Below are 72089 nucleotides of genomic sequence, written 5' to 3'. Positions count from 1 at the left end.
GATTGAAAGTGCAGACAGAGAAATAAAGAGTGGCAAATCTATTCGTCAAATTTCAATCAAGTATGGGATAGACAGAACCATTTTACGACGGTTTTACCTGTTAGGTGAACAAAAGTTAACACCCTTGCAAGACAAGGGGAGTCAATACAAATGCTCCCAGATTTTCAATGTAAATAAAGAGACATTGCTCGTTCGTTACTTATTGACCTGCAGTAAAATGCACTATGGCTTAACCAGAAAACAAGCAATGCAACTAGCATTCGACTACGCCAATTTCATTGAATTATAGTTCCACTTATTAAACCTATGTTGATTTTACATGTGCCACATTTAATCTTTGAGACTGATAGCTATTCTTAGTTTATAGAAAAAAATGTCTTTAAATTTGTTTTGTAGATTTATATAGCAGTAGATACCTCAAACGAGTATTTAATTAATAATAAAAGCGAATGTTATGGTATGCAGTTGCTCAGAAAACATTTGGATTATTATTTTCACTAATTTGTTTAGAAGGTGATTATGAATATTCTAGTTATTGTTAAACGTGTCTAAATAATACATAAATAATGTGTGTAATATGCTTTATTTGCTTCATTTCTCCTCTCTAAAAAGGTATGGGCAAGTGTCCCTCACCTTATGAGCAAGTGTCCCGCCGGTTGGGGAGACTTGAATCAAAACTCATTTTTCATTAAAACTTAGTTTACTGTCTTCTCTTTGCAATTTTTATTTTCAAAATGGTATAAAATCTTAGCCAGATAATAAGGCTTCCATATGGTATAGATCTTAAAGCTCTCAAGGTCACTAATCAGATTTTATAGAGTTTTTAGTAAAAAGCGGTTCAAGTCTCCCGGACTCCCCCTACTCCTCCGAAACGGGTGGACCGATTCTCATGAAATTTTCTGTGCATATCGGGTAAGTCTGAGAATCGGCCAACATCTATTTTTCATATGTACCACGGGCGAAGCCGGGGCGGACCGCTAGTATATTTATAAGTAACTACCTAGTTATAGAAGACGATAATATGTATAATATAAATTTAAAACTGTTAAAAATAATTTTTTTTTGCATTTAATTTTAAAAGTACCTAAGTAGCTTTACTTTTTTGAAATGTTACTGTTTTGAAATATTGAAACAAATAAACGATTTTTTTTTAAATCAAATGCAAAGATGCCATCTGCTAGGTATAATATTTCTATCCTAAAATAATCATACCCACTTAGCCACCACAAGAAGGCAATCAAAAAACAGTAGTTTGTACGTAAATATATCGTTTCTCTAAAAGCACTCTAAATGCCATTCAAAACTTTTTTACTTAAATATACTAAAAATTAACATTACTAATAAGCCCGCATTTATTGAGTTACAAACCTTTGAAGATCTTTATCCAGAAACCGAAGTCAATTTACATTGCCCAATAAGTGCATGCTATTACAACACCTAATGCTAAAAATGTAAAGAATAAAATAGCATGCACAATTATAATTTCAGAAATATCAGGCCAACTTTTTGGTGATATTGTGCAGGGGTCAAGTGAAGCTGGTCGTCGATTGCTCAAATCTATTCCTTTGTAGGCAGGTATTAATTTGAGTGCGTGTTATTATGATCCCCGTGATGGATGGCATGAGTAAGCAAATATTTGTTTTGCCTTTATAGCTGTAATTTCAAGTGCTGGGACTAACTAATCGTTTTGAGCGTGTTTTTAGAATTTGTAGTGACAATTTGTGATGATAAATGTGGTTAGTGTGTATCGTCTGCTTTGGTGCAGCAGTTTGCGTATTTATAATGTAGAGATCTGGATTTAAATTAAACTGAAGTACCTAGTTAATGTAAATAGAAAATCACAGGAAAAAGCCGTAAAAGCCTTATTTTCGCGGGTCTAAATTGTATTTTTATACATTAACATACACCATTATATTTTGTGAATTTACATTATTAATTAATTTGACATCGAAAAGTGGTCATAAGTCACCTAGTATTAAGCAGTTATTACCCATATAATATTTACTTTACTACAAAAAAATAGCACAATTTAATCCCGAGCATCGAACCTGTACCAATCGACACCACCACTGCGCCCATGGATGTCAATTACTTCCCCATGAAGGTGTATAATTGCGCACTGACGAGTCGCGGTCACCAATCGAGTTAGCGCTCTTGGTGTGACCACTATGTCGCTATGTATGGGGAGATACTGCAGATAAACACAAAGAGAATTTAGTTAGGTATATAAAAAGTTAAGAAAACAGAAGTTTGACCACTATGTACGTGTTACGTGTGGGGAATTTCATTAGGTAAAAGAATTTAATTTAATTGATAAGATCAAAATTTTGTTATATGTTAGAGAGAGAGTAGACTGAAGCTTATTTTAAGAAATAATATATTTTAAGCAGGCAGTTTCACATCTATTACACGACATAGAATGTGTAATCATTTAATACACGTAATAATAATTATACATGCTACGTAAGTCTACGAATACTCTACGAAATCATTCATTCATTCAAATCATTATAATATTTTTTACTAGATTTCCGCCCGCGGCTTCGCCCGCGTTTTCAAAGGAAAACCCACATAGTTCCCGTTCCCGTGGGATTTCCGGGATAAAACCTATCCTATGTGTTAATCCAAGTTACCCTCTATATGTGTGCTAAATTTCATTGTAATCGGTTCAGTAGTTTTTACGTGAAAGAGTAACAAACATCCATACATCCATACATCCATACTTACAAACTTTCGCCTTTATAATAGTATATTAAGATATTAAGATCTCTTACGACGAAACGGTGTGAGTCTGGAGTAGCGTGTAGCTACTCCAGACGTACCTCAATTACTAACAACATGATTACAACAAGATTTTTGTTTATAAAATCGTGCATGATCTGCAAATCGCGCATATACACACAATGTCCGAGCAATCACAAGACGGTGCGACCGCTCTATACAGCTCACGTAACTCACTTGCGAGTCGCAGACTTTGCTTAAATATTACTTGACTAAATACTCCACTAACTACTTATACTGATATTCACCATTTATATTATGAACAAGCTCTTCGTCCCGGCTGTGCTCGGTTGACAATTTTTTTAACATTTTCAAATTTTCGTCAGTTTTTATTTTAGTAAAAATCTTTTCCTTGTTATTGAACATATTATGAAAGACGTAAGTTTCTGAGTATGATTTTCTGTATTTTTTGTGGGTTAAATATAAAGTTTATAACTAGATTAAAATTAAAAAGGTAGGTACCTTTTGATTAAGTTAAGTTTTAAATAAACTAAAATGACGTTAGGAAAATCGACTTTCGGAATATCTTTCATATTTCATCAGAATTACATACAATTACTAAAATTTATCGATGCTATACCAAAAACTATAGCTACCTACTTAAAGAAGCTTCTTTACTATAGGCCTTTTTCTATAATAATTATTGCTTATTAGTTAGTAGTAGGTATACAAAATGCCTCGTGCCGCAAATTATAGGACCGTCTTTATCAGATCACAAATTGGCAGCATTTTGCTAAAATTGATATCGATCTATGACAAACCACTTTCATAATGACAAGATACACATCGAAGTGCTCTTGAATAGTTATTTTTAATGACGTTGGTGATTTTTTTTTCATATTTTTAGTAAATTGTGAATTTTAAACTTTTATTTTTATTTGGTTTCATGTTTAGTAAATAGTACTATCGTAAATACTAATTTCCGCTTATAAATACGAAATTCTTAATGCTTATGTGGAGCTCGTATAAAATTAAAATTAAAAGTGTACTAAAGTAAGTTTTTTTATAATAATGTAGGTAGAAATTAGAATTGAGTATACCCTGTTAAATAGCATCGATGTTTTCAATAAAAAGTAGAAAACACTGGGAAATAATGGTTACTACATTTATCAATTTATTATCTTTTATTTATGGTACGTACCTAATTAACAATTTCGTAAAAAAGAAAACACAACATTTTTTATTTTAATGGTTATTAAGAAATGCTTAAGATTTAGTACTTAGATACATAACCTTAAAAATCGTACTTACCTAAACATTGATGACATAATATTGAAATCAATAAAGTAATTAGATATAATAATGTCGGTTAACTCTTCGGCAACAATCAGCGGACAAGAGAAACGAGGATAATTCAATGATCAAAGCATGCCAGGCGCAGGTGTCCCAGGGTGGGTGTGCGTTTGGGACATCTGGGAGTAATGGGAATATAGAAATAATGGGCTTTTGTATGAGATGTTTATGAAATAAAACAAAAGTTAAATTAATGATAGTTCTTTTATTTCTTCAAGCTTAAATTTAATAAGGCTTCTAGAAGCGTAAATCGTTATCTACCATTTACCATCGGTTAGGAAAACAGTTTCTACAGAGAAGAGCCGGTATGAAACTCTGTGGCAGTTGCTCTTTCAACACCATGTCAATGTTGTGATGTGTCTATGTGTGTATATCGAGAGACGAGATATTGGATTCAATAGTATGTAATTGCTGTTATAAATGGGTGAATTTCCATACATTTTTATTATTTTACTTATAGTTTTATTCATACCTAACCTACCTAGTTACCTATCAAATCTAACATATAAAAGCAAATTTTCTTACATTATCGTATATGTTTCATCATCGTAATAAATAAAATGTTATTTTTAAAGCAATGTATGCATTCTTTCATCAATTAATATTTATTCTAAAGTTGTGACCTTATCGCTGATATGTAAATTCATCCAGTCAAAAAAATTACCATAGTATGGAGTATATATCTGTAGTTGTAAATGTAAATAAAAAGTGTAGTAATATCTAGGAGCGAAGTTAAGACACTAGATAAAGCTCCGATTTTTATGAAACTTAAGATTTTTTAAGTCTTAAAAGTTTTATAAAAATCGAGTAGCTGGTCACATCACAGCCGCCCGCAGAGTCCGACATTAATAGCTGTGCGGCGACCGAGTTATTAATTAACTCAAGGGTTCATCCCCCTCCTCCCCCTCCCTCTCCCCCCACACACCACCCCCCACACAACCACTCCCACTTTTTATTACATTGTCTGATACATCTCGATATGGGATTATGCTTGTTTTAAAGTGGAGATTAATGGGCAGTTGAGACAAAAGAATTTGTTATTAGGTTAGCTTAATAGGACTTAGGATGGTTTAAAATTAATGAATGAATACGTTTATTGCCAAAACAATTTTGATACATAACCTGAAAATCTAATTAGCCTAAATAATATATAGAATAAAAACATATTATGTTTATGTTTTTACTTTTAAATAGGGCCTTAATAGCTGTGTAAAATTCCACTTGATTCAGTGTTTTTGTGTTTGGGAACAAAAATCAAATAAGATGAAATGGCAATAGTTGTAGGTATAGTTACTAAAGCACTATGTTTTGTAATTTCTGTGCAAGTAGGGATAGGTAATGTAAAACAGTATTTTGAAAAGCTTAAAGCTAATCTAGCGAGTTGCCTAAATTAAAATTAAAGCGGGATTTGTTTCTTATTCTTCAATTTAGTCAACTTCTAATATTGCTTATTCTATATATTGGTTCCGGTTCCGGCTTCCGTATAGTAAACACGTCTGTCATATCTCGCTAATAAATTAATTCTAAAAGTTTAAATAACTCACCCTCGTCAAGTTATAATCATCATAAACAGTGAATATTAGTGCAAGGAATAAAATAAACTAATAATAACAAGAGAACAGTGCAAAAGTGAAGTGTTTAAACAGAAACATTAGAACGAAAAAGTGCGGTTAATAAGTCAATAACAATAACATCATTTTCAAAAGTGACAGTTCAAAGTACCAACCTAACAAAAAGTATACCATAGACTATAGACATTGACAGTACCAACCTACATTTCTATCATAAACTTCAGTGTTGCCAACTACAATTCGGGGTTACCAAATTAAATTCAGTATTGCCATTCGATAAATATCTCCCCAAAATTATGGAAAAAGAAATGGAAAATTTCTGGGTAAAATTGAAGGAACAAATGGCGGCACAAACAAGAGAAATAACAGAAGCAGTCACTAAAAACGTTACAGAAAGCATAAATGAGAAACTAATTGCTCTTACGGAAGAAAATAAAAACCTAAAAACGGATGTTAAGAAACTACAAGATAAAATCAAAACTATGGAAGAAGATAGAAGACGAAACAACCTCATATTCTTTGGCGTAAAAGAAGAAAATCGTTATGAGTCCCAAATTGATCTGATTATAAACTTGCTTGATGAGAATATGAATATCCGTTTGAATCATCATGAAATTAACAATGCATACAGACTTGGAGAAAAGAACCATAAAAACATGCGCCCTATACTAGTAACTTTCACAACAAATTGGAGGAAAATGGAAATTCTCAAGAATAAAAAGAAATTAAACTCGGATATTTACATAAAAGAAGACTATAGTAAAGAAGTTCTAGAAAAGAGAAGACAGCTTTTGCCCCAACTAAAAGAGGAACGAGCGAAAGGTAAAATCTGCTACCTCGTTAAAGATAAACTGATTACTAAGGAAAACAAAGAAGATCAGAAGGACAAAAGAAAACGAGATCGCAACGAATCTCCAAGTAAATCACCAAATCACGCAACCATGCCTGCTCCAAAGAAGGTTAACAAAACAAATATGTTGGATTATGTTGCTAGAGGAAGATCTTCGTCACTAACCATTCCAACAACGTCAAAAAACTGTTAAATGACATCGGCAACCGGAAACAAAAACAAATAAACGAAACTTCTTTTAATATTAAAAAAACCAATCAATACACCCCAAGACGGCTGGTCACCGCGGGGAAAAGCGACCACTACCCTCCAATCAATTCCACATCCGCGCCAATCGTTTCAGAAAGCGATAAACGAAATTCAAAACAAATTTTTCATATAGCAACATTTAACACGCTGTCATTAAGGTTAGATGAGAGTTTACAAGAACTAATTTTAGCCATCCAACATATTAAGTGGGACATAATAGGCCTTAGTGAAGTACGACGAATGGGTGAGGCTATTGAAGAACACAGCGAATTTCTTTTCTACTACAAAGGAGAAACACCCGGAAGACACGGAGTTGGTTTTTTAATAAAAAAAGAACTCAAAACTTTTATCAAGGAATTTGTTGGCGTCTCAGAAAGAATTGCGATATTAAACATAAGACTTCCGCCAAAGAAAGAAAATTGGTCTATTATACAGATTTACTCCCCGACTGAGCAATCGTCTAATTCTGAAATTGACTCCTTCTACTTATCTCTAAACAATGCCATCAATGAATACACATACAAAAATTGCATAGTCATGGGAGACTTCAACGCTCAAGTTGGAGTTTCAAGAACAGGAGAAGACATCATCCTAGGTCCTCACAGCAAAGGTAAAAGATCGAGAAACGGGCAAAAATTATTGGAGTTTGCTTTTGAAAATAACTTGAAAATACTGAATAGTCTATACAAGAAAAGAAAATCAAAGAGATGGACATGGGTATCACCGGATGGACGTTATAAGAACGAAATCGATTATATTCTCTCAAACAAAACGAAATTATTCGAAGACTGCAGTACTATCGCAAATCTAAATTTCAATAGCAACCACAGAATGATGCGGGCTCGGCTAAATACATCGTCAGGTTCAGACAACAGTCGCCCTTTTAAAGTCAAAACTCGAACGCCAACTAACGCAACATCATCGGCTACGATTAGAGATAAATTAAATTCTTTGAAAGGAGCGCTTACTCAAGACCTAACTACTCAACAAAAATATGATATGCTCTATGAAATATTAATAACAAAATCTGGAAACAAAAAAGCAATTAAAACGAAATCGACAATATCTGAAAAAACTAACGAACTTTTGGAAAAACGGTTAAATCTAATAAAAATACCTAATAAATCTAGAAGCATAAGAATGGAAATAGGTAAGTTAAGTAAAGAGATCAAAACACAAATGAAAAAAGATCGTAAGAGTTTTAGACTAAAAATCTTTGAGAAACATATTGCCAAGACAGGGGGAATTAAAAAAGCTGCTAAGTTTATAACAGATAAAACAAACTGGATACCAAAGATGAAAGACCGAAAGGACACGACGAAGACCAAAAGATACGATATATTAAACATCGCCACCAAATTTTACGAAGACCTGTATTCCAAAAAAAATAAAACCGACGAAACTGACTTACAGAGCAACGAAACTGTTCCACCAATACTGAAAGAAGAAATAATCAAAGCTATAGAAACACAAAAAATTGACACAGCTCCCGGACCAGACTCTATCAGCAATGCACTATTAATGGAGTGTAAAAGCGTTCTTGCACCAATACTGCAATATATATTTAATGACATACTGGACACGGAAACCATACCAACCCAGTGGGCGAACTCATCAATAACCCTTCTCCACAAAAAGGGAGATAAGAGTGAAATCAACAACTATAGGCCCATTAGCCTGATGTCTAATATATATAAAGTATTCGCAAAGATCATCCTCCGTCGAATAACCAGGAATCTAGACGAGAATCAGCCTAGAGAACAGGCTGGTTTCAGGGCAGGATATTCGACGCTGGACCACATACACGCAGTGAGACAGATTTTTGAAAAGAATAAAGAATACAATATACCGTTCTACTGTTGTTTTATTGATTTCAACAAGGCATTTGATTCAATCGATCACGAATGCATCTGGCGAAGTTTAAAAAATCAAGGAGTTGAATTAAAATACATCAGAATTCTAAAAAATATTTACACAATTAGTACAGCGAAAATAAAATTAGAAAAACATGGAAAAGAAATAAAAATAAACAGAGGCGTACGACAGGGAGATCCTATTTCCCCTAAATTATTTACCGCGGTCTTAGAAGAGATCTTTCGAAAACTCGATTGGGATCAATATGGCTTAAATATACATGGACAACACCTAAACAACCTGCGCTTCGCCGATGATATTGTCATATTCGCGGCATCAAGTACTCATCTCCAAAGCATGCTAGAAGACCTAGAGAGGGAAAGTCGTAAAGTCGGCCTCACAATGAATATAACAAAAACTAAAATCATGACGAATGCTACGGAATCTCCTATTATATTAAACAGTAAACCCATTGAATATGTGAAAGAATACACTTATCTAGGCCAACAGATATCCATAAATAATGTTATGTCGAAAGAAATCGATACAAGAATTGGTCTTGCTTGGAAAAGTTATTGGAGACTGAAAGAAATAATGAAAAATGAGGAAACAAAGGTATACATTAAGAAGAAGCTTTTTAACACATGTGTATTACCAGTCTTAACTTATGGTTGTCAAACGTGGTCACTTACCAAAGCGCAAAACTCAAAAATAAGGACATGCCAGACGTCTATGGAAAGGAGCATGTTAAATATTAGGAAAAACGACAGAGTAAGGAATAAAACAATCAGAAAGCGTACGAAAGTAGAAGATGTGATATGTAAAACACGGAAGCTTAAATGGGAATGGACTGGCCATATATTAAGAGGATGTGAAAAATGGAATAGAACATTGATTTTCTGGTATCCCAAAAATGGAAAAAGGAAACGGGGGAGACAGATTAGAAGGTGGGAAGACGAAATCGTAGCAACAGCGGGAAAAACATGGACGAGAACAGCACTGAACAGAAAAGAATGGAAGGGAATGGAGGAGGCCTTTGCCAAATTAGGGCAAACAGACCAATCCGCCGATGTCGACTCATCAGAGTCTTAATTAAGTTGTTATATGCACATATTGTTTACCATTGTTGTGTCTGATTAAGGCTAATAAATAAAATAAATAATATTGCTTAGTGAAAAGCGTCTGCAATATCAAAATAACTACCTAATACAAAAACGCATCACCTAGTTCAAATTAATTGACGTACACACAACACAACATATACCTAAACTTTTTCTGGACTAGAACATAATTAAATTTGACACACAGTTCCACAGATTCAAAATCTCTATCAGTCTAGTATTTAGGTAATAATTAATTAACAGACGCAACAATTAATTACTGTAATGTTCTCAATTATGTCGGAGCGAGCTCCCCCCCTCCCCCACACTACGGGGGGATGTGAAAACCAATCAATGTCGATTAATTGGTGCTTTAATGCAGCCTCATTCAACAATTATTGGGTCGACTAGCGACTGGAAGGATAGGGAAGGGGTGTGTCGATGAAAATTGTCGATACTTTTTCATAAAAAAATTCTGCGGGATTAAAATTAATACTGTATGCACAGGTTTAATATAAGTTCTGTCATGATTGTTTTTATAAATGCGCTTGATTAACGTATTATTCTTAAAAGTAGATTTTTTTAAATATCTTAACTCTACACGAATAATTCTTCATATAAACGTCAGCATCATTTAAATAAGAATTCCTAATAAAATCGAACAAGGTTTGTTTTACGTGTTATGAAAGTTAAGGTTTTAATTGAAATATAAATAAAATTACAAAGTTAATACTAAACAAGAGACGAGTCAACGAAATTTTCATAAAATAAAATTGGGGCAATAAAATTTTTAGATACTGCTTTCCGAATCGGTGGTAAATGTTAAAAATATATGTACCTACTGACGTTTCAAAAGTGCTTCTCAAAGAAGTCTAATTGAATAAATAAATGTTTGAGTTTGAGTTTGAGTTTTGGTAGGTATAAAATGACGGTCAGCATTTCTCACTTTGGTCAAATCGAAGCTGTAGAACTTGAAATTATTTCGTTTAAACACATGGTGTGTTTAAACGAAATAATCTTCAACTATATAGTAGGTACTAGGTACCTATATTAAGTTTAAATGGATAATATAACTCTTCAACTGAAAATAGTTATAAGTTAAAATAATTGATATTTATAATAAATATAATATAAAATAAATTTTAATTAAATAAATTCATAGTTCACATCACTAGGTGAAATAATGCCGCGGAGGCTCCACTCAATCTGCGATGTAAACTGAATTCGCGTTAATACAACAAAACGAGTGTTATTTTATCAATCTTCTCTAGTTTGTACTGCGGCGACGCCTGTATTTTGTGTTTTTAGTTTAATTTTTGCGTTTTTTGTTCGAGTTGTTTGATGGCGATGGTATCAGCCTATCCAAGTAGGTAATAAGTACTTGATTGAAAGATACCTCAAGTTAATGTTTAAGTCGTTATTCTTAGCTTGATCAAATCGAATAATTTATAATTCTTTATTATGTCCATTATTCAAGTTTCGTTCTTGTTATCTAGGTATATAATATCTAATGTAGTAAAAATTTTATAAAATATAAATATTTGCGAATAAGTAAGGACCTACCTATGTACCTATATATACGTATAAGATATAGCTTTGAATTCATGGTTCGCTAGGACATGAAAATCTTTTATTATCTACATGTAGTAGGTATGTATGTTCATTGTTCAGATGTTTGGGCGTGATTGAAAACTGCTGTTCCTATCCACATCCATGAAAAGGATATAGGTACCGATTAAAGGTTTAAATAATATATTTACCATTGGAAAATGCATAAAAAATTATGATAAAAAATTGACTCTCTGAACAAAAAACAATCAACCACTGTACAGCAATTAAACGCAAATGAACGTAAAACTGAATAAAATATAAGTGAAAATTGCGGAAAATGGAATTAAATCGACATGTAACGAGCGAATCCATTTGAAAAATTAACTTTTTCATGAAAAAGCGGCGCAGCAAAATAATTAAAATCAATAGTTCGCGTGAAAGTAATAAGCTGAGAGCTGCTTTAAATATTCAATGAGTGAACCACTGCTGTATCTCGTTATTACTTGCAATTAATCGTAATGATAAAATATATCACTGTTTATAAGAAGATATTTCGGCGACTTTGCACAAAAATAAAGACTTCTAAAGTAGTATTCATTTTATCAGGCAATAAATATAATAACGCTTGGAAACCGGCAAGAGCCAAAACGATGAAAGACGTGCACTGAAAACAATTAGTAGGTACGGGCACGTGATAAAGATTTAAATAATACGGAATAGTAAGCTTGTCAATCTAGTTCTAGCTATTATCTAAAAAAAAATAGGTACTTGAATTAATTATTAAAACGTCTTTGATATAACATCTTCAGAAAACTTTAACAAGCTATAAAGTTCATTTTAACAAGTTCAGTTAAGAAACGGCCGGATAAACTTGGAAGGGTGGCATACATTTTACATTGGAATTTATTATTCCCAAAGTCATAATAAAAAAAGGAATGTAACAATTATTTATTTATCAAGTTTGCAATCCAACTAACCGCAAATAACATTTTATATTACGTTTACAAATTAGGACAGGCTCTATGTTTTTATTGAAACAGCGAAGTAATGAAGTAATAGTTTTATTGCTTTGGACGCTGATTTAATCTGTTTGCTTTTTGTGTTTTCAATCATCAATCTATTTGCTGCATATTAAATTATCACGGGAATTTGAATATGAAAATTAATATGAATAAAATTATTTAGCGAGATTAAAAAAAAATTACAAATATTTTAAAGATGAGAAATTTTCGAATAAATAGAAATTAGTTAATTATAACTAGGTAATTAACAGTTCTAATTAACTTAAAAGTTCTGAATTATTTTAAATAGATTTGCCAAACGAAAGTGGTTATTTCTTTTTAATAAATATGTATAATTTATTTCCCAGATTTAAAAATAATGATAAGCTAGCTACACGTCCTGGAATCTCTTTCATACGTACTTTTCATCTCTATGTAGGTAAAGACCTGGTCTGTACTAAAATAATTACCTAAAAAAATATAAAATACCTATATCTATTTCAGTCATCTGCAACTCAAATTTCATCAAAATCGGTTAAGGAGTTGAGTTGTTGTACAGAGTACCTACTGATTTCGATTTACTGTATTAAACTGCATGAATGTGTGATAGTAGGTACTTACATAAATATTTTTATCGTGATTGATCTACGTATTGTAAAGATTTGAAACATATTTTTAAACATAATGTCTCTTGATCTGAAGTGGATTGTAGAGCAGCTCTACATTTTAGAGATAACTTAATTTATAGCTTTTATTTTAATACCCTAGTCTACATAACCTATATAGGTACCTAATACCATATCACCAGTCCATATAAATACCCATCAAACCCAAGTATCAAAACGCCAAACAAAAAACTGTAACTCAATAAAAACATAATCTCCGAAAACAATTTCTCTTATAATAAAGTTAATACAATTTCGTAAACCAATTTGTTCAGTAACCTGTCCCGAGATAACGAGCTACTAATGACGCGAACAATTAAAAAAAAACCGTCAAAAGCTAATATTATTTCGTCCAACTAGTAGAAGTCACCCTAGCGCCCGCGACAAAGAAACGCTAACAAAAGAGAGACTTACAAAAAATACGCGCCCGCCATTGGTAGAACGGTACGTGACGTCACCAGGCCACGCCCCCTAGCAACCGTCGCTACACTGAGATGAGAGTGACAGAGACGGAACTACGCAAATACGAGACAGATATATCATCCACTTCAGCATAGCAACTTTCGAAGGTAGCATCTCCTTAAATTATTCTGTTGAAGTCGAAACTTTATTCTGATGGTGTAGAGTTCGTTTTCAAACAATAAGTGGAGTTGAAAGGTTGTATTGAAGCGGTGATTGTAAGCTGTTATTGTTGGGTTACCGGTTAACCGATTTGGTTAAATTGGTGTGCTAACAGACAGTTGTCCGGGTGTTTGCTCACTCGCACTTGACCCTGCCTCATTATGAGAAAATACAAAGTTTATCAGCAATACAACATTACTTGTATGTTTCGGGTTACCAATTTATGCTCTAGTTATAACTACTGATAAATATGCTCTTCAAAACTGACTCCTAAATAGAGAAGAAAAGTTTCACACTCCACTTTCAATAACCGAAGTACAAAACATCTAATTAAACCCTAACAACAAAGCAAACGAGCCGACACAAACGGCGTCGAAAGAATAATTCCACCGTATTGTACCTGAAACTAATCTTAAACAGTTCAAAGAACTAACGCGTCTCACAATCGACCCAATCAGAGGTGAAAAACACTATTGAACGCTCGAATACCGCGAGGAACGAAGGGGAAAATGCTAATACTCGCGCCTTCCCAAACAAAATCACTTCGCGACCCCAAATTCGCACTTTCAATGGGCAATTTCGCCCCCGGGCTAACTCCGCCCCTCGGAGCCTGAGCGCCGCGGCGTCAGTCCCGCTCCGACCGCCGCGCAGCATGGACGTGTCCGACGACCGCTTCTACGGCTCGCAGACGCCGGAGCGCGCCGACAGCACCAGCCCGCGCTCGCACATGAGCAGCCCGAACTCCGCCTCCTCTGTGAACGTGACCGACCAAGGGCTGTCCATGTCGCAGCATCAGCAGAACCTAGAGACGCTCAACCGCATGGGCATGTTCTTTCACGCGCAGCAGATGCACCTCAACCAGAGCTTCGATGCCGTCAAATCTCGGTTAGGGCTGACACAAGTGGCCAGTGTTAGTCAGGGGCCGCGGCACACGATAGATGCGATATTGGGACTGAACGCGGGGAGACAGCGAGTGAGTGAGTTCGAGCAGAGACGCGAGGAGAGAGAGAGAGATTGTGAACCCGTGCCCGTGTCGCCTGGAGCCATCGAGAGTGCTGGTGAGTTACAGAAATTAACCATACCAAACTATTCCGTATAGTTCTTAATATGTAGTTGATATTAGGAACATTGTTAGTCGCAATAAGCACCAGTAGAGTTATAACAATGCTTCTTCTTCATTGATTTCAAGTAAAATTCTGTCACTCCTGAATACTGAATAGTTTACGCTCTATTTAAACTTCATCAAACTTTCTCGTATACCTAGTTGTTTAATTCAATCCATCGTTTGTTGCAATAAGATATCTACCAGTACAGCTTTTTCCATCTTTATTTCGTGAAAATACTTATTTGTCTTGTTAAAATATGTAAAGCTGTTGGATTACCAAATAAATAAATAAATAAATATTATTTGGGATAGCCCGACTTTAAAATAATTAGCCTATGTTACTTCTGAATAGTGTAAGCTCTATTTAAAATCATTTAACTTTCCAATATGGTTACTTGAATCTATTGGTACAAAACTTTAAGAGAATAAGAGAGTGGTAGAGTTTTCACAATGTTTATTTTATGCAAACTTTATAATTTATAACTGACTACCCGCTTGAACCAACTTCAAAATAATGGCTTATGTTATCCCTGAATAGTGTAGCTTTCTGATAGTGAAAGAATTTTCGTGATAGGATCAGTGCTTTCAAAAATTATCCCGTACAAACACATAAAGTTGGAAACTCTACCATCTTTACAGTATTAGTATACCTACACCTACCTAAATTATTATGACGTATAGTACCGTGTTTCGCTTATTATAATTAATGTAAATATAATTTAAACTCAAAATTATAAGTATGTAATCTCGGATTGATAAGAAAACTTTTTAAAGATAAGAGAAAAGCGTGCGTATAATTTGAGTAGCAACTTTTATGAGTGATAAAAATCGCTTAAATAATAAGAAAACCATTTAGAAGAAAACAATAATTTGAAAGGAGGAAGGAACATCTACTTTATAGAAAAACTAGCTTTCCACCCGCCGCTTCGCCCGCTTCATCTAAAACATAATAAATTATACATACATAGGTATATAGGTACCGTCATCTTTAATCACTATAATATCTTAGAATATTAAAATAAATAATGCTCAATCTTTGCTCAATTATTTAACAACATAACTATCATGTATGTAGGTACCTTAGAGCTCGAAGATAAAGTTAATCTTCTTATATATAAAATTCTCGTGTCACAATGTTAGTCTGCATACTCCTCCGAAACGGGTGGACCGATTCTCATGAAATTTTCTGTGCATATCGGGTAAGTCTGAGAATCGGCCAACATCTATTTTTCATATGTACCACGGGCGAAGCCGGGGCGGACCGCTAGTAATAATATAATATTATCTATAAATGCGAATGAAAAAGTAACTCTGTCTGTCTGTTACTCAATCACGCCTAAACTACTGAACCAATTTGCATGAAATTTGGTATGGAGATATTTTGATACCCGAGAAAGGACATACCTAGGCTAGCTTTTATTGCGAAATATGTACCACGGGCGAAGCCGGGGCGGACCACTAGTATACTATTTATAGTAGAGCCATTTTAATATAATCTCAAGAGATTAACGCGTTTAACAAACAAACTATTCAGCTTTATAAATTTATAATATTATGAGGTAGGTATTCCTAATCAATTAATGAATTATATTCCTTACGAGAACTTCTTTCTATACCTACTTTTGATTTTGTAGGTATGTAGTTATGTACCTACTTACTTAAGTTACGTAGCGACGGTAAATATATGAAACTGAAAAAATAATTTTAGATAAATACCATAGAAATCTAAGTGTCTTATAGAATATACAATTAAGAAATTTTATTCAGCTCTATTGTTACTTTTTAATTTACACCACGTTGCTAAATAATTAATTTAGATTTTTTTATTGTGTGTAATTTTTCAAACAAAACGTTACCTAAATAGGTATTTTAATGGCAGAAATAAATTGATTGAATATTCAATTTTAGTTAAATAATCAATTATATAATACTAGCTTTCCGCCCGCGGCTTCGCTCGCGTTTTCAAAGAAAAACCCGCATAGTTTCCGTTCCCGCGGGATTTACGGAATAAAACCTATCATATGTGTTAATCCAAGTTACCCTCTATATGTGTACTAAATTTCACTGTAAGCGGTTCAGTAGTGTTTGCGTGAAAGAGTAACAAACATACACATACACATCCATCCTCACAAACTTTCGCATTTATAATATTAGTAGGAACACTAGGAAGTAGGAAGTAGGATTGTGATACCTCAGAATATATTTCTTTTCTAAACGACATAATTAGCAGATTTAATTACATCAATTATTATATCTATCGATAGGTAGTATTCCATGTTACCTACATGATAATAATATTACCTATATTTTCGGACTTCGGTTTATCCAAAACTGCTCTTGTCCCGATTATTATAGAAAAACAAGAGTATACTAAAATTATAAAAGTAATTAGTGTAATTTTGTGACGTGGATTTTATGTTTATTGTTAGATATTTGTCACCAAAACGGCTGATTAGGTTTTGATGAAATTTGGCTCAGAGATAGACTCTCATTTAATCGCCTTTACCTAGGTAAAGATAATTTCTTATACTTATTTATTTATTTATACGCGAGGTAAGAAATAGGTTGAAAATAAATAATAAAAAATACTACACATTATGTAGGTAGTTAAACTTTGCGGGAGCGATTTGACTTTTTTAAAAAAATAAAATAAAATTAAAATTAAACTTATTTAATTATTACTTAACTATAACAAGTGGACGATTTGGAGTCACAAATGTTAATGCCAGAATTACATGCAATGATACAATCGATACCTTATTGCGAAATAAATGTTTTTCAATAACTGCAACGCTTATGCTAAATTGCAAGAACTCTCCGGTGGTCTTGCTGAGGCCAGCGGAAGGCTATTGCTCAACCTAATACCGAGGGTTGGGGTGGATGCGTAACTCCTCCCTCCTTAAGTGCGAAATTATCGGTTTGTTCATTTTTAATAACTATCCGATGATTTCGCAGACATGTTACATTTAATATCTTATAACGAAGTAAGTAAAGTAAAAATAGAATTACAAGTACAAAGATTAAAAATAGAGACGTATAGCCTAAAGTAGCACTGAATCTAAAATTTCTTTCACTGTTAACCATTTCACTATCACTGAACACTGATTGCTTTAATATCGTTGACATATATTTAACTTCGTCCAAGTTGATGCCTCGCATATTGAGTACACGTGTACTGGATAATATTGGAGTTCTATTCACAGGTAATTGCGGCAAAACTATAATTTTTGTTGGTTCTACAGGATCATTCTCAGTGATTACTTGGTGAGGGCGAATCGTTATATTCTGGATCTCGATGCTACATGGTTCGTCGATGGTCATTATGTATGTGCCCACGACAGGATATTTGCTGACATCACCATTGCAAATTTGAGTCAGAGTATTTCTGTATTTTGAGAAAAGTATCCAACTTATAGGTGTGATTCTTTGAATTCTCACATTCTCTATATTGATTAGCTGTTGTTCGCAGTGCATTGGGTTTCCTTCAAATTTAAGCAGTTGTTCTATGCAAGTAGTTTCAGGATATGGCGTTTGATTTTGTTCATCGCATAGGAATTGTTCTCCAGCAGCGAGCGATCGGCACGGCTTTACGATCGGTAAGTATTTCATCCCCTTTGCCAACAGGTAAGGATATTTAGGAAATATGGAAAGGGTTTTACTATCGGATGCACGGTACATAGGTAAAGAGTATAATTTGTAATAGTTATAAGTATAATTATCTGTAATTGGAACCTCCATTATGAACGTAATCTGGTTTTGTTTAATATACGATTTAACATTAATAGTTTCTTCTAGTTTTACTAAATTTGCCTCACTCGCTTTAAACACTAAATTTTCAGTTTGAGATATAAAAATTAAATGTTGCAACAGCTCAGTAGAATTAATAATACTTTGATGTAATATGGATACTTTACTAAATGCTAGAGCAGTCTCTATTTCTCCTAATTTTATAAAAATAGAACGAAAATTACTAACAAATAAATTTAAAAGGCTTACAACATAAGTAGTATAAACCCAATGATTATCCTTAGATGCTAATTCCTTAATCATAGATTCTACAATTTTTAAACGCTTATCTAATATATTAGAATTTTGATTTAAGACTTCAGTAGAATTGATAAAACTATCGAGCATTTTAGATATTAAGGTAATTTTATTTCTAATGATAGTCTGATCGTTTTCAAGTTTAGCTGTAAGTTTATCGTATCTAATTGCGTCACTATAGTCTAAATTTCCCGTTATAATTTTAATTAAGGAACCCAGAGGGTTGAGGATACCTCTCTTGACGCGTTTGTGTGGAACTAACTGTTCGTATTTCTGAACCGTTATGTCGCGAATATATTCAGCGTGATATTTTGCCACTTGAAAATCGTGTAAGTATGAAATATTCTTATTAATTAAACTATCGAATTCACTGTATTTGCTAATAATAAAATTTAAGTCATCATTTATCTTATCTAAATTTAAAACCTTAATTATAGTCCAATAGTCTGTTTGGAGATATGCTTGCCCTTCTTTCACAGGATAAATTCCCGGGTTATGTTGAAGAGGTTGTAGTTGAAGGGCCAGCGCGGACCTCATCACTATCAGCCAACACCACCTGCGGAGGGCGTTTTACATTTATAATAGGGACCTTAGTCTTCCTTTTACCAATCTCTATCGGTATAACGTTCCTTGAACCTTGTCCTATAACCTTAGCTTTATGGAATCGCGGCTTATCCTTGCTTTTTCGCTTATTAACGTCTTTCGCAAATATAATTTTTCCTGAAGGGAGACTGATTTGATCTTCACCACCTCTCCTATCCTTTACCTTTTGCTTAGTTTCGATCATTTTCTCTGCTAAATGTTTATATAGAACCTTTAAACGTTTTGCATGGTCCTTAACCAATTGCTGTACATAATGCTTCTCGAAATCTGCGTTAAATAAGCTACCTGAATCCGTGTGACCAAATACTACTTCAAAAGGGGTTAAGCCCGTAACTGAATGAATTGAACTATTATAGGCAATAATTGAATACATCATTACTGATGCTGCATCCGTACATTTCTCTTCATATTTCGCACATCTATAAATTTCGCTAATGGTCGAATGTAAACGCTCAATTAATCCCATTGAATTAGGATTATTAGGTGAACCGATATGAAGCTCAATTTTATGTAAATTCAAAAATTCTTTCATTAGCTCGTTGTTAAATTCACTACCGGGATCTGAACTAATCTTTCTAGGAGTGCCGTAAAACGAAAAATACTTCATGAGTGCACGCACTACCTCTGCCGTTGATCTATTATCTATTGGAATGGCTTGACCTAACTTACTAAATGCGTCGATAATTGTTAAGTAATAATTTCCTTCTATCTGAAAAATATCAATAAATATTTCTTGGAACGGCGCGTCTTGTGTTTGAGTTAATTGTAAAATAGGTTTAAAGGGATTACGATCATACTTCATTTTACAACACGTTTCACAGGCATTAATAAGGGCTGAAATAGTTTCCTGCATATTGTGCCAAAAATAATTTCTACGTATACTTGCTAGAGTCTCTTTAATACCGCGGTGACACGTTTTGCCTTGATGGTGTTTTATTATAATAGCCTTTTGTTCCTTCTCATCTTCTATAAAAACTACACGCTCCGTACATTCAAATAACAATACTGTATCCTTTCTAAATAATTCTATGACAATGCTAGTGAACTGTTTGCGATGTTCATCATCTTCGAAATAAATGAAATACTTAACTTTCGGTTTAATATACTCTTTTAAAAATTGTTTTACTAGATCTGGGTTATTAGTAGGCAAGAATACTTCTAAAACCTTTTGCTTTTCACGTGAAAGGTCGTGAACTTGCATTTCGTTCTTAAACCACGTATATACTAAAATTTGATTTGGTTTTGTGTCTATTGCTTCATGTAATATAGGTATACCGGACGATTCTACAATATTAGCTGAATGAACTGTATCCGATTTCGACGTTACAGATGGTGACCTGACTGGGTAGTCACATGTTCTAGGAGAACTCATCGCCGATAGAGTTTCAGAGTCGGGAATAGATATCGTTTCACTAGAATCGCGTTCTGATATAGTAATTGTACTAGAGTCGTTACGCGCTCTTGGCCTATTGTCTTTATCGCCTATATTAACAACCATAGATTCGTTTTCATTATCGGAATGCGTAGCGTTAACTCTAATTCTAGATGAAGCGTCCGTGTTAAAATTTTGCTTCCCAGTTTCAATAAATTTGGAATTAGTTTCAGGAATATAAATGTGTGGTAATTTCAGATTTGGATCGCAATTTAATTCTATGATTTTTTCTTTATAGAGGCTTTCGTTTGAAAATTTTCTTCATCAGACGGAAGCACATTAATGTCTTGAGTATCGTCAGTGGGTGTATAAATCTCATTCGCGTCGTATTCGTAATTCGTATCGTAAGGATTACAGCCATAATAATTCGTATAGTCGTAAGGATTATAGTCATAGTAATAATTGTCATATAGTGAATTGTCATTATGTAAGTCGGTTTCATTCACTCTAAAACCTGGCTGAGTTATATTTTGTGGTCGAGGGGGTGCCGTCCTCATGGAAACGTCAGTAGACTCAAAGCGGTTATTTTGAGGAGGTCTTTGACCGAAATTCTGTGGCGTCATACCAAAAGTTTCAGGAGGCCTATAACCAAATTGTGGGTTCTGATTAAATGTTGGCCTATAACCAAATTGTGGATTTTGATTTAATGAAGGCCTATACCCGAACTGTGGGTTTTTATTAAACGGTGGTGTAGTGTATGTGAGTGAAAGAGAGGGAAGTATTATGTCATCTCTTGCGCACGTGCAACGGTGACACCGCTCACACAGCTCAGTTGGCTGCAGGCGGTCGGAGCGAGAGGTCGTGTGCGTCTAAGAGCCGATAATAGGGAAGGACATACACTACATTTTTGGCGACGAGGTAAATCGGGAATAAATGTAAGTAATTTTTTGTTGATAATAAAAAAAAAATTACAAAACAAACAAAAAAAGGGAGGAAATAGGTGTGCTGTGATAACTATTGAACTAATTATATCCACAGTCAAGTTACATCGAAGGGAATATTAAAGTTAATAATAATAGACACACATACTTATTTTAATTATGATATTTTGTGCCGCTTACATAAAAAAAATACCCTCACAAAGCAATAACATGTGCGTGCCTCCGCGCCGTAGAAAACGAAGGTTTCGTTTACATAAAGATTTAGCAAAATCTCTTAAATAATTGTAGCCAGACTATGATATATAAAAAGCTAGATACGTTACCCGCTCTCTATTTTGGCAAGAAAAAACTCAGCTAAGTGCCCGAGTTTCACTTAGTCACGCACCATTCAGCGTCGTGGCTGGACGTTCTTTTATATTTTAATCGGCAGTTGTTATTACGAAGTACATGAGTGAGACATGTATTATGTCTCGTGCGTGAGAGTAAAAGAGAGAACAACTGTATTGGTGATAATGCGTTAGTAAGTAGGTATGTATTAATAACGCTGTTTTTGTAGCCAGAAGGATAAAGTAGGTGTTGTAAAATGTTTCTCGTATACATAACTTCACTGATACCAAATACCAATGCATACGCGGGCTGTCTTTATTGCTCGAGCGTATGGTGCCTGTATGATAAATACACTGTACAGTGTACGGGTATACAGCTAGCGTCGTCCAGTATGTACTCACGTAGTCATTCATAGGACTGTAACTGCGTTAAGCGAGATTAATTTATGTGATATTTTGTTTAGTCGAGGCTGTAGATTATTATTTTGGGACATTTGATCACATATAAATTTATTAATACTGATATGTAAAAACCTGCTTAGAGGATTGGTTAAACATGATTAAATGAGCTAAGAAGGTTCGATTCCCGATCAGCTCAGAATAGATTTGTCTGGTTACAAAAAATATAATTATACCAAATACCCACTTATATCTTATTTTAATTACTCGATGTGAAGTTGCATGAGTATTATTTAAGATTATTCATTATTGCATAAAGAAGTAATTAATGGTTATCATCATGGTTATATCAGGAACGTAAGTTTCCTGGACAGGCTAATATAGTAACATTATGGAAGTTCTGATGTATGTGTTTCGATGGTGATGTGGACCACGACAAGGGATTTCTAAAGTTGTTGTTGTTAAGCTATAATTTTACAAGATGAAGCCTGACAAAAAAAGGGTAACGTCCGTGTACGTACTTTGAAATGTGTTACCAGATGATGCCTGGTAGTACAGGAAAAAAACGGGTGATGCCCGTGTGTACTTTGTACTGTGTTACCAGATAACGCCTGGTGGTCAAGAAAAATCGGGTGACGCCCGTGTGTATTTTGTAATGTTATACCAGATGATGATGCCTGGTAGTGGAAAAAACAAAAATCGGGTGACGCCCGTATGTACTTTGTAATTTTATACCAGAGATGCCTGGTAGTCGTAATATAATTACAATACAGGTGATGCCTGTAGTGATGTGATACGGGTGATGCTCGTATAAAATGTTTATATTTTGGGTGATGCCGATATTGCGAATTCATGCACTTACATACGCGATTTTAAAAAAGATGTGATAGTTAGTCATCATTTCATAGTGTTTCTTCTAATATGGATTGTATCTTCGAAAATACTTACGGTTAGTATTGTTATCCAAATTAAAAATGGAATAACACAATTTTAAGAGTATAAATAATAAATGCTAAAATATTTACAGTAGGTAGTTTTTATTATTCATAATATCTAAAGGTGACTTAATATTTTCGTAAATTCATAGCAGATTTTGTTAAACAACGAAAGAATAATCATAATGATAACAATGCCTAAAATATCTGCGGTAGGTATTGCACATATTTTAACCGACAACTATAAAGTTAGTCAGGTTAAGTGATTGTATAATAATCATAAACAGAGTAAGGTAATAAAACAATGAATATTCGAAAACAAAAATAAATGGAATGAGAGACATACAGAGTAGTCTCAATATTCATTATTTCAAACTAGCCACCTGGCAGACGTTGTTATGCTCTTTCGCATTTATCGGTTCGTTAAACGAATTGGAATATGAATATTATCCGGATTGGTTAAGCCGATACGCGCCGCGCGCCGAGGTTTGAGTTTTACACTTGGCAACATATTTGGCTATTCATTTTTATTGTATATACATACTATGTGGCGTTGTAGGTGAGGTGGAAACAAAAAAAATAATAATAAGAACTGCTCACCATACAGTCGACAATTAATTTAGTTAATTAATAAAATAAAATACAAATATCAGTAACAATAAGAGCCGTGGTGTGCCTAGGTCCAAACCCTCCGGTAGGGCTCTTACTGATATAGGTGGACGTAAGATGGAGTGCGCGTCTCGTTGCGAAGGCTAGGCGGTAGGGTGTCGTTAGGGTTGGTCGCTGAATTCCTTCAACAGGAATTAAGGAGCCGAAGCAAGCAAGACGTAGAAGGATTTCCTCAGCGGCAATCGTAGCAATGTCGTACTACTACTGAAGATGGGTCTTAAGCGGTATGTAGCAGCGTATGAGGTTCCTTATCGGAACGTGGCAAGGACGCGACAATTCCCTGCGCGGGAACGTTGCGGGTATGTAGAAGCTTTCTAAACGGAACGTAGCAGTAGTATAACACTACTCCCTCAGCGGAAATGTAGCACCCCGGTTTGGGGTTAGGTATAACACACTGTTAATCATTACATGTTGGAACGTTGAAAACGACTTTTACGTAATTTATACAATAATATACCGTGAAAGACAATAGTTGGACAATAGACAGTTGGCATAAAATATGAATCGTTAATTGTTAATAACTAGCAAACCTGGCGAAGTCCGTTTCGCACCAGAGACACCTTTTCCTTGTTATAAACCTCACGGAGCCCGAGACCTTTCCAACGAGTGCAAAGCCGTGGAAATCGGTTCGTGCGTTCTGGAGGGTAACCTATTAAAAACTCGAATTTCTATTACCCGAATATTAAAACCCCGAAAACGGTTGTTAGAACTTTTAAAAGACAGATGTAATGAATGACAAATTTTTAAAATTCCTTTTTTAATTTCCCAGATGAATCAATTTCCAGATGCACCAAAACCAGATTTTTAAAAAGTATTTTTTTGTTTCCCGTATTTTCATAATACAGATCTCATTATACCAGATTCTCAGAATACTTTTTTTTGTTTCCCATCGTACCATTTTCCAAATAAACTATTGCCAAATTTTCATAATCTTTTTATTTGGTTCCCATATAATCGTATAACAGATAAACTATTGCCAGATTTTCATAATCTTTTTATTTGATTTCCATACAATCGTGATTATACCTTTACTATCGACTGAAAATAAACATGTCAGTAAGTAAATTTATTGTTTTACTTGTCCATTACAGAAAGGTTTAAGTGTCAAATTCGACTCAGTAGGTTAGGTTAGGTTTGAACTGTGACCCCCGATGCACGAGCCGAGCGAGCGAAGCGAGCGTGCCGCGGCAGCGGCCGGCGAGTGCCAGAACCGACTCGCTATTGTTTTACTTGCCCATTACAGAAAGGTTTAAGTGTCAAATTCGACTCAGTAGGTTAGGTTAGGTTTGAACTGTGACCCCCCACGCACGAGCCGAGCGAGCGAAGCGAGCGTGCCGCGGCAGCGGCCGGCGAGTGCCAGAACCGACTCGCTATTGTTTTACTTGCCCATTACAGAAAGGTTAAAGTGTTAAAATCTATTCAGTAGGTTAGGTTAGGTTCGTGCTGCGACCCCCTGGAAGGATTTCGTTTCGCTGGATATCGTTTATTTGAATTTAAAAAATCTGGACATTGTTTATCTGGATATCAATCAACTGTATTTCAAAAATTTGTGTTTTAAAAATCTGGCTTTCGTGCATATGGATTACGGTCATCTGGATTTTGTGCATTTAGATTTCGTATGTCTGGAACTCATTCGTCTGGATTGTAAAACGTCGTACAAATAAAGAAATGGGCAAATGAAATTCGGAGTTGCGATTATATGGCAAACAAAACTTCGAAATTTTAAAATTCGGGGTTATGAAAAAATGTCCAAACGTTTTCTGGATTATCATATTCGGAATATTAAAATTCGAGATTAAGATAGGTAACCGTTCTGGAGTTGTAGCGTCAGGAAGGAAAACCCGACTTATTTTTATATAGTAGATTACTTTGATACTTAGATATTGTATAGTGACAAACAACCTGTCAAATATACACTTAAAATTTTTAGATAGATAATAAAGGTCAATTTCAAGACGAACATTTAATGTAAAATAAAAAATGGATCATAACCACATCATACCGCAAATATTGGTACCTATATGCAAGGTATATGTAAGAACCATGGTAAAATCATACACCATGTGTATCTAGTTATTACTATATTAATAACGACTGTTTTTAATTTAAAAACACCAATTTTATAATAGACGAGAAAATCAGCAACACAAACATCAACGTGAATAGTATTATAAAAGTCAATACACTAATAATTTTATTTACAAGTTTAAAAGTTATTAAGAATTTAATAAGATTTACAACGTAGTAATTCATATAAAATCCAAGTTTTAATGGTGGTTTGTAAGACTGGTCTGATTTCATATTCATAAAGTAGGTACTTACGACGTAATACATCTTTTAAGAGCTCATCTTTTGAACATTCAATATCGCACCTAATGCATTAACACCGCTGCGAAAAAATAATGGATATCGTACTAGAATGAATAAAAGATTATCAATTAAGAAATACGTTAAAGATTTCTTATCAAAGCAAAAAAAAAAAAAATGTATTATCGCGAAAAGGTCACCATTCGTGCCTTAGTCAGAATATAAATTCCAAGTATTAATCTCTACAATATTGAGGTGGTATAGTGGTATTGATTTCGAAATGCAAAATTGAATATTGTAAATTCAAGTTAATTAATTTTTATTGATTGTTACAGTTAAATTTGTATTACTGATTGTTACAGTTAACATTGTACAGTTAAAAAAAAATAATATGTATCCAACTAAGTACTTATTTTCAGACCATTAATGTGTGATTAATGTCTAGCCACTATTATTGTCATTAAGTTATCTTTATCTTTTTCAAGTGGCTATTAAGTTGTCAGTAATACAAATACAAATGTTATCATAAGTAACAAATAAAAAAAAGTCATCAACAAAATGATACATTTTGATTCGTTTTAGGTTCGTTACATTTATTTAATTTTAAATACCTATGTGTTATTAATGTAATAACCATACAATGAACAACACCGCGTGTGTGTTGAGGTTACAATAAGAAGTATAAAAAAAGAAATACATTATTAATCACGCTTTACTAAATATTCATTATTGTATTGTCAATAAATTGTTGTAATATTGTCACTGAAGTTAAATCTGTACGGTTTGGGTAGGTCCTAAGCGAATCGAAAAGAATCGGTTGCATACAGTCATACGAACATACAGGTGAAGCTAAAAGCGGTTCAATAGAAGTCAATGGCACAGTATAGGTAGTATGATATTGTACTGTTGCAGAGCAAGCTCCACTAAGACTATAATTCTGTCAGAGTGGTTTATACCCGAAAGTTGGTATTTAAATAATTGATAATTATGAACCTTAACATTGTAATACTATGTATCTGTATGAATTAAATATTTTTAATGCGCTATAAAAAAGGCTGCCACTTTCTAGCCTCTAAACTATCGCCCAAAAATATATCATAAATCGCTTTATTACGATATGAAAGAGAGACGGACAAACGAAGAAATAAACAAATCTTCCTTGTGCCTAAGGATCATATGATAAGTTGTTGTTGCTTAAATAAGAATAAATAATGAACCAATTATGTTTGGTTAAAATTTTGCCGTATAATATTTATTATATTATTTAGGGTACAGATATATATACATATTATATTACATTCCGATTTTATTAGGTATATTGAATTAAAATCGGAACATATATTGTTTTAGTAACGAAGTACATATATACAGAATATAGATATTAAATAATAACCGAGCATTTAAGTATGTACCCAGTCTATAGGCATTTCACTTGGTAATAATTGTACCGAAGTTTTACTTAGATTGTTACTAATCCAATTATAAGGTCTTTTGCAGCTATCGTTTATTTATAATTTTAATATGTGGGAAAATGCCGGTGTGTGATGCCGGTGCAGGTAAAGTGAATTAAATTATGCGTCAGAAGAAGCAGCATTCACCTCTTCTAAATGACCTGGAGTGCAGGTCATCATAAATAGTGAGTGAAACATATCAACAAGGTAGTGCAATAGTCATGTAAGGAAAAAATAAAACAGGTACAGTACAGGTACAGTACAGGTACAGTTAGTCAAAAGTATAGTTAAGTTACAGAAGGAACATAGTTTAAACATTATACCTTACATATACATTAAGTTACTGAAAACGATTTCGTCCCATTGGTTAATAAATAAATGATGACTTAATAAACTTAAATATAAGTATACAACTTATTCATGATAGATTGTCGTATACTTAAATAAATTGTCATTATTGTTATTATAAATACCTATGTAAGATGTTACATTTCTATTTTCTATGATTTTGAAGGAGCGACTATATGCCTATACATATATTCTTGCCGGCTCTTCTCTGTTGAGGCGGCTTTCCGAACCAGTGGTAAATTCATATTTTGTCCTTATATTGACGATTTTAAAATGTTTCTGGACTAGGTCTGGTTGATGAATGAAGGTTTGAGTTTGAAAAAATTATTAATTAATATCGATTTGAATACATATATTGTAAAAATTATTATAATTTTGAATATACATATACTTAATGTAGAAAAAAAAAAGAAAAAAAAAATGAAAAGGAGAGATGTTGCATATAGATAGAATTATATTACTAGGCCAGGTGACACATTCTACTCTATCACTGGTATGGAGCGGACGTGTCCCTGAGTTGTGTTTACTAACTGATACTGGTGCTTAGGTATAGACTAACATACCCGAATAGAACATAATATTTTATTTAATAAAATTAATTGAACAAATTAAAAATTTCTAAAATAAAGGAGGGATGTAGTGTATGTGAGTGAAAGAGAGGGAAGTATTATGTCATCTCTTGCGCACGTGCAACGGTGACACCGCTCACACAGCTCAGTTGGCTGCAGGCGGTCGGAGCGAGAGGTCGTGTGCGTCTAAGAGCCGATAATAGGGAAGGACATACACTACAGGTGGCTTATAACCAAATTGTGGATTTTTATTAAACGGTTGTTGGGGTGTGAATTTAAAACCAAATTTTTGAGGTACATTCGGTGTCCCAAAATTAAATCTTTGTTGAGGATTTTGTAAAAATTGGGGCACCGTTGTATTATTATGGGTACGATTGCGCGACTGATATTGTTCGTGAAAATTAACTTCTTCTAACACAATTTCTAATGCCTGTTCTAATGTATTAGGCGATTTCAGTCTAACAATTCGCACCATGTTTTCGGGCAAATTATACAAGAAAACGTTCAGGGCTGTATGATTATAAATCGCAATTTTCGCGCGTTTAATTTCCGTATCTACCGATAAATTAACCTTCGATATTAGTAACGATCTAATATTCTGTATCCTATTACAAAATTCAAGATAACTTTCCCCGGATTTTATTTTACAGGACTCGAGAGAGATTTTTATGCAATCCTCAGTTCGCGGATCGCCAAAATGTTGTTCCAGTAATTCTTTTAGCGCGGGCCAAGTATTAATATCTTCGCGCTCGGATAATAACGCGGCGGCATCGCCTATTAATCTACTAGTTATTGCATGTAAAACGTAAATATTCTGCTCTTCATGCCCTCTAAATTTATTAATTATATATTCGCATTTTCGAAAGAATAAATTCAAAATTCTTTTGTCTCCACCAAAAAGAGGAATAAGCTTTAACATATCACTCGGAATTGTTATTACGTTTACGCTTTCCATGTTAAATAAGTACAGAGTAATTAAAGTTCTGAAGTCTTTAACCAATTACAATAATTTCGAATTATAAAAATCACACACACAGAAATCAATTTAAAACACAATATAATAAAAATTCTTAAAATATAGCACAATAAAAGAAATATATGTTATCAATTACTATAAAAATTAAAACTTGAAATAAGTTATAAAATCACATATAAAATATAAAAATCATTAATTGAATTACGATCGATTTTGAGATCAATTAAATCAATTAATATTAATATTTCTTTATGCAAAAATCATTTAATTTTCTAATTTAAAACTTTTAATTAAGTTACACTCTATAGTTAATTAGTCTGTGCAGAGTTTTATGCAAGACAATTCTTAGAATTTAATACGATATTTCTTATGTATAAGTTATAACTAATTACTGATTTAATAGAATTTCATATTAAAACCAGATCCGTTATAATGCGAGACGTTCAATCCCAAAATAACAGTTAAAAATAGTTAAAAGTCAAAATTACACTCTCGTGAAAAGGATATGGGAATATATCAGAAAGGATGGCAAAAAGTTTTACTCACCAACCGATCGTCGATCCCATTATTCCTCGTCGTGGTCGTTTAACAAATTTATTATTCGGTTCTTTTAGGATAGCACGGCCTTTATAGCAATGTTCTAGGGCTAATTTTGAAGACCTCTAGACATGCAGACCTTATATGGCTATCCTACCGGCTGCGCCAGTTAAACTTTGCGGGAGCGATTTGACTTTTTTAAAAAAATAAAATAAAATTAAAATTAAACTTATTTAATTATTACTTAACTATAACAAGTGGACGATTTGGAGTCACAAATGTTAATGCCAGAATTACATGCAATGATACAATCGATACCTTATTGCGAAATAAATGTTTTTCAATAACTGCAACGCTTATGCTAAATTGCAAGAACTCTCCGGTGGTCTTGCTGAGGCCAGCGGAAGGCTATTGCTCAACCTAATACCGAGGGTTGGGGTGGATGCGTAACTAGGTAGGTAAGTACAACCATTTATAAACAAAAATAAATATTGAAACATGAAAAAAAAAATTAAACTCTACCAACTACAGATAAAAAATATAAAAAACATTGGAATAACCTTGAAATAAAAAAGTCAAAAAGTTTTGTCAGAAGTGGGATTCGAACCCACGCCCTCAGAGAGGACCAGAACAGCTCAGACCTGCTCAGCAGGTAAGGTTTCCCTTGAGTCTGGCGCCTTAGACCGCTCGGCCATCCTGACAGATACGAGACACGACGAAATTATCGATTGTTTCTTATTTATACTCATTATTTTCATGAAACAGTTTGAACAGTTGGCAGTTGGTACCTATAATTATTCGTTGTCTTTTTAATTATGCTATGATAAATAGGACAGATATTTTTGATATTTTTGTAAAATAACTAAAATAATATACTAATGACTTAAACATAAAAGTAGACTCTAGGTAGGTAATACCTACTCTTCCTATAGAAAAAGAGTCGTTCATTATTATTTAAATAAAAAAAAAAACTAATTAGGTATAAGGTAAGCCTACCAATTATTATTTATCTATACTGGTTTATATATTATAATAATATAGACCTGTATTATATTTTGTGTTATATACTTATACAAAAATGAATTTTCTAAGAAAACTCCTGAAGTAAAATCTTGTATCATTATATTGTAAGATTTCGCAGATCTAGTCAATTGGCATTTGGCATACCTACCTACAAAATTTCATGAGAATCGGTCCAGCCATTTCGGAAGAGTATGGTAACTAACATTTATATGGGTATATGTATAATATGTATATGCGTAGCTTGAATATAAATCAAAATGCTGAGATTTACTGCGAGGCCAAAAAGGTTCAAACCAAAATCCCCGCATCGGTCAAACTTGCTGATATTTCAGTATTTTCTTTTCTAGAAAATTCCACAAAATTCTTTATTTCATTCATTGCTTTTTCTTTCACCTACGACTTCATATTATGTGTAAATGGTCTGCAATTTTAATTAAAGTTTATGTTTTTAATGAAATGAAATGAATGATGAATACCTTTATTATATCTTTTCAGTATAAATATGTTTGAAATAAAATAATCAAACAGTTTAAAAATTATACGTACCTATGTTAAACCTTGCATTTTATTAGATACTTAATAAAATAAGTCACCTAGATAATTTAATAAAATTTAAGCTTTAGTTCAGTCGGTATTTACGAGCCTTTTCAAACGAGCCTAGAATTTTCCGCCCTTTAAAATTTGTAACATAATTTGCAGGTCATTACTTTACAGCTTTAAAAACTCTTACAGCCACGAACACGATGACTGGATAGCTCTTACACAATAATCCGTTAATCGTATATATTTTATGAAATTTGGTGAAGAGTCTTTAGCCTTTTTTTTCAAATTCAAATTGTCTTTATTTGTCTTATTATTCACACTACTTTCTACTGCAATACTCTACGAGAGAATCCACCAAACCACGCGCCTTATAACGCTAATTACTTTGAAAATATTATTACATAATTCATTTGGCAGCAAATTGTCCAACCAGTCGAGCGATCGATCGACTAACAAATCTAATGTGCCTTAATGATTTTAAACCAGTTGCCCAATAATTGCTAGACATCAGATCGGTTGACGGACGCGTCCGGTCGATAATTGTTTATATTGAAAACACTGAAAATAATTAATAACTTGAACGTTTAAATATGAACGTTTAATGTTTGCTAATTGATAATAATTGATGTATGCTTTTAAAATATTAATTGCAGAAAGTTTTTAACTGTCCGTAGCTATGTATTTTTGCGCGTTCATTTGATAGGTTGATTCTTGTTTTATTTACTTAATAAATGAGTATATACTTGATATATATCTATCTTTATTATCAATCTAGATGTGACTGGAAATATACTGAAGAATCACATAACATATTATATATTAACTGCATCTTTTATCTCTTCCCCTCGAATCTCTATCTATTTTAAAACGCATCAAAATCCGTTGCGTAGTTTTAAAAATCTGGGTGCATAAAGACAGACCGACTGACAATAGAAAATGTTTTCTATTTACTGAGGTACCTATGTAGTGAGTACAACATGATTTAAGTACCTAGGTATTATACAATAATAATAATAAACTAATTTGAGATGGTTTCAGCCATTCGGTACATTTAAATTTTTAATAAAAAACGTTACATTTTTTATATTGCATTACTGTTCAGATACAATATATATGCAGAGGCAAGTTATTTTTATCAATTTTTGTTTGGCTGTCAAAGTTAAATCTATAGGTAATAGATTAGAATATTTTTAGGCAAAATGGAAAAAAATACTTTCGCATCTGTCGCATCTGCTTATTTAAATTGTCTCTATGTAAAGTTTTGGATATTTATTATCAATCTAGATAGATTTAAAAGTTTTCAATGAGAAGCTGAAAAGATATAAGGAGTCAAAAGGAGGAAATATTTTATATTTTACTATAAGTCATCTCCTGCGACTCTGACCGCCTTAAATTGATTTTTGCGTGCTATACCTACTCCCTCCAAAGTAAATTTGCCCAATAATGTGAGCGATCGAAAACATACTTTTATTTATTTGACGAAATTGCCATGTTTTCATAGAAATACAGATACTTAGATACCTACACAGAAGTTTGATGTGTCGCTAAATATAAGTAAAATTTAAATTTTATGTCTAGATATGTAACTAGGTATACCCAGAGCAGAAAATGTTTTAGTTTTAATATTCATAAAATGCTTTTACTTTGACATACACATTAAAATTTCATACCACAAACTCTTCAAGTATTAAAGAGTAAACAACAAACATACAAACCAAACGACTGTAACACGATTATTAAACATCGCGTGTTCAAGTAATTCGTTAATTATGGGAGCGATATAATAAAATGTGTATTAATTAGTACTTTGCTATTTAGCCTTCTTACCGTTATGACGTATTGTTCACTTTACATGCTTTGTTCGTTAAGATTTCAATTTAATGGATCGACTTTGCTATCGCTTAATTCGTAAGTAAGATACATGAATTAAAATTCTAATAACACAAATTAGTTTACCTACTTCTACGTTCCTACTACTACTACTAGAGTGTCGCAACTCGCAATGATCCAAAGTGAGCCTAGCGTTTAGACAGAGATTATGCCCACAAATCTTAATTACTCAATTATATACAAAATACCATCCATTAATTTCACAATAATTGAAATTCCCTCATACTCGTCCAATAATCGAATACAAAGCAAATATAGTGAATCGTTTATCTATCTGTCCATTAGGAAACGGCAGGCGGCGGTCAGCCAGTAATCGAATAGCGACGTAATAGCGATTGCAAATCGATTGTCACCGCATCGACTTCCCCCTTACTAATCAACCTCTCGATTATTGTCCGATTATTCGATTCGAATCGATTTTGATTGGTTACCCTCGGTTGTGCAAATGTTTGCTTTGCTATAGCGTTGAATGCGATTATTAATTTCTTTCTTTGTGGTGAATAGGGTAGTGCAGAGTACTTATTGCAATAGCTATTAGACAAATAGGCACTTGGATAGTTTCTGGAAATAATAAAACATCTTATTTAGACATGCATCTGATAAATCGTAAAGAGGTTATCACTAAAAGCAATACGACGTGAATACGACCGAAAGAGCCTGAGTTTGATTACTATTAGAGACTGTAAATATTTACCTAATGGTGGTAATAATAATAATTTCTCTATGGCCCAGTAGTCTAATGAAAAGTAAATGTGCCTGTGAAAAAAATGATGTGTTTAACAAATGTGCAATGTATCTGCCCATGAAAATACGGGCTTTATTTATTTATATACCTTTCGTTGAATTCCTACTTATACATGTAGGTTTACTTTATTTAAAGCTAGCTAGTACCTACTAGGTATTTCGACAAGCGAAATCAATATTGTGAAACATATCTCTGAATATGCAAATACGAATCAATTTTAGAAAGTTGCCTCTCCTAAAACACAAACGCAATTACTATTTCAAAACGCCAATTTACATTAATAAAAAATCATTACGATTGATTGTAAAAAGCATGATCGAATCGCTGCATTGTTATTACTTATTACCATTAGGCAATAAAATTAAACAGCACTCAAAATGATTAAATACGAAGAACTTAATACACAGCACGGCAAATCTGACACGTGATTAGGGTACAGATGAAAAAACAACAAGCCATTATGCCCATAATGCTGCGGCTGTTGCCAGATTAACAATAATTATTACAATAAAACCGGCCAAGTGCGAGTCGGGCTCGCGCACAAAGGGTTCCGTAGCAGCAAATATAATAAATTACAGTTAAATCAACCTATCTCAAAAACTATAAGAGATACTTTGATCAAACCAAAAATCGTTGAAAGAGTTAATTAGCATGCATCACCTCTATTTTTTTTAGAATTTTATACCCCGTAGTTATAAAAATAGAGGGGGGGGGACATACTTTTTACGACTTTGAGAGCTGATATCTCAAAAACCGTTCACTTTAAGAAAAATGTTTTTTAGAAAACTTTATATCATTTTAAAAGACCTTTCCATTGATACCCCACACGGGTATGTACATCGAAAAAAAAAATTTCATCCCTCAGTTACATGTATGGGGGGCCCCACCCCCAATTCTTTTTTTTACTATTTAGTGTCATATTTTTGTAGCGGTTCATACAACACATATTCCCATCAAATTTCATCACTGTAGTACTTATAGTTTCCGAGTAAATCGGCTGTGACAGACGGACAGACGGACAGACGGACAGACGGACATGACGAAACTATAAGGGTTCCGTTTTTGCCATTTTGGCTACGGAACCCTAAAAAAGACAAGATCGTATCGTGATAAGTGTAAAACATCTTAATGCGTCCATAATATTTTTATTTGTTTTCTACCGCTTGAAAACACCCGTCCCTTTCACGCTTTACTCTCAGCCTAAGAGAGAGCGAGACGGTTGTATGGTAGCAGGATTTTGATGGCTCTATCTTTGACAAGTTTTCTGTACGTTTGATTTCTTAATCGTCGTTGCGAGTGACATTGGGTGAGATAGCTCGGAATTGAATTAAAATATTTGTACAATCTTATTTAGTCCAGATAAGCGATTGCGACATCGACTAATTGACTGTAGTTAAACGCTATTGAAGTAACACTTGACACGCCTCACGCCTGCGACACACAGATTACACGGGTTTTTTAATCTGTGATTTTGTTCAGCTATTAAGAATCTGTCTATTCTCTATGAAATTAAATCAAATATAACTTTGAAAAAAAAATCACTCGGTGGATTTTTTGTTTGCACGTGGTTTATTGTGAATTTTACAAAATATTTTGGCATCTTTAGGAGATTCATGTTACAATGTAATTTAACTTTATTTTACGATACGCATAGAAAATAATTTGACACAATGTATTTCATAAAATCTCTCGATGATCTGCTTTTAAATTAGGTAAGTGACTTTTATTTTGTTAAAAGAACATTCTAGTAGCCTTAGCTAGCTAGCTATATGATTACCTACTTTATCCTTCTTCTATATTCTAAAACGGAAGTAAATAGGAACTACAATAAATATCAGTTTCCAGTAATTTATTAGACAATAATGTATTGCAAACATGAAGTTAAATATCCATTTGAACACACAATAATGACTGCGTTATCGGCGATCAAGCTGCTGCTTCACGCAAGCTATACCTAGGGATTGTGATTTATGAAATGTTACTTCCCATAGTGATAACATTTTTAATCTGTATGTGTGTATGTATGAATGAACAGATGTGTTCTTCAATGTAATTGTATTTCACACGGAAAGTTTCTCTTGATGGCAAATTTCGAGGTAATAGGTATGTAGAAGAAATACGCTATGCTATAGACTTTTTTCAAATGTTTGTTTGTCTATTTATGAATTACTTTTACTTTTCCGTTCCTTTCTTATCTGACTACTCGAGTATAATGTTCTAATGTCTCGTAAAAACTAAATAATTTATCCTAAAAACAATGAATCAATTTTTTTTTTTATATAAAGGGTATCCCTTTATATTTTAACATGATGTGCCTGGCTGATTCATCCTATTGATTTCGTCTTTCTATCCCTTTTTAGGTACCTTATACATATTTTTTCTTAACTGTATGTTTATAACAGACATTTGACTTATTTATTGAAAGATATTTCACACTAAAACTTAAACTATCACTATCACGTATCACTTTACATCGGAAGCGAACACCACTGCACACTGCAATCAGCAGCTATATAAATCACAAACATACACGCTATCTGTCCGTGTGTCCAAATTTGAATATAATTGCATTACAGTCTCACTCATTAACATAAACAAACACACTAATTGTTATGTTTGATTCAGCGTACGGACGGACTTGGCGAATCATTTGGGGCCTCATTATCTTTAAACTGAGTATTTCAAATTTCTCGTGTACATACTTATATAGGCGTATGGAGAAAAATAGAAACATTAAGACACTAATTTCAGTGGGTGTCTTCTTTATTGCTTCATTATAAATGCGACAACAGCTTTTATCTGTACCTACCTATTTCACTCTTGCACCGCTATAGGTATTTTTTAACTGATAATTTAAAAAACGAAAGATATTCTAACTCAAGTGTATTTTTATAAATCATTGAAAACCATGTAATTAGTCTAGTTTAATTCACGAAAACAAAGCTCGAAAATACTATAGATGTGTATGAAGAATATGAACTCAACGCAAGCGAAGCTGCAGCCGGAAAGTATTTTATAATTTTTGTTATTCAACACATGTAAGCTCTGAAAAATTATATGAATAAATGGATAAACAAGACTCTAATAAGTCAATACATGTCTAAATAACATACATATGTATGTAGATGATGTAGTATGTTGACTGTTGGGGCCTCTTAACATCAGGGCCCTAAACATATACCTAAGTACATCCATTTACCTGATTGGTGCTTCAATGATATATGTGTTTGCACACCACTTATCTGTTATTGCTGATGTGGATTTAATGCGGTTTGCTGTAGGCCTGTAATAACTACTTGCGTTTCCTTGTACCAGTATTTAGTAGTTTGTGTATAAAATGATTTATAAGGCACGTTTAGAAGGTGGTAATTTGCAGATTTGTGTATCATGTTATATATGAGTTTCTCATACTTTAAATTTCTATTCTTTATAAATTTATAAATTTATATTTGTTGTAGATACATATATGTAATAATATTTTAGGTCTATTAAAATGATTATACAATTTATACCTAAATAATTGCGCCGGGTCTATCCCGCGATAATAAAACTCAAAACACAAAGATCTGTTCATTCAATTAGATTACTGTTGAATCATCATTAATTACCTACCACTACAACATTAGGTACCTACCACTAAATCGTTTACAATTTAACATATTCACAAACCCATTCCAGGCGAGGGTTCATGCAACAGCAACGATGGTTACCAAGTTGCGGACAAGTCAGACGACGAGGGTCCTCCAGCATCTGCAGAAGACAAGAAGAAGCATCGGCGGAACCGCACCACCTTCACCACGTACCAGCTGCATGAACTAGAGCGAGCGTTTGAAAAGAGCCACTATCCTGACGTGTATTCGAGAGAGGAGCTGGCTATGAAGGTCAATCTGCCGGAGGTTCGGGTGCAGGTCAGTTGCGATTTTTAAAACAACATTGATGTCTTATTCACAGATAATATATAACTTAAATATGTGTATAACCACAGATACTATACGAATAGTATAACCTTAGTAATCTGTAGTAGAACAATAATGGTTGGAATGCTACTAATATTACCGAGATAATCATCTACAATATTTATAAGCCTCGTTTGATATCTAAACTGCGATATAGCGTATTATGTAACTAGTTGAGCTAGTTGTCTGTACCTTACAATCGCGTTGGGCCTGGAGATATTCTGCCGCTGACGGGTCTGCGGACGCGGTTCTACCGAATACCCGCAGCCCCGTCAATAAAGCGGCACGGCGGAACACAGTGGAGTTTAGTCGGTAGGACCCTGCACTCAGCAGGGTGAGTCCGACATAACCCAGGGCTCTTTCCCCAAGTGCCCTGGGTATGCCTAAATGCATTCTCCACTATAAAAAAAAAGTTGTCTGTAGGTACCTATTCAAATTTTAATAGGTATCTGATTAATTGATAACATTGCAATTTACAAATAATGAATTCCATACCATTCGCATTATAAGTATTACCCGTAGACATCAGCCTATCGTGAATTTAATATTTACCGAAAAAAAAAAACAAATATAAGATTGACGTAAATCCTACAACAGCCGTACATTTAACAACTAATAATGAACGATTAAAGTTTCACAAACGTTTCCGAACAAACCCAATTTTTCACTTAAGCAAATAAACCGCATTCCGAATCCAATCCAGTCCATAATTCAATATCGGAAACTAAACGAAAAGCACCCTTTAGTAAGTAAAGTTCGCAAACAAAATTGGCTTCAAATATAATGAACCCAAGGGGTTTAGCTCCCCACCGGAGCATATGTCAAACGAACCCCAATGTTGGAAAAAACCTTCCACATAATACAAAAGTTATCAGGGAACACGATTTGGGGATCCTTTCAACTTGGACATGCCTTAATTGCTTCTTATGCCACATTGAAAATGGCATCAATTTGGCATTTGTGTGCAGTAATAGTGTTAGCGGACAAATTAGCATTATTTGTGAAATGTTACTTTATTTTACTAAACGGCTTTGCATGTAAATCATGTGTTTCAAATCACATGTGTTTTAAAAGTGTATTGTAGAAAATGGTTTACAGAAACTTATTCTGAAAGCACTAAAAGTTATAGCTGCATTGATTTTCATTTTATCTATGAAGATTGTTTCTTCTAAAAAGGAACCGCATAACAATTGTTTGTTTCTGAACACCCCGTTAGCGCCAATCTTTAACAAACGTTTAACGTACCTCGCGTGACTCGCACCAATTTATCACCACACAATAAACGCACAATAAAAACGCTATAACAAAAGCGAAGCTGATCGCTTACCGCTGTAACTAGCACTGAACAAATACTACACTGTCTGTAACGCAGTTAATAAAGGGGTACAAATGTTTTCGATGGGAAAGCGTTCGCTACGCATTCCTTGTTACACCTAATCTATTTTGCTAACGGGTTTTTTATTGTTAAAGCTTTAATTGCTTTATAAAGGTTTGCTAGGTTTAAGTCATTGTTGCAATTCCTTTTATGTACAGTAATTAATAATTATTAATTGGTGTTTATTTGTATATACAATTTCCCAAAATACTTAAGATGTAGATAAAGCTACATTTTAAATTCTCATAATGTTAGCCTTGTCGTACATCTGTTCTATTTTAACTATTGCACGCCTCATAAGCGAAGCGTTGAGGTGGGTACTACTGTCACTTCGCGCAAAACATCTGATTTTTCAAACTTAAAATGTCTTTATGTATCATACATTGCACTTGTAAGATAATACATACACACACATATTAAGAAAAAACACTATTTTTAACGTTCATGATATTTTTGATGTCATTTTTGTTATTTAAACTAGTTAAAAAACAGTTTAAAAAAGTTCTGTCTTGGACGTCCGTGTGTCTGTATGTGCGGATCCTTTTTCTTGTTAACACGATAGCGACCGAAATACTTTACTAATCGAGTCTTTTTTTTTCTCTTACGCTTGAGTATGCTCAGGAATAGAACCCTTTCATTTTTCAGGGTCTGATTCGATGTGGTTTAATTGTTATTAAATAAACAAAAATAATAATTAATAAATATTTATTAAAAAAAATTATGAGGCGTGCACTTTTGGATTTTCCAAATTATTTTACTTTGCGATCATGTTAAAAAATGTCTTGATCCCTATCGACTCTGTCTCGATTTTCTTTATTTCGTTTGAACTCTTCTCTCCAATCTCGTATTTTTATTTTTATTCTTCTTCCAGTGTTTCTTACTTCACGGATAATTTGATTGCCGTCCTGTTTTCACATCTAGATAACCTATGAGGCTGCACTCAAGATTCACTATTAGTAACTAATTTATAAGTAAAATGCCTCAATATCCCTTACCCTTTAACCTGTCTGTAAGGCAATTAACTGCCCCAGAATTAGCGGCCATTTCGCCACTTCTCATTAACTTTTTCATTACTTTGTGTCCGAACTTCGCTAAAGGACGGTTGCGATGTTTATTTGAGGGCTTTTCTAACTTTGAACGTAAATTTAATGAAAATAAGACACCAGACGAATCTGTTATTGGAAATAATTTTGGTAAAAGCAAATTATATATGCCCTTTCACCTTTGATAGTAAGAAAATAATTCATTGTACCGAATTAATGTTCATTTTTTTTACAACTTGTGTTTATTTTTTTGTGAAACTTCTGCTAAAAATTATGATAAAAAGTGGGTTTTATTATTCGATCTTTTTGTTTTATATCTGACTTAAAGAACAACAAATCACCAATAAATAGTTATTTAATTCAATTTATGACTGTCTTAAACGTTTAACACGTATTTAAGTACCCATTACTTCTCTATGTCCCCACGTCAATGAGAATAGGGGACCGGCACTTAAACCCAATATGAGATCTGTTAAAATACTTCAATTAACAATAGTTTAATGGCACTGATTCCGATTGACTGCTCCCGTACACTCGTACAGTGAAATTAGCGAATCAGATAACAGCTGATTATTATCTGCATTGTTGAAGCCACTACAAAATAGGGCATTGTGTTTTTGTGTTTGATACAATGTTTTTATAAGTCTTCCCGCTATTTTTTTTATTTACTTTTAAATTACTCAGTGGGAAATTAGTGTAGAGTAATAAGTCTACAGATATTATCATCGTAATTAAATGTATGTAAAAGCAACAGTTTTGATGCGTTGATTATTTGACAAACAATCCAATAACAAAACTTAAATAAGACAGCCTTATAATAACCTTCTCCTTATTATCATCATAATTATACATTCATACAATTCTTACATAAAATAAAACGACCTACACATGTATAAAATACAAAAATACATACGAAATATGCGCACTAGTATATGCAGGTATATGCAGGCGTAATAAAGGGTGTTTAGCTAGCAATCAATATGTACTAAAACAACAAAAGCCTATAAAACCATTCAGAATAAATGGCTCTCAAATCGTCCATCTGTTCACTCAATTGCTTGTCGCTTCACTGGCGCGGTTCACTTGCTCTAATGTGCTAATAAACGACGCGTACTAAACGCTCCTCGAGGTACAACTCTGCAAAATAAGACTCTATCACATTCATATAAGATTGAAAGTCGGTTGGCATATCTTGGTGATGAGGTAAAACAAAACGTTTATACGTTACTCGAATATAGACTTTATTTATTAGCAGAAAGGTTCATTGTAATTTAACTTTCGAACAACTTTCGAATTTCGATTGATTTAAGTGTGTGACGAGTGATATGTGGTTCGTTAATCGTAGAATATAAACCTTATTACGGTGCATTAAGGCTATAAATTAAATGTCACAGTGATAAAAAAGTTTATCACGGTGGTGTTATATTGGGAATCGAACTTTGCTAATTGTTAAGTTGAAGTTCAAAACAGCCTGGCAAAAAACAATTTGGCAACAGTAAAAATGACATCTAAAAGGGAATTTACGTTTTAGTGCTTACGAAATATGGTTTATTTTTCCATATGTACCAAACATCTAATATTAAAACTTGAGGGTATTTGTGTTTGTTTAGTAAACGGCTTTCTTTTGATATCCGTTACAAATTGGTGTACCTAAGTTTTTGTCGTAATTACAGGGGTTATTGCGAATCGTTTGACACTTGGAGATTATTATGTTTATCACAATGTATATGATGTATTGAAATACTCTTGGAATCTTTTTAACGACTTATTTGTATTTTGTTGTATTAATTCATAGAAATAAGCCATGCTTTTTTAAAGCCTTTAGTTTAAAACAATTTTTGTTAATCTATATTGAATATTTCCTATAGTATATCTTTATTAAAATTGAAAATTTTACATAAATTATACTAATATTATAAAGAGGAAAGGTATGTATTATATGTATGGTTTTCACGCATAAACTACTGGACCGATTTTGATGAAATTTGGCACAGATAATCTTTAGACCCTGAGAAAGAACATAGGCTACCTTTTATTGCGAAATATGTACCACGGGCGAAGCCGGGGCGGACCGCTAGTTAATTTGAGTTAAGATAAAAATAAAGTATCTTATATTCTTGCCAACTCAAACGTACGTATATTTTCCGGCAATAAAAGAGAAAATTAGAGCAAACAAAAAGCTCCCCTTCAATAAAATTATGATAACCATAATCGAACCCCACGACCTTTGACGGTAATAAATACCGTCACGCATTAGAGTGCGTGAAACTGGCGGCAAACGAGCCAAGCGGGGTAAGCGGATAATGCCCTGGAGATAATTTGGATGGGTATAGAAATTGATTACCTAATTATGTAAAGATAAAATTTATTTAATTATGCATAAAATGGATTTGCTTGTGTTTGATATTACGCGAGTATTATACGTTCAGATATAAGACTAACGAATTTTAAACGAGATTTATTCATTATTATCCGCATCCGGGAGATAATAGGTATTTAGTAGTAGTAATATGTAAAAATGGTTGATTGTGTAAGGAAAGTGATTAGTAGATATTATAACTACTTGCTTTTACCACCGCAAAATAATGTTAACAGATATTTGTAACTAAATGTGTTCAGATTCCTGTCTGTTAACAGTGATAGTTTTCCGTTTTAAGAGAAAAGTAGAAGTAAAATAAATAAATCCATGTTCGTAAATAACAAATAATTTGGAAAATCCAAAAGTGCACGCCTCATAATTTTTTTTTAATAAATATTTATTAATTATTATTTTTGTTTATTTAATAACAATTAAACCACATCGAATCAGACCCTGAAAAATGAAAGGGTTCTATTCCTGAGCATACTCAAGCGTAAGAGAAAAAAAAAGACTCGATTAGTAAAGTATTTCGGTCGCTATCGTGTTAACAAGAAAAAGGATCCGCACATACAGACACACGGACGTCCAAGACAGAACTTTTTTAAACTGTTTTTAACTAGTTTAAATAACAAAAATGACATCAAAAATATCATGAACGTTAAAAATAGTGTTTTTTCTTAATATGTGTGTGTATGTATTATCTTACAAGTGCAATGTATGATACATAAAGACATTTTAAGTTTGAAAAATCAGATGTTTTGCGCGAAGTGACAGTAGTACCCACCTCAACGCTTCGCTTATGAGGCGTGCAAAAGAGTACACCTAGTAGAAACTAAAATATTAGTTATACTATGATCTAGTAGACAAAAACAATAATTACAATCTATGCCAATATTAGATATACAATCTTACTGGACATAGTAAAGCGACAGACAAACGAAGTTATAATAGTTGATTAACCGGGAGGTGGAGGGGAGGGGGGAGGGGAAGGGGGGAGGTAATATAATAACTTGCGCGGTTACCTCGTTGAGGAACGGATATATTAATAATATTAATTCGAAAACAATCATCGTGTATTGCAAGTGAATTATTATATTATGTACGTTCACTTAAATTAAACGAGGCTTTGATTTCAAGTTAATTTGCTGCTCTTAAAAGTATCTATGCATGAAGGTTGGACAATTCATAAGCAATTCTAGAAGGTGCCTAATATCTCGATTACCAAGAAAGTGAAGCGATGAAAGCCGGTAAATCTTTCAGACGTGGTAACTATATTTAGGAAACTATAGTGGTATTTAGTAGTAACTGTTACTAATTAAATACATCAAATTAATTTAGAAGGAGAGCCTTCTAAACGCCGTTTTGTTTGTTAATTATTCTCATTGCAACCAACTTTATATAAAGATGTAAAGGAGCGTATACATGCACTACGAATAGTCTAGTAAGTTAAATAATATAGTGTAAAGTCCACATTAACACCTCGTTTCTGATCGCTAGTTGGCTGTAACTTAGTTACTGCAGCTTTCGTTAAACCAATTACCAACTGCTTCCCAACTCAGACTGCACAATTTGCAATTATATTATATTCAATGAAAAATAATCTCTATTTACGTGGTCGTAAGATGTAATTTTGTTATCATGTCTTTTGTTTATTGAGGTGTATTTATAGTTATGTAAACATATACATCGTCTAAAATATATCTTGCGAGTATATTACGATATAAGACATTCCTTTTAGCAAATACATATTTGGTTCTCTAACTTGGGACAAGAAATGTAAAAGCTTTTTTTTCTGCAATTATAAGTCCGGTTGTGTACGCTTTCTGACTCTATGAGATAAATATAGAATAGCGATTGCGCGCGGCTTTACTCTCTAATCTCAGTACACAGATAGGAGATGTCACCATTTATTTCGGTCATGTATTATAGTTAACTATCTGCAGAAAAACATTCTACAGAATTCGTCTGAGTGCAAAATCGTTTGAGTTAGATATTAAATATTAGCCATTATTTTGTAATCTTAGAAAGTAGAAACTGCTATACGAACCAAAATTATTATTTAATTTGTATTTTGGCGATTGAGAAACGCTTCTAAATGAAAAGCGACGCAAAACTCAAATATAATTCCGATCTAATTTAACTGCAAAAAGCACACCACAAATTCTATATTCCTGTAAACAAACCAATAGAATTACCGGCCAAAAGACATTCCTTATATACTGGGAGTGGGAAGTGTTGAAACTCAATAACCGAAGCAAGCTGTTATCGCGGAGTCAGATCCCCGTGGGAGACACAGCGTGGTAGATATGGGGAAATGATGTGGGCCTGATAGCGGGAGGTTATGGAAATCGCGAGGGATGTTAAATATGAGCTGAAGCGGTTATTTAATCGTGTGAAGGATATGGATTGTGTATGAGTTCAGAGAATCCTGCTAATATTATAAATGCGTAAGTTTGTGAGGATGGATGTTTGTTATTATGTCACGTAAAATCGACTCAACCGATCACAATGAAATTTGGTATGTTGGTAGCTGATGACCCAGAATAAGATATACGCTACTTTTTATCCCGGAAATCCTATAGAAACGGAAACTATGCAGTTTTACTTTGAAAACGCGGGCAAAGCCGCGTGCGGAAAGCTAGTGGTTGATAAAAGCTAAACGAAAAGTGTTGACAACAACAACAAATTACACAGAAATAATATTTGCGGCAAGCAAAATTTTAAGCATGTACCTATACGTATAATTTGAGTTGATTTAGTAATAAGAGGTGGACAATTCTTGCTCATTTTGATTTAGTACTTATAGAATTTAGGTACAGGTAAATTAGCTTGGAGAAATTTTTGCATATGTAGTGGTGTGTATATTATAGCATCTACAGACGCTCCGATTTGGTTGGTGCCAACCATCCGACCACGACCAAATCGGAAAGTGTAGAGAGCGGTCGGTCCGACATAATTATTATTAATATTGGTTTGACGTGGTCGGATGCGCCGGCGATACCGACCAAACCAACTTCCTATCCGATCCAACCAAATTGGAACGTTTGGAAGCTTTGTTCCGACCAAATCGGCTCATTCCATAGAGTAATATAGATATTTGCGGCTCATTCACATTCGCAACGCCGCCGGTGTAGGACGTTAACATGAACGCCGAGGGAGTTAAGGTCACCGAACGTGACATAATAATAAAATTACTGGAACTATATAAAGACTTTCCCTGTTTGTGGGACTTAAGTAACAAAGATTACGCAAATAGAGATGCCAGAAATCAAGCGTATTTTATTATGTTAGAAGTATTAAAAAAAATTGACAGTGCGGCTACATTAAAAACTTAATATTTAATATTTCATCGAATGATTCTGGAGTCATTCGAAGATATGTTCGGAAATCTTCATCATCCAATTCCTAAAGGAGCCGCATATGACTGTAATTTTCTCTATTTCTATAGTAGAATTTAGCCCATTCTCTTCGTTTTTTCCTTTGTTCCTTTTGTAGCGGTACTGTAGCAACAATGGTTGCTGCAACCAACGCTATTTTAGCATTTTTCGATAATACCGGTGTCATGAGGCAAGACGTCCGTTCACTACTTCATATCAAAGTCAACTGCATATATTATATTGCCATATATTATATTATATTATATTTGCCTTATAGATCAATATTAAATGAACAATGTATTCAAAGTATTTAATTGGTTAAGGATTAATGCTGTATTGGTTAAAATCGCTTCGAAAATTAACCATTATTTGTCGTAAAACGTAAATGACAAAAAAAAAGTTATTGTGGGTTATCCATAAGAGATAGATATATACCATCGCGGACTTTTCTATAGACCTTTTCAATGTTTACAATACTTAGTACATTATTTTGATAAAACTCGTAGGGTTCAGCCTGCGTTTGCAATGTAAGCGGAAAAAATGTAATTATTTACGACATCACATTAGAAACCTCAAAAATAACAGTACTTCTCCACTATTTAATGGATTTTATTATACATGTGAACTTTCCTCTTGAATCACTCTATCTATTAAAAAAAACCGCATCAAAATCCGTTGCGTAGTTTCAAAGATTTAAGCGTACAAAGGGACATAGGGACATAGGGACAGAGAAAGCGACTTTGTTTTATACTATGTAGTGATGGTCAACTGACAGCTGGAAGGCCAACCGTCGGACAATCTGTAGCAATGTTGGAATGGTTGCCATGTCGGTTCCAATATGGTTGGCACCAACCAAATCGGAGCGTCTGTAGATGCTTTTACTCAGATCTTAGAGCGCGTTTCCACTATATCGTTCTGGCCTATACAAAAATGTTTCGATATCCTAACATTACTATTTAATTTTATACTTATTGAAAGAAAGAAAGAAAGAAAAGACATTTATTTCTAGATAAAGGTACACACACACAAGAAGAAAACACAAAATAGAAGAAAAAAGAAAGTACGATACATAATAAAATTAGACATAAATTAGACGCCATGTTTGTTGAGAATCTGGTACTGTGTGTGCACTGCATATCCAGAAAAGGGTCTTGACTCAGCTTTCTGCCATAATCGCAGCAAGCTGCGACTACAGCGCTGGTATTCTGTCAAGACCGAATGGAGGGTGTGCTTTCGACTTTCCACTGATTTGCTACAGAAAAATAATATAAATAATAAATAGATAACTAATACAAATAATAGATATTAATAAATAAATAAATATGAATATGAATTTAAATGATAATAAGAGATGCGGTGTTGATTGGTTGATTGGTGCTTTAAATACTATGCAGTAACTACTGTTCTGCCAGAAGTAGATGCTTTAACTTTTGTTTAAAAGTGATTTTGGATCGAAGTTGACGCAGAGGCGGCGGTATATTATTCCAGCATTTTGTGGCACAGTATTTAAAGCAACCACGAAAAGCCATGCTATGATGCTTCGGTACTGAGAGTACATCAACATTAGATCTTAAAGGATTCCGACTTGTGTCCTTACGCCAGACAAGCTTCTCAAATAGATACAAAGGGCGTTTAGTTTTCACAAGATCAAACAGGAAGCATGCCATGAAGAGCTTGTGTCTATTCCTCATGTTAAGCATCTTTGAAGAGTTAAGAAAAGGTGTTATGTGGGACCTGGCAGGAATATTAAAGCAGAATCTGGCACAGGCGTTCTGAACTCTTTGCAAAAGCCTCCGTGACCGTTCCAGTAGACAAGACCCGAATACGTTAATGCAGTAATTGAGTCTAGAAAGGACAAGGGACTCGCACAACACAATTCGGAGATCCGTATTAATAAAGGGACGCAACTTATACATTACTTTTAGACGATAGAAGCACCCTTTAACAATCTCAAGAATATGGCTTTCGAATTTGAGATTACTGTCAAAGATCACTCCCAAATTACGAGCCTCTTCCACTTCTTGAATCGGGAAGCCATCAATGGATATTGACAAATTCAGATTTTTTGCTTTATGAACCTGCCCCTTTGTCCCGATAATCATATATTTGGACTTGACGGGGTTTAATAGCAGAGAGTTGTTAGATGCCCAGGTTGCAATACGACTCAAATCCGCTGTGAAACCAGACAAAGTCGCCGCGACGTTATCGTATTTTATTCGAGAGTATATTTGCAGGTCGTCCGCATATAGATGGTAGTTGGAGTTGATAAGGCACCGCGTAATGTCTGCTGAATAAATTATGAACAAAAGAGGGCCCAATATCGAGCCCTGGGGAACACCACGTGTCAGCAAGAGCTCCGAAGAGACGTTAGAAGAGCCATCGTTGTTGTTCAGAATTACCCTCTGTACACGGTCTCGCAAGTAACTATCAAACCATTTGCAAGCGCCGTCATCAAATCCATAAAAGCGAAGCTTACTGATCATGAGTTCAAAATTGATCGAGTCAAAAGCTCTCGAAAAGTCCAACAGTGCGAGCAAAGACGCGCTGCCCATATCTTCATTAGATAAGAGATCGTCTACGACATTCAGCAGGGCCGAGCAGGTGCTATGGCTCTTCCGGAAACCTGATTGGTACTTCGGTAAGATATTATTCTCTTCACAATAAATAACTATTTGATTGTACACGATTCTTTCCAATAATTTTGAAAAATATGGAAGCAAACTAATTGGCCTTAGGTCTTTAAATTCTGAAGGTTCATTGTTTTTAGGTAGTGGTCGGACTAAAGCTATCTTCCAAGCAGATGGAAAAATTAAAGTTTCAAGTGAACGATTTAGAATAGCAGTCATGGCTTTTAATGTGGTTGGCAATGTAAGCAAAATCATCTCTCTCGATATTTTATCGTGGCCTTGCGCATTCGATTTTATCGCAAGTATTAGCTTCCCCACGGTTTCCTCGTCGACAGGTTTCAAAGAAAAATATCCCGTTGTGAATTTATGATTGTTAAAGTAATCTAAGGTAGGTTTATGAGTCGTATTTGGAGCTGGGATATTTAGAAAATGGGAATTCATTGCATCTGGATCCCGTAAATGGTCAGGTATATCAGTACTGTCGCGAAAATTGGGCAGTACGTATTTTTTCAAATTTTTCCAAAGTAGCTTTGAGTTATGGGAATGTGATTGGATCTGAGACTGATAAAAAGCCAACTTTTCTTGTTAGTTATTCCTAGCAACACTTTTGTTTTCAATAAAAACAAGTTTTTATTTGAAAGAAAATGGTTTTGACTTTATAAAAAAAAATATATCATTCAATTTTACGTCCTTGAGCAAACGACAAGGCGACTACCGTGAAACAATAAAATATCGTGTCCATAATAATTTGTTTCATAATTAATATTTGACCATAATAATTACGAAACAAAACAAATAAATAAATCGTCACTTGATAGTGGAAAGTGGAAACACGCACAAAACCAGAATAAACCAGTTTACGCTGTCCGCAGGTACCACGTGCAGTCGTTTGGTACCGTTAGAACATAAAGCACATTTCATTCAAAAATTATAATTATTATGTACGTAGTTTAATTGATAAATTTTGTATTTGTTGATTGTTGTTATTATTTGTTATTATTGTTATAATATTTGTTGAAGTGAATTACATGTCCCGCAGCCGGAGGCCCCAAATGAAAACTCAGATGTACTTAAAAACTACATTTAATAGCTAAAATGAGACTTTTACACCCATGTCTGCACGATGCAGACCGGAGTTAAAGAATGAATTTATACTTTTTAATAATTATAAAGACGTAAGCTTGGATGCTAACTAAGGGAAATCGCATCCACATTCTATTCCCGTGCGAACGGCGTATTCAGCAGTTTTGTATGAAGGCAGGGCCATAACTAGTGTTTAATTTGTGTGTAAGTGTTGTAACTTTATATTGTTAATTCAATATGGCTCCAGTGTTAAAACATGGTCGAGGCAAGCCTTTGACTTCTCAAACTAAAGAATTAAACTTTAAATGTCGTTTCTTTTTCAGGTTAGTAAATTTTTCATTTTAGTAACATTGTTAATGTAAAAGTTATATGTATGTTAAATGTGCAAATATTAAAATAAAGTCTCATCTTTTTCAGAGGAGAAACACATATAGTTTAATTTAAAATCCCTTATATATATATAAAATAAAAACTAAAAATAAAATGTTGTTTTATTTTATTTGCTGACCATACACTACTACAAACGCAAAAATTTCTCCAAGCTAATTTACCTGTAAATGCTTATAAACAAACAAAGTGTCAAAGTGTCGTTCTTAGACAGCTTCGAAATTTCGCCACTAGAGGCGTGCGGATAATCTTTGCATCGCCAATAAAGTCAAAACCATTTTCTTTCAAATAAAAACTTGTTTTTATTGAAAACAAAAGTGTTGCTAGGAATAAGTATAAAATTAAATAGTAATATTAGGATATCGAAACATTTTTGTATAGGCCAGAACGATATAGTGGAAACGCGCTTTAAGATCTGAGTAATATACACACCACTACATATGCAAAAATTTCTCCAAGCTAATTTACCTGTAACGATTCCTAGGCTTCAAAAATCAAAGATTACATATACCTACTATTATAATGTCTCATAATATAATGAAGTTTTTATACTATAAACCGCTTTTTTCACGGCCTCGTGGTTCCCGTGTCGCTATTTTTCGCCTTCGCTTCAGGATCAGGAGATTATGACGGCCTGTAATGGCGGCTAATTTGCTGAATGTCGTCATTTGTGGCGAATTGTTTAGGGTGATGACAGCGGGTTATTTACAATATTGTGTTATATTTTTCGAATATATTATTATTTATTATGTTATATTATAGAATATGATTTACCTAATTATTATACTGACTTTTATTTTGGTTTTCTAGATACCGTTATTTTTTTAACACAGTTTGTAGTACCTACTTCAATAACTTTTCTTTTCCAACTCAATAAACTTTTGAAATTAAAGAACGTATTAATAATTATAATCACACGTTTCTCTTACGCCCTATAAAACCTATTCACAATATATTGTACCCTCTGCCTCTGTACAAGAATTATCCATTATTATCGAATCAATACGCACAATACAGCGAAACTAATCATAACTTGCTTTGTGCCATAATTTGATTAAAATTTGACGGCTCCTTCCTGTTAAAAAACCCTTTAAAAAACAGGAAATGGCTTAATAAGGGTAATTCAATTAGCGACCAGCGTAAGATGAGCCCTGAGTAGTTTTGATCGACGAACGTAGGAAGTTAGGTAGGGATCATGTTATACTGGTCTGTTTTTTAAGATAATATATGAATGAATTAGTGAATTAATGGCGGGTTCCGAACGTATCATGTCGGTATAGGTTACGGCGGAACTCTTAAACTTGATATTTCCTTCAGTTAGTTTTGTGAGAACTTGAGAACGCCGCTCTGCAATTACGCGTGTATTTGCTAATATTTTTGCTATTTGTTTTATCGTGTATGTTGCGTCAATTCAATGGATTAAACAGTCTTCCGCGACAGACAAAAAATGGATGAATATAATTAATTGATGACTTAATTCAATAAATAAAAATACTCACACAGTTAGGAATAGGTAGAGCAGAAATCAATGTTAATTAAATTAGTTATTGTGAAAATAAAAGCGAGCTAGCTATAATATTTTGTGCAAAGGAAGAAGCAGCACAGATTACTAAATATGTACATATTATGTTGTTACCATTGAAGTAGTAGATTTGATGAGTCAAATGGTACTTTCATAGAGAAATTGACAGGCTATCGATAGATTTAAATGTAGTTCCTAATTACCTAGTATCTCCTTAGTTCTAAAAAGCTGAAAACACAGATGATTAAATTTCAATTGTAAGTCCTATTTCGTCTTCATTCACATTTCCGTCACCATAGAGCACTGCAAACACAATCGAAGCCGGCAAATCCATTCAAATGTATCAATGAACACAAAAACTTACCGTGTCTAAGTGCAGTCTATTGTTACTGAAGTATAAACTTTCTTAATACCCTGTATTTAGCGCCAACAGCGACAATGCAACCCAACAAGCAGATTATCCGACCAATTTGACAATTCAATTCAATTCAAATCTCAGTGTTGAGTGTCGGCGCTTACAAATTACACACAACATTATAATCTCATCCCCTATTTATAAGGTTTATAATCGAAAATTTAAATTTCGAAGTCGTTATTTCAAAAAAGTTCGAACCAAATTCTATTTGCAGTTCAACAAATTGATTTGAACCATATCGTCATTATAATAAGAGTTAATAGTTTTTAGCAAGTTGCGTGCACAAATCAGCCGTCTCAAAATACCTATTCATGACGACCAGTATAAGAAGACCCGTCAGTAAACTAAAGTGAACTCTAATTCAATGTATTAAGGTTTATGTTTTCTGGTGTTGTCTGGTGATATTTGAGATGGCCAGTGAGCCGGCTCTTCAAAGTAGGCAATATCACGGAGTATAATGCTAAAGTTTCGATTTCATCAAAGGGCGGTTTCCTTTGCATCATCTGCTTATTTTTAGGAATCCGTAATCCACTGATCAATGCTAAATGCAAAATTCTTATAATTCCTGCTAAAAGTTTCAAAAAGCCTCCGTCGGCAAAAATATTTCTTGTGCTTACTAGATAAATATTTCTGGTTTTACATTGTTCATTAATTTGGTGTGATTCAATAATAAATATCTGGAAAAACTGCAGGTCCAGATTTGTATAGCAAATATAGTACTACGTAGTATCTTTGCTCTACAAAGCTTTGCTGTACTAAGTACAAAAAACACTTGGCTAGAGTGGTATAAGAACATAGGGTACGATGTACACATTGTACTTGTGCCTGTAGGTATTTTATTAGTTGTTCTGATCTGCTTTATAAAATGTATGTACATATTTACCTACATCATAAAATATTCATCCATAGATTTTTTATAATTAGCCAATATGAACTGACCTTTATCTAATATCAAAGACGCTCAGTGCGTCCGCGGCCTAATGATATAATTAATTAATTTGTCGGCGTCTGCAATTAGCCCCGAGAATTATTCATTAATTTGTTTATTTATTTTCCCTTACAATTAATTACGACGTCTTGTTTAAGGTCTTTAGTAATAGAGTTTTTCCTTTTCCTTAATATTTCAGTTTATTTATAAAGATATAATATTTTTATGAAGACTGACGTCCTTTTTTATTTCATAAACATACCTATTCATTTGAAGGAATCGAAAATGTACCATAACCTAGAGCAGTTTATGTATAACTAGCGACCCGCCCCGGCTTCGCACGGGTGCAATGCTGATACTAAATACACTATAGAAAAACTGTGAACGTTGTATACACAGATCACAGAACTAAAGGGTTGTACTATGCGTGCCAAATAAGAATAGGACTGTCAAGACGCCATATTGTTCAGTAATACGCGCTAACTTCATTACCAAAGCGTATGGTGTGCAAAAAAATCAATAAAGAAATTATATTCAGTTTAAATATTTAATGTACGCTTTGTTGGTATTTCTAATAGGTACATTTCACGCCAAATTTATTATGAATGAGTAGGATTTGAAAATAAAAGCACGTATATAAATATAATTTTATATATAAAAAAAAACATATATATTATTTCAGTTTTTATCAATCGGATAATATTTCCTCTACACCACTTAACACAGCGTCATCGTCGTCGTATTCTGAATCTTCATTGCTGTCGCTGTCACTGCTATCTCCGCATTAACTATGAAAATGTTAACTTTTTATGAATACTGTTTCCATACCTGTATAATTAATTTATCCATAATCCATCAGTGAAATTCAATAAATAGTATTTTTTAATGAATATAACGATTATACAATAATTAAATATAATCATGAACAATAAAAAATAATTATATGAAAATTCTTTTTCGCACATTTTTTTGCTGGCAGTACTAACTTGAATGTTTTCGTGTGAAGTTGGCAGCAAGCGCGGTCCTATTCTTAGTTGGCACGCATCACTACATAGTATAAAACAAAGTCGCATTCCCTGTCCCTATGTCCCTATGTCCCTTTGTACGCTTAAATCTTTGAAACTACGCAACGGATTTTGATGCGGTTTTTTTTAATAGATAAAGTGATTCAAGAGGAAGGTTTATATGTATAATAACATCCATTAAATAGTGGAGAAGTACTGTTATTTTTGAGGTTTCCAATGTGATGTCGTAAAAAATTACATTTTTTCCGCTAACATTGCAAACGCAGGCTGAACCCTACGAGTTTTATCAAAATAATGTACTAAGTATTATACACATTGAAAAGGTCTACAGAAAAGTCCGCGATGGTATATGTCTATCTCTTATGGATAACCCACAATAACTTTTTTTTGTCATTTACTTTTTACGACAAATAATGGCTAATTTTCGATGCGATTTTAACCAATACAGCATTAATCCTTAACCAATTAAATACCTAGAATACATTGTTCATTTAATATAGATCTATATGGCCCTTTACACCGTATGATTTAAGTGAATATTTTCGAAGATATTACAGATTTAAAAATTGCGGGACGTAGCGTTTGCGGCGGTACCGGCCGGCCGCCCGGCTATACTATATTTTATACCCGTGCGAAGCCGGAGCGGGCCGCTATGTTTTTATATACAACGTTTACAGTTTTTCTGTAGTGTATTTAGTGTCAGCATTGCACCCGTGCGAAGCCGGGGCGGGTCGCTAGTAGTATATAAAAACATAGCGGCCCGCTCCGACTTCGTACGGGTATAAAATAGATAGCCGGGCGGCCGGCCGGTACTGCCGCAAACGCTACGTCCCGCAATTTTTAAATCTGTAATATCTTCGAAAATATTCACTTAAATCACACGGTGTAAATGGCCATATAGATCTATATTAAATGAACAATGTATTCAAGGTATTTAATTGGTTAAGGATTAATGCTGTATTGGTTAAAATCGCATCGAAAATTAGCCATTATTTGTCGTAAAAAGTAAATGACAAAAAAAAGTTATTGTGGGTTATCCACGGACTTTTCTGTAGACCTTTTCAATGTGTATAATAGTTAGTACATTATTTTCATAAAACTCGTAGGGTTCAGCCTGCGTTTGCAATGTAAGCGGAACAAATGTAATTTTTTACGACATCACATTAGAAACCTCAAAAATAACAGTACTTCTCCACTATTTAATGGATGTTATTATACATATAAACCTTCCTCTTGAATCACTCTATCTATTAAAAAAAACCGCATCAAAATCCGTTGCGTAGTTTCAAAGATTTAAGCGTACAAAGGGACATAGGGACATAAGGACATAGGGACAGGGAAAGCGACTTTGTTTTATACTAGGTATGTAGTGATTACTATAGGTATACACAGTCAATTAAAATAAATACACAACATAAAGAGCAAATAATAAATTGATAAGCAAAGCCGCTGGTTTAAATTATACAAATAAAATCCTCTCAAACCAACTTAATTAAAAGTAATTAAGCTCGGTTATATACAAACGGGACACAGAATAATCGACCTTATTCCTTAATAATACAGTTCATAATAGTTCAATCTTGTTCGAAGGCCGAGGCGTCAAAGCTTACGAAAAGCTCACAGTTGAAATGGAGTTTTGATTTAATTAATTTTAAAGCTGTGTGTGTGCTTTATGTTTTAATTGTTTGTGTAGTTGTTACAAGTGGAGATTAATATTTTAAAACGGGTTTTTAACACGTTTTATTGCTGTTAATTTAATAAGAAAGCTTCCCTGTTTATACAAGCGTACAAGAACACTTTGACAATAATCGCAAGTGTACAGTATCATGTTTTAGATGTTGGCTACATACTTTAATTTACTTATTTATTATTTAAAGTGTGTGATTAACGGAGCTCTAAAGTAGTACAGAGTAGGTACAATATTAAATTCGAGCAAAAAGTTAACAAATTTTTATGGGTCCTAGATGTCTTCCGAACAAATTATATGTAATTTGACACATGTAGCCTATTATATATACTTTTATGACTTAGGTACAATCTCCAAGTTATCCTACCGTTGATTTCTAGATTTCAACTCTCCACCACTGTATCAAACATAGTTACCGAAATAAAATTACTACTTTCCCCCGTCCCATGGGACTTATTACAGCTTTTAAAACAGTGACCCCACATTCACAATGCAATATGTGCAAGTTAAGTAGCAGTTAAACGTCCGACCTCACTCATTACTATACTTAACTGTGAAATTCGATACTGTTTGTGACGCTGCGGCCAATTAGAGGCCGGCACGTGACCGGCACGTGAACGACACGTGACCGACACGGGCAAGACACGACACACGACACGACTGTCGCGATTTGCCATGTTGATTTGCACTGTGTAAATAAGGAAACTTGTTTGAGATTACTGAATTGAAACAAGACGCTTTGAAGTGTAATACATTATGCGTAAGTACAGTTTTATTGCGTAGCAGTCAGCTGTCAAATGTCAAACTATGCGTCTATTGAACATTACTGCTGTTCATTTAGATGTAGATGATGTAAATCGAACTACATACAATTATCTTAGTATAGGTAATGTAGATTGTAGGTACCATAATCAAAATCATATCATAAATCAGGAAAAGGTGCATCTCACAGGTGCATCTATATGTTTGGAAATGTAAATTTAATGCTTTTTCAGTCAAATACTACTACTTATTCATACTCTGATTGGGTGAAAATATAGGATATAAATCTATAAACCGCATTGCTCCTATCGCGTAACCCAATACAAGCGAGTTTCTTTCAAAAGCTCTATCTATATTAAAATGTAAATTCATATTAGCAACAATACAATACAAAGCTAATAGCAAACAAAATATATTCCCACATTGTAATGATATCTGATTAGCCATCACAGATCACAAAGCACCACGTGGCAGGCATTGTGCGTGGTGACTATTTAGTATTAGTTATTGTGCGTTTTGTCCGGGAGCGGGCAGAGTAGGTATACGTCGTAACCAATGTTATGTTGGTAATTGAGTCGTTTTTGTGGTTAATCATAATAATAGTGGTTGTGTGTGAAAAGCTTGTAGGTGGTAATTAAGAAAATGCGAATATAAAACTCTGAGATGTGGTCTTGATCACAGAACTGTCTTGATAATATCTAGTGAATTAATTCGATTGAATCTGTAAATTCTAGTGCAATTTATTAATGTAATGGATCCTTGTTAGTCCTAAATAAAGATTTTTTTTTTTTTATTTATTAATAGATAATCATTACTTTATTATTTAGGAAGTGTACCTAAATATACTGAAGTTGGTAGGAAATAGGAATAAGTGATAAGTGAGGTGTTCCGAGACTCTAAACTTCTAAAGCCATGATTTTACCCGCATTGCTATGCTAGTACTACGGTAACGTAATGATATACAATCTATAGCCTTCCAAGTTCCACGGTAAATGTGCTATCTAAAACGATTTTTTCAAATCGGACAAGTTCCTAGTTCCTGAGATAAAAGCATTCAACCAAAAAAACACTCTTCAGCTTCACAATATATTAAGAATTGAACAATCTAAGATTCAACCCACCCCAAGTGCATTACAATATAAAAGTCCTTATATTTAACGTCTATAAGGCCGTGAGCACACTGTTTGCGCGCACTTAATATCGCGCTATTTGCCCGCCAGTCGCTCGTGTGCGCGCGCCTTATTTGCCCCAAATGCCTGTTTACACGCGCCTCTTGCCTCTTGGCTCTAACATGACAGAGTATATTAATTTTGTGCAAGTTGACGGGGTTAAGGAGTTTTTAATTTGGGGAGATTGATTTGATTTAGGATGTGAATTTTGTTACTTTGTAGTTAGGAGAAAATTTATAGATTCGTATTATAGTGTTGTGAAGAGCTGTGAATACCGCGTAATAGGTAATTGCGTACCTAATAGATAAACAAATGTTAACTATAGGTACCGAGTCGAGTTTACAAAGTTGAAAATAGTAATGTTCAAAAGAAACTTTAACTATGTAGCAGTTAGTGGAAAATGCTGGTAATTGATTTCAGTAGTAGTAAAAAATAAACTTAATCATTAAACAAATCAATATCCCCTACAAGCGAATGTTTGAAAAGGAACAATTTAAAAAATAAACGTTATCAATGGTTTAATCGACAAAGTTTCACTTAGTAATAAAGCAATTTATAAAAGTTTGATACAAAAAGAAAAACAATGTAAAACAGTAATTAAAGGGAAAAGTAAACAAAAGGAATTGATTGGAAAAAGTTAGAACAAACAGCGCGTTCGTTAGCTCGTATTGTGCTGGATTGTGTGGGTTCCATGTGTATTTTTGTCTATTTTTTGATGATATTAAAAAGAAGATTTTATTTTTTATGTGTTTTTCTATATCTAGGGAATAGATGATAGGTACTGTTAGGTAATGTTGAGTCTAGTTTAAAATTTCCTAGCTCTGCTTCAATTAAGGGTTATTTAAACGGTTCAAAGATAATATTTTTATTTTTTAGATATTCGCTTATTTCATATTTGTGATCATCTTTCATATTAGATTTCCACATTCTTAAAATATAATGTAAGCAGATACTTACTTCGTTATCAGAATTGACCATCATACAAATAATATAATGAATCCCATACGAAATGTTCAGCCCTGAAATATCTACGGAACCCTTCAACTCGCAAGCTGTCCCCTAAACTAATTACTGACACAAGCGACTCAACTCTATTTAGCACTTTTATGAACTCTCCCTTTCTCAGTATATTTTGGAAGGTGTGAAAATTCTATTCACAAGGCGTAATGAAAAAAATATGTACCTATTGTTGGATTTTCGCTTTATCTACCTAGTTAGTTACGTACGGACCTATTCTGTCTATTAAAGTGGGCTATTAAATATGTACTATAAAAATCGTCAAAGCATTTAAATTATTAATAAACAAAAAGTGTTTAATAATAGATAATTATTTACAATGACTCTAAAACAATTCATGCAAATATGGTTTATTTCGCACTTGACACACAATATAACCAAAAACCAAAAACCAATTTTTCAAAGGATTATTTATCCACACTTCACGCCTAATAGCTTTTAAATATCCTTTTAATGAATCAAATGTAACTAAGCAAATTAAACCTTAAGTATACGAAATAGAATCCACATTAACTTGCCCAAAAAACGAGGATATCACCATTAGGAACTTAATTGAACGAAATAAGAACTGAAAACGCTCGCCGCAAAAATCTATCAAGAGTTAACCGTAATTGAATAAGAACTCTATCTCATTGTGTTACGATTTCAATTCAGTTAACAATCTATGGCGCTTACGACCGTTGGGGCCGCATTATCATTAAACGGTTTGAAGATAAATTGAAATCAAGAGATGAGCGTAACATTACAATCAATTTTGAATCTTATTCCGTGGCGCTACAGTTTATATTTTTCATTAACAATCCCAATAACAGTATTCTATGGATCGTCGAGTGTAGTTTATATAAAATTAAGCGTTATCTCGTAGTAATAAAGTCAATTATTGTTTGCGAGTGGTCGTTAAGGGGACGCTATGTTTGCGAGAGTTAATTTAGTTGCAGATTAATTCAGTTTGATTGATGTTTTTGTGCTTTTGATGAGGTCGCCAGTTTATTGCCGACTAATTGCGCTTCCCGAGTTCTTTTGGCTAATAAATGTATGGTTAAATGTTTTTATAATCGGAACTCTATTTATTGGGATTTGGGGTTAAAAATTTATTTACCTGATTTTATGTGATACAGTATGAAACTTTTAAATCTTATGTTACGTAGTTTAATCCTTGCGTAGTATAGACGTTTGTCCCGGCTTCATCCGAGTTTATGTTTATCGGTATAATTGCAGATTATAATATATTATTGTTATAAATTTATAATCTATGCAGAATTTTTAATTTTGAATATTCGCTCGTTCGTCGTTCGACTCTATAATATTGCAGACAAAAAAATAATTAAGTAAGCAGATTTTTGGAGCACTAAAAAATAAAAATGTAAAATATGTCGAGAAAGCTGCCTAATTTTAAAAATTTACAGTTCCAAGGTAGCAATCATGTTATATTATTTTGCTTAGGCAAAGCAGTAACAAACATAAAAGAAAGATGTTTGTTTGATCAGATGATCAAAATATAGATATAATATATTTTGTAAATTATTGTATATGAGCCTTATTTAAGTACCAGACTGTTCCAAACTAAAAAATAAAATACAATGGGACCTATTATTATTTTTTCGCTTCGTCAAAATTAATAGGCACATCAAATACAATCGCAAGTCATTATTAAAGGTAACATCAGGAGCAGACGTAACAAACCCCATCAGAACCAGATCATTGTGCCCTCCCCTTAAGAAACGAGCAAATTAGCTTTCACTCTATACAAACACGACCCTAACTTGCAAAGAATACAGTCCAAATTTAAGTAACCTTTCCCTTTATATAGGTTCTTTTGTGTTTAACGAGTTGGCTAACTTTTGGTCCAAAGCTGCATCTAAGATGGCGATGATCGCGCATCTCGCTCGCTCGTATGGGGAGAGTGGTGTTGTCTCGCGCGTTTTCTTAAAAGAAGTTGTTTGTAAAGGGGAGGGGATTTGTAAATAAAGGTATTGTGGATCGATGGCTGACTGGCGTCATTGGCGTGCTCGAATACTTTACACGTTTCGGCTCTCATCTTGTTACTTTGTTACGTAACTTTGTGCGTCACTTTTTGTATTGATAACTGAAAGATTTTGGTTGAAATTACTGATTTTGATTGGCTGAAGGTAATTGGAAATTAATAAAAGTTTAAGCTGGTTAATAAATTATTAAATTATGTAAGTTAGTATATAAATATAAAACATTAATGCCTGGTGGCATCCCAGGTGCAACTGTTTCAAAATAAGTAAAATAAATAAAATTACATCAGCAGGTATAACAAAAACTTTATTTTCAACTTCACGCGTAGTATTTAAAATCTAGTTACAATAAAAGCTATCTAGTGCACTAATAGCATAGTAAACTGTAAACAACGTATATACTATAGATCATAGACTAAGTATATCATAGAATAAACTATAGACTTTATGGCTAGCGGCTGTCCATTGGTCGCCGTAATGTGATTAGGTACGGACGCCCACAACACATCTTTTGTATAACTATAGTTTATAGACGCTATAATAGGATAGCTTATAATCTAGCAGCTACTATTGTTCTAAAATCTTATATTTATCGGACGTAATTAGCTTATCAATCATCAAATCAGTACAAATTTATTTTGTTATTGTGTCTGTCTGTCTATTCGTTCTGAAGTATTAAGATTACCTATTATATTGATTTGTGAATTAATAATTATTATTTTCCTTACTGCCTACAGAGGCATATTTAATGCAGGTATCTTTACAAAACATCATGATTCAGAAGACAAAACAAACAATATAGTTTAATAATTTGCAAGCCTTCCAAAATAAACACAATAAATTCTTACAAAATGAAAAAATAAAGAACTGAATATTACCAATAACTCTACCATTTAAACCCCATACTATATCGAAGTTTTATTGTCCCGTCCGTGTCCCGTCAGACATGTCACGTGACACAAAAAGATACGTGACAGCGGTCAAGCCAGACTATAGTTTTATTGTAAACTCTTTTTGTACATGTGTAACCGCCTTATGTATAGGATTTTTTATTTTCTTACTAGCTCGGCTGTGTCCGGGTGGTTTTGTCAGTTTAGATTTTTTTAGTTATACCTAGGCACAGATACACACACAGGAAAGCAACAAATGTTAAATTCTTACACGAGTTCTTGAATCATTCTTACATTGTTAAGAAAATAATATGCAACCACTTTCTCCTGATCATAAATCATAATTTATTATTGTTTAAGTTAATATGTAATATGTAGGTACCTAGGTACTATCAATAAGGTGAAGTCTGTAACGTGAAATTTACTAAAGGACATAGGCTATTTTCAATGCTATTGCCATTATAATATATTTATTTAGCTATAGTTGTGAGGGTGAGCTATTAAAAAGAGGAAAAGCGGTTGGAAATACTTTTGAAAATTGAGAACTTAAAAAACTATCGCGGTATACTACCTATACCTACCTAATTCTCTTTTTTTGCCATACACAACGTCTTAACAAAATTATGCAGAAACAATTACCTACCTTATTCTTATTTAATTTACTTACCAAAAATTTTATGTAACAAAAGGCATCAGCGAATCTAAGTTACAAATATTGTAAATTACGTATATGTGCATTATATCCAATATCTAAGGATGTCTCGAAATGATTTGAGCGGAAATCATACTTCCTGCCGTGAGACGCTTCCACTTTACATTTCCGTATCCGAAGAATATGTATTTGTATGTCTGTCTCTCAATAATCTGAAAACGTCTGTATAGATTTGAATAAAACTTGTCCCAGTAAATTTAAAATTTGGATTAATAACTATTAACTCAATCATATTTTTAAAAGCCTACATTTAATATTAATTTAAATTATAGGTATGCTTTTAACCAGGTTGTACCTATTCGTGACGTTCAATTGTAAACGATTCTTAAGGGACCGTGAGTTTCGTGTGTTCCAAACGTCGACAAACAAACTGACATGTAGAGCTAACGACTTGTTGTCACCAGATAGCACTTACCCAGTCATTTGGGAACGTTTCACACGATTCAATTTGTCTGAACGGACTTATATGGTTTTCTGCTTTTAAATGACTATAATTATAGACGTACAGAATTAATAATTTTTAATTTACTTCGATTATGTATAGATTTTTGTATTACGTCGCATTTTTTTGTTGCATTGCCTTTTGAGTTTTATTTATAATTAATGTATTGTTGTTTTAAATGATTTTGTTAATTTACTAAGTAGTCCACGTTTGAATCTTCTGGCATCTTGCGTATAGTTGCAACGTAGCCAAAAAAATTCGTAGTTACTCAGAACGTCTTGATTATTTTAAAACACGAACACTTTATCAGAGGAGGAAGGTTTTGGATCAGGTCTTTTTACATAAATTGGTGAATGGTTCAATCGATTGTGTGTCATTGGTATCTCAGCTTAATTTTAAAGTTCCAGTCAGATTGCCTAGACATTCTAATAATATGCCGTTCCATACAAAATTCCACAAAAGTAATCTAGGCCATTATTCAGGCATTTCTCGCCTTACCAAAGAATACAAACATACTTACAAACATACTTACAAAAGAATAATATAGTTTCTGGCAATAACAAGACTATTGACATTTTCTCAAACACTGTAGGTACATAAATTTAAAAAGGAATTGCTCTCGATTGAACCTTTACCAAAACCCAGTTGATCAAATGTAGTTTTATTTTAACATTAATTGATTATTTTGCCGTCAAAATTGGATTTATGTATTATGTATATGTAGGTATACTTTTTACCTAATCTGCAGCTATCTGCAGACTGTGTGTCTTTGATTTAGGGCTGACTTTTCAATCCTTGGTTAAAACTTATTCGTCGAATAATGTATAAAACTACTATTTTAAAAACGTATTCTAATTGCCCGTATTTGACAGTTTACGTGACATTTTAATATTATCGTGTAATATTTTATCGGACGGATAAGTTTTATCCAAGCATTGAAAAATCAGCCCTTAATGTTATATTAATAATTGTTAGTGATGGTTGCCTATAATTGTGACAGCACTATGTCTACGATTGTTATTACTTTAATGCTTTTATCTATGTATCAGTGTACGTCATGTTGGTGATCCTTAATGAAATAAATAAATAAATATTTCAGAAAAAGTTCAAGGAAAAAAGTCACGAAGACAATCTTCTTGTTTTATTATTGTTTTTCGTAGCAATTAAATATCCTTGTTACGTTGTAAGTACTTGAGATACCTAGAGTTAGCTCTATCAGAAATAACTAAAATAATAAAGTAGTTATAAACGCAAATCTTTCATAAAAATTGAATTCAAATGTTGTACGAGATAATAAAATAACAACAGCATCACAAATATAATTTGCTCACAATCTAACCTCAAAAGCAATTACCCCGCTTGCAATCAGCGTCAACGCGTTTACAACAACACATGTTAAAAGCGAAGTCAATTTGTTACACAATTAGCGCTAAAAGACTTCGCCAGAAGAGAATAACTCAATTATGTTCAATCCTATAACAAATACGTAGAAACACGACGCTTCGACCAATCACGGCGCGGCGCAAATTGAAATCTGACAGATGTCATATCCCGCCGCCATTGTTGTTTTTTATCTGTGACAGTTGGCGCGGGCGGGTTGAGTATTTTGCTTTTATTGTGACGTTTTTATTCAATCAATGCGTAATAAGAATGTAACTAGAGTTCGGAACCCCGCAGCTCCGCGGGCTTGATTGCAAATGTTTGGAAATGTTCATTGATTTGGTTTCATGTTTATTTATATTTTAGGAAGATTAACGTACATCTTCAAGGGCAGATTATGTCCAAACTAATTGTACTATAGAACGTTTGTTTCTTCGCTACATTTCCCGTATAAAGGGCCTAAAGAATCGCGTGCCGCGGCCGCTTATTACAGCTACGACTACGCGCAGTTACCAACATTTTATTATTATTAATTACCAAAACAGGCTTATTTGTTGACGTTTGTTCAGTTATAATTAGATTTCCGAACAGATCGCCTGAGCACGAAAACAAGCATTCAATTTGTGCGTGATTTTATTTTACTGTTGTGTAAATTTTAATTGCTCCGAAGTATGTAGGTTATGTAGCTTAATTATTTTGGTAATTGCGTTTTAGGTTAGATTAAAGATAGCATTAAAGTTTATTATTTGAGCACTTTTATAGTTATATTAGGTTATGTTTTACTTATCTGTAAATAGTTACGGAATAACGGTTATATCTACACTAATATTATAAAGAGGAAAACTTTATTTGTTTGTTTGTTTGATTGATTGTAATGAATAGGCTCATAAACTACTAGACCGATTTTAAAAATTCTTTCACCATTCGAAAGCTACATTATCCACGGACCACGAGTAATATCTATATAGGCTATATATTATCACGCTAAGACCAACAGGAGCGGAGCCACGCGGGTGAAACCGCGCGGCACAGCTAACTAGTAATTTATAATTTAAAGTTAAAAAGTCTTTACATATTTTTAGAAAGAAAGAAAGAAAGAAAGAAAGAAAAGTTTATTTATTTTAAATTCAAATTTATTAAATACTATCTACTTGTAAACATGAAAAATAATGTAAGCACAATAGGTAGTGACTTAGGTACATACCATACTGTATTTGATAGCTAATGTTTAAAATCTTACAATCCATCAAAACAGTCATCTTCGTTCATAAATTTTACACATTTTTTTTACAAATTATCTATATACCTACTCTAAAAGCTTACAGGGGCGTAAAGCCTCTGGCTATACTTTCACAATTACTTTATTATCGGGTTTCATACATTAATTCTTAATCCTATAGCACTATGTGATAAATAATAGTCTCGCTATAAAACAACACATAAAATGGCAGAAATCAGAAAGCGTCATGTGTTACGAGTAGCGACGGTGTCGGGCCGGGACGTCGGCTGGTGTCTCGCCAGTCGCCACACTCACTAAATTCATATAAAACCATATTACATTATATGGATAAGAAGAAGAAGATTTTATAAAATATCTAGTCATTTTGAATACCTCTATTTTACCCTTTAAGTTTAGTTTCGCGTGTAATTTCACGTAGGTATTATAATTCAGAGATAAAGTCATCCGTGAAAAAACTAAATTACAGATCTAACATTTCTTCCTAAACATTGAGTACAATTGAAAAATTAATTAGACGAATATATTACGCTGCATTTTAACATCTTCTTCAAACTGAAATTCACGAATTATTTACAAAGCAACTTTAAACTAGGGAGCCAATAGCATTATAATGTAATCAAATTGTGTTTGCTAAACAATTCTTTATTTCCACGAAAATCTAACATTATACGAAAAGCAATATCTCAATACCTATATCATAACAGTAAACAACAATATGCATGATGCGATGTATCGTCAATACGACGTGAGCGCTAATATGTTTGACGAAACCTCGCGACCCGCATGTAACCGACTCCGCACGAGTCACGCAAACTATGAATTTTTACCTTCACCCCATGAATATATCATTTGACACTAGAATTTGACACCGCATAACCATCCAACCGAATTTAAACCGTAACAAATACTTGTAAAGATCAAATTGCAACACCCCATAGTTATAGGGTAAAGTACACTATAACAGCACATTTAAATGATTGAGTTCGCGTTCACCGTATTCCAAGTTTTGTTGTGTCTAGTCTCAAACTGTTTGACGTGTTTGTTCGCTGATTTATCGGTTCAACCGCCGGTTTTATGGCTGAGGGTAAACTTTGATAGTAATAGGCTAATAGATGGCGCATCAATTATCGTCGACCTGCTGCGAGTCACTTCATTAATCTGTCGAGTTATATCGTTTTTATTTTTGGAAGTTTGTAAAGTTTTACTGTTTATGACGACAGTTTGAATGTTTCGGTTCTTTGTTTGGATGTAATGGGATATTGTTTAGAATAACTGCTAGCTGTTACATGCGATGGCGTTTGTATTTCGATTATTTCATCCATATAGAGCTCTCCTGATTTTGAAACTACTCTTGTGTCTATCAAATTAAGTAATTTGGGTATCTAATTAGTTATATCTCACTGTTATATGTTTCACTACGTAAAATAAAATGATTAATCCTGTCCATTCTTCTTTATTTTCAGTAGATAAGTATAGATTTTTATTACTGATTATAATTCTAATCCCACCACTTTAATTCCAGGTCTGGTTCCAAAACCGTCGCGCCAAGTGGAGACGCCAGGAGAAGATGGAAGCAGCTCGCCTGGGCCTCTCGGAGTACGGCTGTGCCCCGCCGCGGCTGTCTGCGCTCGGCCTGCCGGTCGACCCCTGGCTCGCTCCACCACTGCTTACTGCTTTACCCGGTATGTATTTTATCGGTATGGAAATTATATCGATTAAATTAATTATAAAAAATGCATCTAAGTCTACTTCGGATTTGAAATGTAAGAATTTATTATGTACATGTAAGAAATTGACATTCTATGTTATCATTACAGAACGAATTAATAAAATAATAATGTTTTAAGTTTTAACCTTCTTCTTCTTTCAAGCCTTAATTCACCCATAGTCGTGTATAGCTGGCCTCCTCATGTTTTTTCCATTCTTTTCGGTCTTTGGCCAGACGCATCCAAGATTTACCCGCTGTTTTAGAAATATCGTCGGACCACCGTGCTTTCGGTTTGCCTGGCGTACGTCTACAACTCCATGGTCTCCATTCCGCCACTTTCAACGCCCATCGTCCAAATTAGTTTTAACCTACTTTACACCTAATCAAAATAATATGAGATATAAATTATTGTGAACTATAATTTTATAAACGCGACAGTTTGTAAGAATGTATGGATGTATGTTAGTTACTTTTTGACGCCACAACAACTGATCTGACACAACATCTTTGGTGATACTTTTTTGTTGTAACTGATGTACGCGAAATACACATAAGCTATAAAATACTTGCTTTTGCTCACGGATTTATCCTCAAATCATTAAAAACAACTAGGTATGATAGATGACAGCTGCATTTTAAATATCTATACTAATTTTGATCATCTCTTTTCCAGGTTTCCTAAGTCATCCCCCTTCAGGCTACCCGAGTTACCTCACTCCCCCCGCACCAGTGACCCCCGCGCCCGCGCCCCCCGACCCGCGCTCTACCTCCATAGCAGCGCTTCGGATGAAGGCCAAGGAACACGTGGAGAGCCTTAGCAAAGGTCTGCAGATGGTGTAATAGCATTAATTATAGATATAAACGGTTCTCATTGAAAGCAAGGCATTTGTCTTGGTGATTCTGTTTTAGCTTATGTTATTGAAGACGGTAATAACACCATATAAGACTTGTTTTATACATTTGGAAACTGTAGATTAATTGATGGTTTTACATTGCAAAACTAGCATAAGACGCATATACTAGACATACAAATAATAATATTTTGTTTCATATAATTTCATGACGTAGTTTTACGTATTCTACCTCTATGATTAATTATTTGAGTATCAGAGAAACGTAGGAAACATACGTTTCCGACTATAAGAATTGTTAAAAATTAATGAAATGAAATGAAATGAAATGAAATAATAATTTGAAATAATTTATTTGCAGGAATTGTGGTTAATTACAAGGTTTACAATATATTACAATAAACGCACAATTCGCCATCAACTGGCATACAAATATTTTATGTATATTTAACTAACTAAAATACAATATATATTTAGATTAATTTTAACATTTTACATTACAGTTATTATTATTATCTACCTTTCAATTTTTAATTTTAAATATGTCTAGTATATGAGTCCTTGTAGAATTAGGATTGAAATAGATAACTTGCTCTTATTTATATCTATGAATATGTATCATTGTCATGTAGATCTTTTAGTTACTCGGCTCTGAGATTTCAAGTCACATTTTTCTCCATACAATTTGCTTTGTATAATGTTTGTTTGATTTAATGTTCATATTTCTTTTTCAGAAAACTATTAAAGCGATCAAAACGTCCAATATCTAGAAACGTCAACTATATCGGAAAATTGAGAGAATTCTATTTTTTCACAATAAACACAATTAAAGGTTAATTTTAAATATTATTTTACTGTGACATTAATTAGTACTTTACCCTATAGGTTTCTAAATTGCTCAAGATATTATTTTTTTCGTATGTTTGTGTATAAAATGTTTAAGAATATAGAATGTGTACTGTATACTAAGGATCTTATGTACATACTGTATACTACTAGATGTAGCTCTTGTGAATGTATACTATTAAGTCCTAGGTAGCTAAATTGTGTTTAGTAGAATTTTGTTGTATTCCACCCGTCTTTATGTGCATAGTTTAATTATTTCCGCCTGGCTTTCCATTTACTATCATTTATGACCTAGAAGAAAGATAATATGTTATGACGTACTGCAATGCAAATGTAAGCAGAAAATAAGAACGTACCTATTTCATAATATTCATTATTAAATTCCCAGAAACTTGTTCTATCCGTTTCAAAATAATAGCTTTGCGAAAATTGTTACTTTTAAGAAACTATTTTCTTTTTTACAATCTTGTTACAGTACTTTATACTTGCCCGTCACAGTTTATAATGATATGACATAAATTATATTAATTTTAATCTTTAGATTGATTTAATGTAGATTTGCGAATAATTGAATTTATTAAATACGATGTAAATAATGTACATATCCGGTGTGTTTATTTATTAATAAATTTGCCATATTTAAATATAAGTTAAAGTAGAAATGTATACATATAGTATAGAAATAATGTTATTTTTTCCACTAATGTGATGAATATTATTTTGCATTTAAAAGAGTTATTTTAAAGTCTGTGTGAAGCAGATTAATTTAATTTTATGTTATCATTATTTTGAATTATTAAGTCAATGTAAATATCAAGACATACTTTTATAAAATGAATTATGTAAGAGCCTAAATTTTGTATATTTTAGTTTATTTAGCACGTGAGTTGACAAAACTAATGTATGATCGATTTGATCATTGCCTATTTCGTTTATTTAGGAAAGCTACTTAAATTACTCATAAGTAAATATCTGATAAAAATATACTAATGGTAAAGATAAATAAATGTGTTCTTTCATACTATATGCTTTGTTTTATTCATCCCTATAATAATAATTTATTGTTCCAATGTTCCTCATTACAGTGGGTTATACCTACTGATTATCCTACGTTATTAACTTATTATTATTAATGGCAAATGACTGTGTGTATTATTAGTTAAAAAGTTTTTAGAAAATATTCCCACAATCATCTTTATACTGTCTATCGGGTCTATCGTCACAGTAAAAGCGTGTAGTGCAAATCATTAAAAACTTTGAAATTAAAAATATGTAACGTTCAATATGAACAAAATTACATTAAATAAATCTACGTACATTTGAATAATTGAAGGTATGCAGGTGTTTTTTTTTAAAGTAGAACCAAAAATTACTTCCAGTGACTCAGAATATAACATGTCTGTAAAGCATTATATGGCAAAGACATTTCCTACCTATATACAATACAATAAATAAGAAAACAATTATAATATCATAAAACATACAAACAGTTCGGGTGCTACGCCGTAGCAGCGTAGCACAAAACTAATGAATGGATTCACCCGTAGAGGGTGCTACAGTTTATTTAATAAACTCAACTACGATCAATTATTGTTTTTCTCTCTCAATGTATGTATTTGTTCACGTCGGTTAAGGTTGGCTTACATGCGGTACATTTTTATTTAGCGATACATTTTCAGTGTACCCACTCTAAACTGACTTTTGGGACGAACTTATTTATTAATTTAAAATAACATTTATTTTGATAACAAATCCCAATTTACCTGATATTTGAATAATCTATGATTAATTACTGATGCCTAACACCGGTTGTTAATACTTCGTGAATCGTGTTGTTTAGGTATATAAATACTTACTTATAGGTACTTTAATATAAAAATTCGTCCATTGTATGCATAGACTATAGAAATAGATGTTTGATTGTGACAAACATTAACGTTAATGTTTTTAAGATATATAATATGAAGAAAGTGTTAATTAAAACACATATAACTCAAGAATGACTGAACGGATTTCAATGATTTTTCCTTTGCTATTCGACATCGCTTGAATCAGGATACCTAATGACTGTAAGTTTATTCAAATAAACATAATCTACCTCAGTACCTCTCCATGTAGTACCACCCTTACCACTCGTAACAAAATGAATACCGCGCGTCGTCGCACTCGATTAGCGCGCAAACGCCACATTAACATGTTATTGGACCCACACCCCCCCCCCTCCCTCGCTCCCCCCCGCACCATCACCTCACCCCCTCGCACTCCATTACAGATATGCTATGGAGGTAGTCGAGATTATGATGCGATTGTTTTGGAGATAAGTTGTGTTTTCTTAGTTTATGAAAGATACTAAATGCTTTGATAGAGATTGTTCTGCCCTAATTTCATGGTGTTTTTACTCTCCATAAGAACTTTCCTTATGTGTTACCAAAAGCTTAAAAAATATGTACCTATAGTCGCATTGGTTTAGCCTTCGATGTGTCAACAATGTCTTTAGTGAACATTTGGTAACAGTTACAGGGAATGTTACATACTGATGTAGCTCTACTTTTTCTATCCTATTAATAAGTAATTGAGAGTTGAAATGTTTCTATTTATTACTTGTTGGTCCCGAGTTAACTCAAGAATAGGTTTAACTTAAAAGTTATTTACCACTTCAACTGGGGTGAAGCCGGAACAAACGGCCAGTTTAATTTAGATTCTCTGTATATAGATATGCAAGTAAACCCCGGGGCTAAAGTTAAGCGCTATCACCATCAGTCACCTGTTATCAGAATTATAACTCATAACTCTTGGAACTGCGTCGCGTGGTTTGTAACTTTGTTCCCGGGTTCCGTACCTACTTGAAAACTTGATAAAAATCATGTATTTTAATTAGTTTAAACTGACATGTTTGATACAGAGTTAGGAAATGTGATTGTGGAGATAATGTGTTCGACTTTCATATTATAGAATCTGCTGAGCTGATTTTGATGAATTTTATTACT

The 72089-nt window shown here is 33.5% G+C and overlaps 1 protein-coding gene and 1 non-coding gene across 2 annotated transcripts; one reads left to right on the top strand and one right to left on the bottom strand.

Annotated features, from left to right (window-relative positions):
• Positions 1 to 14188: 14188 nt before the first annotated feature.
• Positions 14189 to 68366, top strand: LOC149478198 (retinal homeobox protein Rx2-like). The gene is made up of 4 exons (XM_089709552.1): positions 14189 to 14594; positions 37998 to 38227; positions 67220 to 67379; positions 68079 to 68366. Exons 1-4 carry the CDS (start codon positions 14189 to 14191, stop codon positions 68243 to 68245), a joined length of 963 nt encoding a protein of 320 aa, XP_089565678.1. The 3' UTR covers positions 68246 to 68366.
• TRNAL-CAA (transfer RNA leucine (anticodon CAA)) lies at positions 30705 to 30819 on the bottom strand. The gene is made up of 2 exons: positions 30782 to 30819; positions 30705 to 30749 (listed from the first exon to the last, which is right to left on the bottom strand). It is a non-coding gene; the product is annotated as a tRNA-Leu (tRNA).
• Positions 68367 to 72089: the final 3723 nt, after the last annotated feature.

This window comes from Colias philodice, chromosome 22 (assembly GCF_061535455.1).
Source record: "Colias philodice isolate Cphi_HAF_F1 chromosome 22, ilColPhil1 Martin Lab GWU primary, whole genome shotgun sequence".
Taxonomy (NCBI): domain Eukaryota; kingdom Metazoa; phylum Arthropoda; class Insecta; order Lepidoptera; family Pieridae; genus Colias; species Colias philodice.
The sequence above is the reverse complement of the archived record's forward strand: the minus strand, read 5'-3'. Positions and strand labels throughout refer to the sequence as shown.

Excerpts from the sequence above, each read along its gene's own strand:
- LOC149478198 (XM_089709552.1), top strand. The coding sequence starts at position 14,189 with ATGGACGTGTCCGACGACCGCTTCTACGGCTCGCAGACGCCGGAGCGC. Across the intron at positions 38,228-67,219 it reads TGCCGGAGGTTCGGGTGCAG|GTCTGGTTCCAAAACCGTCG; the intron begins GTCAGTTGCGAT and ends CTTTAATTCCAG. Across the intron at positions 67,380-68,078 it reads ACTGCTTACTGCTTTACCCG|GTTTCCTAAGTCATCCCCCT; the intron begins GTATGTATTTTA and ends TCTCTTTTCCAG.